We start from the raw sequence: 51,987 nt of genomic DNA, 5'->3' as shown, positions 1-51,987 counted from the left end.
AATCCCAAAGGATAACGTGTTTTGTTAATCTATGAAATGGTGATGAACCTATTCCACAATCTAACCTTATCTGCAACCAGGTTAGATATTGCAGATATCTAACTTCACATGGACTTCACAATTTGGAATAAATGAATTTATGATTTTTGGTAATAGAGAAATAGATTACTCGACTGTAATGTCGAGAAATGGTAATCTAGTAGAACCAGTACATGAAGTTACATTTACAGTTTTAGGCATTGCTTTTTTATTTTTATTTTTTATTATTTTTATTATTATTTTTTATATCACAAACTAACCGGACATCTCACGTAATAAACTATGCAAAGGTATTGGAATTTTAATTGAAGTAAAAAAGAAAAATAGAATTCTCAACACTCCGGGATTATTTTATTCATTTGTAGTTCTGTCTCCTTGAACCCCAGTCGGCCTCGGCAGATGGCCGCTCACACTGAGCCTGGTTCTGCTGGAGGTTTCTTCCTGTTAAAAGGGAGTTTTTCCTCTCCACTGTCGCTACAAGCATGCTTAGTGTGGGGGATTGTATTTGAGTCAATGAGTCAATGCAATCAACTGGTTTTCCTTAGATAGAAAACTTTGTATCAATTTGATCTGGTTGAACTGTAAAGTGCCTTGAGATGACATGTGTTGTGAATTTGGCGCTATATAAATAAACTGAATTGAATTGAATTGAATTGAATAGTTCCATATCTGACTTATTGTATGGAGATTTGGGGAAACACATATAAAACTAACACTGTCTTTGTTTGTGACACAAAAGAAATCTATAAGAATTTTGCACAAATTCAATCCTAGAGAACATATAAATAGTTTGTTTATTCAGTCAAATATTTTCAAATGAAAGGCTTCTTTTATTTAAAATTTTGTATCAGTTATGTTTAAAACTTGAAAGAAATATTGACATTTAATTTACAAAAGTTTTTTTGTCTTAAGCTCAAGTGGCAGAAATAACTGAAGGAACTATGATTACAAAAGTAAAATTGTGCTTACTACTTTAAAACAAATATGCATTTCGTTGCATGGAGTTAAATTAAGGAATAGTTTGGAGGAGGATTTGCTTTAAACCAATTCAAAATAATTTATAAAATAAAAAATTATTTTGTTATACACTAATGAAGATAATGATATGTTGTTTGTACGTCATATTCTTAATTTTATATATGCAGCCATGAAAAGAAAAATATTTTTCATGATGTTTTTCTTCTTCCTGATCCTTTTCGCTCATATAGATGTGCATTAGTGATGCAGTGTGTTTTGTTGAGTGAATATCTATTGATTGATTGATTGATTGATTGAAATATTAAGGAAAATTTATTACTTTTCAGAGTATTGCTACAATTAAAGGAGTGGGAACCATAACCCTAAATTTTACATTTATGACTGGCAACAGTCACATAACAAAAGCTGAATAATCCAGGCCAACAGGCCTTAGAGAGGGACAGAATGAGAATAAAAGCTAAACCTGCTCTACAATCTGTGCTTCACGTGGTGTCGACCCTAGGCTGAGCTGAGTGAAACTCAGCGCTGGATGGTGAACGTCACTCTGTGTCTGTTCCATTTGATTGACTTTTGATATTTGATATTTGATCATTTTCAATATTAAAGTCTGTACTTAACCAAATCTCATTATTTCTCAAGGTTGTTTTGGTTGAGTGCTGAAACTGGTTAACGGACCTGGGTATATATATATATATATATATATATATATATATATATATATATATATATATATATATATATATATATATATATATATATATATATATAAAACCAGTTGATTGCATCGACTCATTGACTCAAATGCAAGTGGGGTTAGAGGCATGGCATATAATTGGTTTAACGGTTACCTTTTTGGTAGACCTCATTAAGTAGATATTGATAACAAAAAATTGGGGTCATCAAACATAGAGTTCCCCAGGATTCAATTTTAGGACCTATACCTATGTCTATGTCAGAAGTAAAGATATTTAATAAAATATTATTTTCTTCTTTATCTGCAGTGTGTATGTCGCTTCATCCTATCTCAGTGGGGAAAAAACAATTTCTTTTCAGAGATTAAAACATGTGGGTCAGAGTTAGTAATGATAAGAATTTAATTACACGCTTCACTGTTTAATGTCATATAAATGTTTATTGTTCTTGTTACAAATTTGCAGTATCTAAGTTATATAGAGCTACTGGCTTTTCACACATTGCTCTGAGTTGTTCTTATTATAAGACAGAGCAATGCCTGTTTTTAGTGAGCAAAATCATTGTTCCCTGCTTGAGAGATTAAGTCTGAAATATCTGAATATTGCTCAGCAAACAGGTTTTGGATATAATCTTCTCTTGTTCAGTTGAAAATGGATCAATTTCGAAAGATGGATGTCTGCTCAGTAAAGTTCAAACTTCAGGTTGTAAAGGTCTACTGCTTCACCCGATTGAGGCAACAGCTCCTGTGGCATTTTTCTGGAACACCCACTTCTAACCAAGTCATTTGGTATACCTTTACCTAAAAAATAAAGAACAAACAGTTGGTCTTGAAGCTTATGAAAGCTGTGGTCATTATTATATATCTTCAGAATGCTGTCTCATTTCACCTGGAATGCGATGAGCATTTAAGGACTCCAACAGCCTTGTAAAACCAATCTCACACAAGCAGCTAGTCAGATTGAATACACAATATTTCACAAGACTGTCATTCATGTCTATTTCCGCTTGATTCACCAACTGCAGAAGAGCCATCTTTAGTGGATAGTTGACACGATTGTTGACTTCTGGCCAGATTTGTTCAACTACAAGATTCTGAATTTGCAACAAAGATGTGTAATCACTCAAGTTCTTATTGTGGATAAATAAAAAAGCCAGAAAGCAATAGTAATGAAGAATTACAAGAAAATTAAGAGATTTAACAACTAAGCAGACATTATTGTCATTGACCGCTGAGCCAATGATTTTATCAGGAATTCACATTAAGGACCATTTTCCCAAATCGACTGTAACAGAAAAATCACAGTGCTCATCAGGTAACTAGAATATAAAGGGTGAATTGAGTCTAGTGCTGTTGCCTCTGCAGTTTTGTTATGTTGAGCTGCAACAGGATTTACAAAAGAAACTTATTTCGACCATATATCTATTGGGATCTGGAGCTGTACCACCTTCCTCCAGCAGAGTGCGCCGTGGGTCCTCCTGAGCTGAGCCTCCAACACACCTGTGGCCCATCTCATCATCAGAGGATCCACCACTATATAACCTGCCTTCAGACCTTGCCTCAACGCCGCAGTGTTGATCTAGTTTGGTTAGCAACCTGAGCCTAGTAAACCTGAGAATCTTTGCTATCTCTAGTTGAGATAAGATTCTAACTCTTCCTTGTTTTTGCCTCACAGGAATCCTGTCTCTTCGTGAAGCTCTGGATGAGCTTAACCTGCCGAGCCTGCCCTCGTGAGCCAAACCTGAAGACTCTTCTCTGGATTCCCCTGCAGCTCTTGGTTAAGAGCTGGAAACACAAATCAAGGTCTGACCTCAAAGTCAGAAGTAAGACGCTGAAGCAGTTATTGGACTCTGCTGAACAAACAGTCTCTGGATCCAACAGTTACCTCTCTCAAAGAGAAACCCGGACTCCTTCAAGGTATTCTTCAGCAAACTCTAAGTCTCATAACTCATCAGTCCCTGTGCTAACTGAACTATCATCCCTGCAGACTCCAGTGAACCTGCCCCCAGGCCCGAACCAGTTCCAGTTGCAATATCCATGTGCTTTTGTAACAATAAACCTTGTTAAACTTTTCATCAGCCTCCGTTTGTGTTCTGCATATTGGGTTTACTCAGTAACCAATCATGACAATATCATTTAATGATCAATTACCCTTAACTTGGGAACAGTAAGTCTCAATTCGTCTCATGTATAAAAAAAGATAGTTTGCTGATGAAGAAAATATAATAATAATAAAATCAGACATATGTGTATTAATAAAGTAACCAAAAAAAATCGACCTGAACCTGTGTTAATGAAGTCTGTAGATGGTAAGATGACAGAAGCCCCTGCAGGCCTATTGGATGAAAAAAGCGGATTGTATTTTGTGTAAAAAAAAAAAAAAAATTATTAATTGTTGTCAGTTATTCTCAGTATAATATGCTTCATATTCAATCCAAATGTTAAACTGTTAATAAGATATAAAAGAACTTTATTGATTTTACAATGGAAAATCTTATAAGCAACAGAAGGTGCACACAGGAGTTAAGGGTGCATGAATATGAAATAGCTATTGCACAGATATTGCCATTTACAGGATTATGCACAGGTTATTACACAGGGTATCAAAAAAAGATTTGATACCCTGTGCAATAACCTGTGCAATAATAATCCTGTTCATATTTTTGTATGAATAGTATTCATGTGTATGTTATCCCTTTAGTGTCCACTATAATGCATTAGTCATTACTTGAAAACATCTTCATAGATAGCAAGATGGCATTGTCGAATGAGCAATAACCTTTTTGCTGAAACTATCCATGACTAAAATATGAGTGACACAAAACATAGACAGTTTTTTTATTTTGGTCCATATGAATCTTGTGACCCATGTAATCAGCTTAGTATTTTTTGGGGTTGAGATTGCGGGCACCCTAAAGAGAGACAAAAAGGAAAGTAAATCTTTCAAGAAAAAAAAAAAAAGACTTCATATACACTACGTCAGTTGCAGAGTTTCCAAACATACTTAAATGTGTTTTTGTCTCTGTAAAAAAAAAAAAAAAAAACATATTCAGGCCAGTCTTTTGTGATTTATTTTTTATTTATCTGTTTATTATAAATACCTGTAAGATTTCAATCGCATGCAAGGCAAGTAACTGCAGCCAAACAAACAGCAATTAAGTTAAAAATTAAACATGCATTGGCTAAAACTTACACATAATTTGCTAAAACTTACACATAATTTGCACATGTTTATGTTATATTAAAGAAGAGACAGTAACAGATCTGACGTCTTGCTTCTTGATAAGGCTGATGCATAGTTCTGAGTGCTGATCCAATTCGTGTCTCTGCAGCATGCACTCCTTTTATAGCAAGATATTTCTTCATCATCCTTCTTCTATATGTAGGTCCAGTCTAAAAAATAAAGTAAATTTGCACATTCCAAAGTCTTACCAACCATATTTTTATTTCTTATTTTTTTATTTCTTTTTTTTATTTTGTTTTTCATTGTGTGCGATACATGTACATTTGCACCTTAATCCTTATTTCTCTTAATATACTGTATATACCTGGATATACTGTATATATATTGTTTATTCTTAATGCACCTTTTTCCTCCTTGTTTGCACCTTCTTAACTTCTATGCCAATATGTGACGAGTGAATTTCTCCGCTGATCAATAAAGCTCATCTAATCTAATCTCTCTATCATGAAATTAGATGCCACAGTTTCTATTTTGTATCATGAAATTTATCAGTCATTCTGATATTGATAATAACTATGAAAATGGAAGGGTGAGCCTTTATTGGATGAATTTCTTTACTATTTGTAATACGCACACATTCTCTCTCTCACATCACACACACATCCTGTAGCAAAAGGGAAAAAAAGCGAGACCGTTTTGAACACATTTAGTCCGGACTTTTTTTTTTTATCCACACAGAATGTCTCACAATTGCGCACTTGTTATTTTTCAGCTCTATGCAGCAAGTGCAGATGACGCACGTGTGGCCTATGCTGGAAACTTCTTTGGCGTAGGTCAAACCACCATCAATGTGTACTGAAAGACCCCACCGGTTTACAAAGCTATTTTTAGCCCAAAGGGGATTTTTATTTACTTGACTGCAGTTTCTACTTTTGTGTTTGGTATGGGGATGCTGGTGCTTGCGGGCTGGTGTAGTCAACTTAGACATGTCGTATAAATCCTATGTGACAACTAGTGTTGCGCCAATGCTATTTTTTGGCTTGATACCTGGCTGTGCAGTATTGGCCATCTATTTGAAATTGATGTGTATGTGCATATATGAAGAACTGCATACCACTTGGATGTAAAATAATTGCCACCATGGCTTTGTCAAGCTGCTGCCTACCTTTGTGAAGCAGGAAAAAGACAATAGAAAATGAATCCAGTAGAACTTTGTATGGCCTACCTGGAATGGGTGACGATAGTTGAATAAACTTTTGGCTTTCAAAATGGTATGTGTGCCCTATTTATCGGTACTCGTCGATACTGATACCACCATTTTAATGCAGTATCGGGGCCCCGTCCGATACTGGTATTAGTATCATTGCAACATTAATGACAACAACATGACAATGAATAAAATGAGGGGTAGGACCAGTGACCTTATTGGGTTGATTAGTGACATAACTGACATGATCTGTGATTGAGTATTTTTCTCACTCATGGGCAAGACTGTGGTCATAAAATGTACATTTCTATTCAAATCTTATTTCATAAATTGATTTATAATATTTACTTACTGATTTTCTTTATATCTTAGGCTGTTTCACCTACAAGACAATAAAATGTCTGAGTGAGAAGTGTTTGGGACACACTTCAGAACAAGCCAGATTCTTTCTCAAGGTTTATTCATAACATGGTACTTCTCTAACCATAGTGTCTAAAGTTAGTTTTGACCCTGACTTATTTCCATTATTGTAAGTAAGGGAGACATACTCTAGCTAGTCAGAACAGGGCTGAACATTATACGTGTAAGGGTTGTATGTTGTCTTGTTCTCTTTTCCACTTTGCAAAGTAAAATACACTGCCGACTTAGAAAATCCATCAATCTGCATTTATTTAATTGTACTATATAGTAAAATACTTTTTTCACAAGACAAAGACCTACACAGAATGGTGCAGATCCAAATATTTATTCACAAGACATAGAATAACACTGGATTCAGGTTACTTTAGGAGAGTTTAATGATAGGTTTGTTGAGGTTTGTTACACATCACAGTCATACAGTTACAATACAGGAAAAGAATGACCAACATAGTAAGTTTGTACCTTCATTGTTACATTATTAGTTTGCACAATTTACCCAGGATGAGACTTCCCAAGACCAGGGGTCCATTTCACAAAGGTTTACCAAATTTGGACTCAAAGCTGAATTGATCTACCCTAAGGTTGGAAACTCTGAGTTTTCTATTTTATAAAAGCTGTTGAGTTACTTTATTCAACTCTGAGTAGGTACATTCAGAGTTGAGCTTGTGTGTAACAAGTATGAAAAGCCATTATCAGTGGAGCCCTGACTCAATGAGTCACCATGACAACAGCAAACAGATAGAGTCTGTTTCACACTACTTACCTAGAGATTTTAATGCAGTAATGTAACAAAAAGTAGAATGTTTAAAACACATCATAATTTTGACAGGGATTTTTTTTTCAGATATTTGAAATACATATTCAAACTAATACATCTAAATGGCTTGTCATGACCTTTTGTAACCACGAAAACAATACAGGGAAACTAGTGTATTGCTTGAATGGTAGTTGATTAAATAATCTGTCAACAGAAAAAGATGAAGTATAAAAATGTTATGAATGGAACAGATGGACCCAGTATACAAGGTGAGACAGTCAGGATCCATGCGATGGACTGCCGAACGGGATCCAGCACACAGAGAGCTGAGAGGAGACCGAAACAGGTCAGAACCGAACAGTTTGAGATCTATGAGTCCTCAGGTCAATGAGGAGTTCCAATCCACACAGGAACAGACAGAAACTGGGTTCCAGGAATCCACACAGCACACAGGCTGGTTCAGAGTTCCAGAGAGTCCAGAAGTGTGCCCAGACTGACATGCACAGATGCAGACTGGCAGGCTCAGAGGTTGAGGGGACAGAGACAACATGTAGTACCAGGATTTCTGCAGGAAACTAAACTAAAGTGGTCTCCTGCTAGGAGCCAGGCTTACAGGAATAAAACTGACCCTCTCTGCGTTCAGAGCCAAAACCCTGAGGGTTCCACGGAGAAGGACCAGGACACCATCAGAAGACAAGACAGACACGAAAACACTCTCACTACACTGGCCGCCAGGAACCAGGACTTGAACCATGGAATAAACTAAACCTGAAAAAAAACACCACAAAAAAACAAAACAATGATCTGGCTGAACCGAATATAAAGCAGAAACACAGGTGGATAGGGTGAGGAATGATTAGAGACCGGGCAGCATTAGACAGATCAGTGAAATGAACAATTAAGGTTAGCTATCAGGGCAGATCATGACAAAAAAATGTTGTTCTAACAGGTAGGACCTGTGCATCAACTCATGGAGTTCCATGGTGTTTACCATGCTGTCTGCTCCTGTAAGATATGCATCGGGACTGTAAGACTGAGGGAATAATTTGGATTCATTTCAGCATCTCTCAGTAGGCAAAGGAGCTCAGTATGCAGCTGATATCTAAATGCACTTCATGGTTCTCTCCAAGCCAGTAGACGCCAGTAAAAACTTCTTATCAAGTTGATTTATATTTGCTAACATGTTTTCTCATAATTGTACTGTATGTTTGTTACTGAGATCATACTGGATTTCAGTTGTGCTCCTAAAGCGTGCAGTATAGTGCAAGATACTCTTAATGTGTCTATGACAGTACTATACAAAATATTAGGAACACCTGTCAACATAATGTAACTCAGTGGTGCTCAAAAAGTAATAAGAGAGATGTATTAGTCAGAACCAGATGATCAATATTCTGTGTACCTATCATCAAGCTTTGATGCCATCATATATAGTAGGCAGGTGTGCGGACTGCTCTTCCACTGTAGGTCCAGCTTATGGCTCTGAAGCAGTTATGGTAAAGTATCCAGCTCCCCTGGAGGGAAAGTAGTGCTTCATTAAAACACTGTTTACAGTTGAGTAAAGGAGGTGCTGACCTTTAAAGGAATACTTTAAAAAGTCTTCTCATCCCAAAAAAACGATGTGGTGGAATTAGTCAGAGGGCAGTACCTTCCTTAAATGGGTGGGAGTTCAAGAACCTTAAAGGAGAATTCCGGTTTTTAACACTTTTAGCCCATTTTCTGTAGTGTCCAGGATGAAATCGAATGATCAACACCAAAATTTTGACAATTGGTCCTGTCTCTGCTTTTTGGCTCATTTAGAATCCACCCCTGGCTGCTTCAGAATGGCTTCCATAGTGCATGTCCGATAATGTCCTTAAAACAACCTTAAACGTTCTTTTTTTAAAATATGCTACTCACCTGGTCGTCAGCGCTGTTCAATGACGTTCCAAAAAAAGTTTCGTAAAGAAAAAACGTTCCTGTAGTGTTTTATTTAGCATTTTGTAAATCCCATTGAGTTCTGTTGGAATAGTCAATATTCCCCTGCCACCGGAAACGGAAATGGGGCCTGTTTACACAGTTGTAGTCTTTTCGCTTCACTCTGTGTACTCCGACGTCGAGAATCAAGAATCCACCTTTCGTATTCCATTTTCAGAGTTTTTTAAAGTGTTTAACAGAGACGTTAGCACCTCGACGTCATACCGGTAAGCTTTATCTTTTATTGATTTTAAAAAGAATGATTGCCACAGCATATTAAGTTTTCAGCATTTCCCTCAACCTTTTCTTATTTATTTTAAAATAAGAAACTTTTTTTCTTCTATTAGGTGAAGAAAAAAGGCATGTTTTTCCGAACAAGCATATCTTTTGTTGTTTATATTAAAGTGTGTTGTGAGAGTTTACCAGGAGATTATGAATATATCAAATAACTAGAACTGGAAGTTATAGATAATTAATTGGTAATTGAAATCAAAATGAAATCCTAACTAGTTACTTATTATCAGTTAAATGATTATTACTGTAATTTGCTTACTGACCAGGATTTTAATCTCTTATCTAACAGGTTGGACTCCTGAATCCGGCTTTTAAAAATCCAGTTTTCTTTCATCAATTTAGAAATTTAGGTTATGGCTATCAGCAACGTTGTTAATCACCAACCAAATAAATGTGTCTCTGTTCATTCGGATGCTACTAAAAAAAGAGTGAATCCAGCCTGAGTGATAAATCGTTCACTGTGTAAAATAAACACAAAAGACCACAGGTTAAAATAAAGTACCTTTAATAGCTGCAACTGTTTAGGTAATAAAAGTGTGGTTATCTAAACTTACTCAAAACAAAACACAAAAAAACTTTTGGATCTACTTTGATTTTATTTTACCATTACTGCATTTGGATTTTTTTATTTTATTTATAAGTAGAATTCAATGGAGAAAGACATTTAAAGCTAAAAATCCAAACACGATCAACTAAAACTAGGCCTCCTGCACCTAACCCTCCCAGAAATTGTTTTTGTTGCTGCATTGGAGCAAAGCCCACATACACATCCTGTCAAGACAGAGGAGAGCTGGAGCTGACAAAACCACTGGGGCTGAGGTTGATGTGATTGGCCTTGATAAGAGCAGGAAATCTGCAGAAACAAATGTGTTTTTGTTTTCTCTTAGGCAGCTAGCTGCAGCACGTAATGGTACCTATGCTCTTTATCAGCCAATAAATCTGAAGGATACACCTGAGATTCATAGCTTGATGCTTGATTACATTTATTGGGGATGAATCACATAGAAAACATGTAAATATATAAATAGAGTAAAACTAAGCTACTCACTTATATAGGGCTCTAACTGTGCACTGTTCCCCTTCCTCCTTACACCTAGCCTGACCCAGAATGAGGTTTTACTGCTTTCTTGTGTGGAGAGAAGAGTTTCATCTGCTGTCATCTGTTGTATAAGACCCAATGACTAAAAAAATAAAAGACAAAACAAGATGAATGGTTAAATAAGCATTACATCTACATTTCACTTCTCATAGAGAAGACTAAAAGTACTTTGAAGATTAAATTATTCAATAATTTAAAATTCGAACACAGCAAATAAAACAAAGAAATTATAAAAAATACCAGAGAAATGCAGCATAGGGTGTTGGATTCTATAAAAATAGAAAAGAGTTTGCTGTTTGGAGATAAATGGATGTTAAATAGATTGATAATATATTTTTCTCTTACTGGGTCCGGTCATGTAATATAGATGCACAAAGTTCTCTACTAAATCAGGTCAGTTCGGGATTGACAAAGGTACTGTGAATTACATTTAATGTTGTTGCTGCTGCTGCTGCATTCATTTAGTTAAAATGTAAAAACAATTTAACACAAATTCTCAATAGTTGTAATTTAAATTAGAATGACATACTTTTCATCTATTAAATCTGTATCTTTTTCTTCGTTCTTATTTCAAACGCTCAACACCTGGATCTTTGCTTACAGAAAACTGCAGGACTGCAGCAGGACTAGTGGTTAGCTGCCCTGTAAAAGCAAACCTTTATTTCACAAGAGAAAAATCCTACTTACGTATATTTTGTTTTGCAAGATATTTTTCAGGCCTTGTCACCTACTGACTTTTTGATATTGGCAGAGATCATAAATATGAAAAAAGCTGGAACCATCAATAACAAAAAATACAAGAATTTCTGGGGGGAAAAAATGGTCCAGTGATTATGGGGTTGCTCATACAGAGACACCAAACATACAAAAAGGCATATCTTATTAAATGAGAAATAATTTCAGAGCTATTATTTTACATGAAAAATCCAGTGAGTGGTGACATCTAAAATATAAAATAGAACATAGTATTAATTGTGGGCCAGGCAACCAAAACAAACAAATAAAGTGAAGCATAATTGTGTGTAGCATAATTTACTTCATTATTATGAAGCGAAAAGAGAAAATTAAAGATTTTCAAAATCTACAAAGTGTTGACAGCATGAGTATTTAGCTCCAGTTACTCTTTTTGCCAAAAGTGAGGGGTCGCCAAACTTATGGAAACGGAAAGTTACTTCATGGGTACTGAGTCATATGAACCAATATTAACCTACGGAGCTCAAAGAGTAACATTTACCAAAACGTAATGTATAATAAAAACAGCTCCTTCACTTGCTGTCTGAAGTGACCTGAACATCTATTTTAGTATATTTAGTTACTTCACCATAATTGTTTCATGTGTGCATGGTAGGAAATGAAGAAGAATGTGTTAAAGTACATGCTTAAGTAGGTGCAAAAAAGGATGCAATATTCAGTGTATAAGTCCTGGTGTCCCGTAAAGGCCCAAAATGAGTGTGAGAATTAATTTGTGAAAAAGACGAATCACAAAGGGGAACTTCCGGTTGCGAGATGAGTGGGTAAGGCGGAAGATTCTGGAGCTCAATGCCGATTGTCAAATAATCCGATAATTAGAGGTGCTTCTGGGATTTTTTTGAACTCCCTCGCTCTATATTACAATATTCAAACAGCAGAGGTGGTTACTTTTTTTTTCTTGTGTTGTCTGCTTTTTTACTCTTGTACCACGCCAAACAACCCTTGTGCTAAAGGTGCTGCTAGCACAGATCAAGCTAGATCCACTGCAGCCGACAGTGCTGTCCTCTGTGCAATTGATTAACTTTGCGCTGATATAACAGCTGAACTGACTACGCTCAAGAAGGATATTTGTAACTATGTGGATGCTAAAATTGATTCACCGAAATCCGAGATATGAACTGAATTAAAAACTGAAATACAATGTATCAAATCTGAGGTCGGGGATCTGGCAACCCACCTGGATGCCTTGGAGAGAGGGGCGAACCATTGGTCAGATGTGACTACTTCTCTGGGGACTAAGCTACTAGAGCTGGTTAATTAAGTGACTGCGTTGTTTGAAAAATGTGAGGATTTGGAGGGGAGGTCAGGCAGTAATCTGTGTAATCTGAGGATCATTTTCCTACCCGAGGGCATTGAGGGACCGCGACTGACTGACTTAATCTCAGACCTGCTCAAAGAAACTTTACATTTGAACGAGCGACCTCTGCTTGACAGTGCACACCGCTCCCTACAGCCGCAACCAAAACCAGGGGGCAGACCTCTTCCCTTTATTGTCCGAGTGCACTACTTTAGAGCTAAGGAGGATATAATGCAGCGTGCTAGACAAGCGGGACCCCTCCTCCAAACACAGCCAAAAGTTTACCGGTATGCTTTTCCCGGATTACACCACCGCTGTGGCGAGGAAAAGAGCAGCTTTTAATGAAGAAAGCGGCTCTGAGATGTTTTAGGATCACTCACAATGGCAACCAGTCTGTGTTTAATACCCCAGAGGAAGCTTTATGTTATATTCACAGCCATGTCCTCGTCGACTCGCTGGCTCCCGGTATCCAGACTTAATCTTCATGTGATACAGAGGAATGAGGATATCAGAGTTAACCTCTTGAGCAAACAGCTGGACACTGGGCATAAAAATGAGCTCTTTTTATTCTTTGTCACAAGTACTTTGTGACTACAACATACTAGTAAAACATACTGGTCGGATAATCTCTCTTTGCTACCTTTTGTTTATTACCATTATTACAATGACAGACTTCCTCTGTTAATGTCATTCAGACCTAATTATTTATCAACACATCTCTTCTACTGAATGTATTAATGACTGCCAGTGTTATAGATGGTGGTTAGGCTCTGCTGCTAATACACTTTAAAAATACACAAATACAGATATTACATATATATTCAATAGGTTACAAGTTCACTGGCCATTAACAGTCCTTATATTTAGTTTATGTCTGCATTATTGCACTAGCAGTGCCATTTAAAGTACCCATTGGTTACTTATTTCCTCCTATGTTATGGAATGGCTTATATTTTTGAACTGGACCATTCGCTTTGAGTTGATTTTACCTATTTGCATTATTACTATGTTTACTGAGCAGTGATTCATTTAATTATAAAATTCAGCTTGTATTTAAATTGAATGGACCTGTATATTTTGGAAATGTTCAATTTGTTCTGCCTTAGGTATGACTCACTGATGCCCCAAGTACCTTTACAGTTTCCTTATTTTGCAATCTGGCAAGTCTCCACTGTTTGTTAGGAGGTTTTTCTATATGCAACCGTGTTTGGATGCCCCATGTGGGGCAGGTGTTTGGGGAAAGGGTTCTTTTGGGAGGGGTAGACAGCACGTTATTAGGATGTTTTTTTTTTTTTTTTTTACTTTCTTCCCCCCATTTTTCTACCTTTACCCTTCTTGCCCCTTCTCTTCTCCACAATGCTAAAAAAAAGTAATCATCAAATTTATTTATGATTTATTGATGATTAACCTGTCCTCTTTTTATTTTGTATCTCTCTCTCCTACTATAGCAATTGATAATCAAGCCATTTTCTTTCCAGGGGTGACTTATGATGCCGTTATCATCTGGAACAATGAGGGGTGTTTGTAAACCATCAAGTGCACAAGCTGGAATGTGAAAGGGCTAAATTCTCCCATTAAGAGGAAAAAGGTTCTTACTCACCTAAGACAGCTCAACACCCATATTACCAGGATTATCCAGGATACACACATTTGTGACTTAGATCATGTTAGACTCCAATGTGGCTGGGTAGGCCAAATCTTTCATCCAAGATTCCAATTTAAATCTCGTGGTGCGGCTATTCTCATAGATGAAGTACTTCGCTCAAAGCTTCCAAAATAGATGCAGACTCGAGGAGACTGATCATGACAAAATAAATAATGCATTTCATGAGTTCTATTCAAAATTATATACTGCAGAGCCCCCTGAAGATCGGCTGTTACTAGACGACTTCTTCCATCATTTGGAGATTCCCTCAATTGATCAGAATGTAAAGGAACATTTGAAGACCCTGTTTCTGAAAATGAGATTACGCAAGCAATTCATGCCATGCAGAGTGGTAAGTCACCTGGTCCTGACGGCTTTCTGTCAGTTTTTTAATGCCTTTTCAAAGCTCCTCTCCCCCTTACTGACTAAGATGTTGAATGAGTTATTTATGTCATACTCTATCCCTCCATCACTGTGCGAAGGGTCAATTTCTGTACTCCTCAAGAAGGGCAAAAAAAACCCTTGATTGTGCATCCTATAGTATGCCTTCTTCAATATTCTATTCTGTTCAGATATTCTTCATCTCTTTAACATCCTTTACTCCAAGCCCTCTCACAGGTGAGCAGGTGTGAACAGAGGAGGCAAGAAGGGAGCTAGGGAAAAGGAGAATGACACGGCAAACAGGAAATATCTAAGAACTCAAATACAATCAAAAATACCTAGGACAAATAACAAAAACTAAAAACAGAGTCCAAACACAAAACAACCCACCAAAGGTTGGCGAAGCCAAGCAAAGTCTCTGGAGGCTGGCCATTAGGCCGGGGATGAGGGAGGACCTCTGCAGGTCGGTGATGAAGGAGGACCTCGGATGGCCCTGAAGTAGGATGGGCCAGGTGTTTAAAGACATCAGTGATCCTATTACAGATTGTTTAGTGAGAGCTGACAGGATTGAGAAAGACTCCTAAATGAACCATTAATCCTGGAAAATGTCATGTTGTATCGGTGTCTGCTTATGTGCGGTAAGGTAAGGTTTGTAGCAGTCTCAAACTGTACCCTGCTAATGATAACGTATTATTTCTTTTCTCCCCTCTATTCCCCTATTGTGAAAATTTTTTCGAAGCTGAGTAGAATCCTCCAATTTTAGCCTATATTAGTGATAACCAGGCTGACTTTATTATTACAATATATTTAATGGTTTTGAATCAGCTGTACACAGCTTTACTTGTTTCAAATATCTCCTTTAAATGTCTTTATCTATAGATGAACAAACAAAAGGAACAATGGCAAGAGGAATGGCGCTGTCCACTTCTACAGGCAACAGCATTTATTTGGAGGAATCCCATTCTCATTCTCTCTCCCATTCTCTCTTTCCAAAATGACAAAAGGATTAAGAAGAAAATCAGGATGGCTCACCCATTGATTGCAAAGCACTGCACTGAAGTTATGGCCAATGCAGGAGTAGCCAGAAGTGCCACAATAAGAAACTTTTTGAACAGTTTTTGCACAGATAACATTTCTCTATATTTGCTTGGGTTCATCAAAGATTTGCTGACCAAACGAGAAAACAAAAAAGATGGAATGGTTGAAGATTTGGATTTGGAAAAGTTTTCTAATCTGATTTTAGAGATCAGCAAGATGGAGGACAAAAATCAGAGTGCACCAGTCCTCAAGGTTGCATCAAACAAGTTTGATAAGACCTCTTTGTTCCCCCAGGCACTTGCCAGATTTTGTTATGGAGAACTAAAAGACTACAAGGAGGGAGAAATTAGGGCAAAGAAGGAAATAGAACGTGAGCCCAAGAAATCTTTTATTGCTGACACACTGGGCCAAGTTCATAAAAATCATCTAAGAGAGAAGAAGCTCTTAATGTAGCCAAGAGAACTATTGCAGTTGGCCCAGAAGGCGATCAAAGCTTTTGAGCATGAAGAACATCTTGCAGAAGAGGAGCATAGAAATAACATGCCAGAAAATGATAAATCCAAAGTGCTTCGGGGTTTAAATACCAGAGGGCAGTTTGGTTTCCTACAGGTCTGTAACATTCTGTTTGACAGCCCTGTCCGCCAAAATCAAGACTTGGAAGGCAGTGCTTACATAGAATGTGTCCATGGGCTTGGTCCTGGATGCACTTGGAGACAAGAAACTCTTTACATTCAGAGATCTAATAGAGAATTTGAGGAAGATGTTGAGAATTTTTTTCCAATTTTAATATTTATTACATCCTTCAACAATTAAATATACAGTGAAACCAGTGATGACAGTGTCAGTACTGTAACGTGTACAACATTAAGTGATTGTACAGAGAGGGACTGAACCCCTCCCGACCCTTCCGTACTCCCCCCACCTCAGCTAATATTTCTCTCCATGCTGCAGTCACAGCCAAACAGGAACAGAAGAGGCAAAGCTACAATGAGAAAAGGCAAAGAGAGCACAATGTTAGAGAGTGAACAAACCGATTATGTAGAGTGGAAGAATATAGATAGAGTGAAGCAAAATGATGAAAAAGGGATCCATATTTTCTCCAGAAGTCTAAACCTACAGCAGCATAACTATAGAGGTAGCTCAGGATAACCTGAGCCACTCTAACTATAAGCTTTATAGAAAAGGAAAGTTTTAAGCCTAGTCTTAAAAGTAGACGGTGTGTCTGCTTCACGGACTAAAACTGGTAGTTGGTTCCACAGGAGAGGAGCCTGATAACTAAAAGATCTGCCTCCGATTCTACTTTTAGAAATTCGAGGAACCACTAGTAAACCTGCAGATTGAGGAGAGTGAAGTGAAGTGCTCTGTTAGGAAGAGCAGAGAAAATAATATCTCTGATATAAGAAGGAGCTTGGCAGTTTAAGGCTTTAAATGTTAGCGGGAGGATTTTAAATTCTATTCTTGATTTAACAGGAAGCCAATGAAGAGAAGCCAGGATAGGAGAGATATGATCTCTCTTTTAAATTTTCATCAGAACTCTGGCTGCAACATTTTGGATCAGCTGAAGGCTTTTAACTACAGTTTGTGGACTTCCTGATAGTGAAGAATTACAATAGTCCAGCCTTGAAGTAACAAATGCATGGACTAGTTTCTCAGCATCACCCCTGGACAGGATATTTCAAATTTATGCAATACTCCTCAGATGAAAGAAGGAAATTTCAGAAACCTCTTTGATATGGGATTTAAATGACAGGTCCTGATCAAAAATAACACCAAGATTTTTACTTTATTATCTGAAATCAGTTTAAACCCATCCAAATGAAGTGACTGGCTAATCAGCTTATTTTTCAAAGACTCTGGTCCAAAGACGACATATTATAACAAAAAGGCTGCCAGACTGAGAGCCTTGATGATTTAATTGAGTGTTTTGAATCCATCAGCAAGACCAGCTTATTTGATAGCACCACAGTCAGGGAGGGAAATGGCTACCTTAGGGTGTTGTAGGATGATGAATTCAGATTTTTCCTTAAGCTATTTTATCAAATCATGCCTCACGTTGACATGATGTACCAGGAGCTGCAGAAGAAGGAAATTGACAAAGTCTTCATCAAACATGACCTCCAGAGATTTACAGGCAGTGTGCAGGTCATAAGGTATGAGTAATATATTATATTTTATTATAAGGATAATGTTCATACCCTCTTGATTTGTGTAATTATCATTTGTCTAACAAATTTGAAAATAAAATACCTAGCCACTCCAACAAAATCAGATAAAAACCCCACAGAAAGAATTAGGAGACCACTTAAGGATTTACGATTTTTATTCCTACTTTATTTTTTACTTCTACCTTTATATAATTTTTCTATGTATATAATATGTTTAAATCTTACAGAATGTTTATACTTTAACTTGCAGTGGCCTTTTAAAATTTTTTTTGTGGCCGTATATAATAACTGTTTATCGTTTCTGTTTTTCTAAGATGGAAAATGTACATACTGTTTGTATAATAACAACCACTCTTGGTATGTCTTCCTTCAGGGACCAAAGCTCTTCTGAATTACAACAGACAGAAGCAACAGGAGACACAAATTCAAGGAGAGCCATAGGAGACAAAGAGAAGCAGAGGCTGACTAAAGAGGTGTCTTCATCTATTGACCAATAAGCTGATTTTCTTTGTTTGGTTAGCCTACATACAAGGATATTTATTCTATTTTTTAATCAGTGTTGTACTATATCCCAATACCAGTGCTTCCATATCTCAACAATTAGCTTTCACAGCACTGAATAAATATACAGTGTATGTAAATACTTTTATTTTTTGACAGAACTGTGACACAATCCTGGCCCATGCCAGAAAGAGGTTCTCCTTTCCTGACCATATTGTAAGTGCGACGCTACTACAAGGAGAGATGTTTGAACAGCATTAAGTGCATTCCCAGTAGAGGCTCTGAACACCACTGTCAGGGCATGCCCCATGCTGAACCAGGCAGAGTTCAAGACTGAACTATCTCTTATTTACCAGAGTCCTGATTTCAAGAGCTGCTGTGGTGCACTGCGATTGTACCAGTCTCTACAGAGGTACAACCTGCAGGATACTTTTTCTGAAACCGTAGTTTTGCTGAACATCCTTATAACTACTCCAATGACAACAGCTGAAGCTGAGAGGTGTTTCTCAACACTGAAGAGAATAAAGACCTTGATGAGAAATGCAATGGCACAGGAACATCTGAATGCACTGGCAATTCTTTCCATGGAAAGGGATTTAGTCAGGAGCATGCCTACTTTCAATGAAACGGTGATAGACAGATTTGCTGCATTGAAAGAAAGAAGAGCAAAATTTCAATATAAATCAGTACCAGTAGTTATCCAATTAACTGACCAATCAACATTAAAGTTTATTTAATTATCTTATTTTAACGCAAAAAAAAAAAGAGAACATTATAAAAGCGCATATAATTGTGTTCTTGCCTGATGCTTATTTCCTAAAATTTGTAACTAATATCACTCATCTTCTCAATGCTAAGTTGAAACATTTACAGATGAGCTTAATCTCTTTTAGTTCAGGGCACCCCCTTGTGGATATATATATATATATATATATATATATTCAACTGTACATTTGCTAATCTGCAATTGTAAATCTGTAATGACTAATTATCTGTAATGTTTACATATCAGCTGCACTTAAAATAAAATGACAACTGAATCGGATGATTTTGAGTACTTTTATTTTATTATTGCTAAAAGACGTGACTTTACATCAAAAAGTGTGAAATGTTAATTGTAAGACCAAACTCACAAAGCACTGATGGTAAACAGGGTTTACGTAGCTGTCAATTTACCCATTAGATGGGTCACTTTAGCTATCACCTCAACTATTTGTCCCCCTGATACATTTGGCAGGAGCCGCCACTGGTCATGTAGTCATCTTTGTCATCTAAAAGCTGTAGGTTTGTTTCCAGCCACCTTCTGCCACATGTCGATGTGCCCTTTGGTTATGCGTTTAACCCCAAGTGTGCTCTACAGGAAATCATTCCAATTGGACAGTGACTAGGAAAAAGTCAGTCTACAAACAGGTGGTTTCTGAGTGTCACATCAACATCTAAAGTGACCAATTAATAAAGGAGGCTTTAAACAACACAGAACTGTTTGAACAAGGTATTAGCTGAACTTGAGATATGTTACAGTAATAGCCATTCAAAATTTCCCCACTTTCCTTGATGGGCCCTTGGTTTGTCCATGGCTGGTCCCCTACAATTCCTATTTAAACATAAATCTTTGTTCTAAAATTTTCTGTCATGATTTGTGGACGTTAAGATCAAAAGATAAGCGTAATCTTCTGGTCAGACCCTGTAATTACGTGAAATGGTGGAGTCAGAGAAAAAATAATATGCAAGAGGGGTCACTCCAGCGGGTGAAAGTTAGAGGGGATCTTGCTAATGCTACGTTCAGAACGCAAGAGCAGCAAAAACACGCATGCAGCTTCATTTTGGATGTTTGTACAAGTTTAGTTCTGATGCTCCAGCTGCGCGGTACAAAAGTGGGTCTGATGCTCGTTGGGAGGAGCTACCCTATCCTTTCTTTGCCTGTAACAATGGCAGCTATATATGCAGTGATCTGTGGTTAAAACATAGTTTTAATATGTTTTTCAGTGATTAAGTCCACCTGAAAACTTAATCCGTGCAGTAAATTCATCCAGATTACCATCCTGCATTAAAATATTATTTTGCATTCGGAGCAGCTCAGACCTCCACATACTGGCGGTGCGCTGTCGGTAAGAATCCCATTCAACAGCAGCCTACGGCCCGGTTGTCTCTTTGCGGTGGCGACTGGAAGGTGGTTCTCATGTAAGTAATCCAAACTGCAGACACCTGGATAATAAAAGTGAACATGTTTTGCTGGCAGATTACGGCATTTTAAGTTAATTTAGGCGTAAATAAACTGTTTCAGAGGAGTGATCATAGTGATCTGTATCATCAGCGATGTGTCTGTCTCTCTGCCAGCTCCCAGATCAGCTTCTCTGATTGGTTGATGTGGCGCATCGGGCAGCAAAACTTCAATTTTTCCAACTCCAACAGCAGCTGCATGGATTTAATCTAGAAGGTGTGAATTACATCTTGTCTTTATGAGGAAATCAGCGATTCACAATCAGAACCAGAAGAGAGGGAGTTTAATTTAGCTACAGTGAAGTGCTGCAGGTTACTTTCTGTGGCACCAAAGATGGAGGTTACAGGTCCAGTGCCCCTAGTGGCTAGATCTTAAACAGTGTTGCTTGAGGTTTCTAAAGACAAAAACAAAAAACCCTTTTAAACATTTTCTCCCATCACATAAAGGCTGATTTTATTGGTGAAAATATTTAATGACCTGCATAAAACTGCAACATTACATCATCTTGGTCTGTTTTAAAACAGATTTATCTTTAAATATTGCAAAGCACATATCATTAATTTACAGATTGGATACAATATATTCAACCTGTGGTTGTTGCTATGGTAAAATGTCATTGGTTGATCTGAGCGATGAGGCCCTCCAGCTCTGGTCGTGCCTTGAAGCGTGCTTGGAAATCTGCCTCAGTGTGCTGAGAGGGGAATAAAAAAAAAAGATAAAAAGAGAAAATTAACAAGCTTTAGAGAGGCTTAACAGCATTAATTAATAAGTTTATTTACAGCTGTTTATTTTGGTACAGAAATGTTATTGTTCGAATCCACCCACAAGCCAATTAATGCCCCCAGAAAGTGTTTCCCAAGAAAAAAAGGACAAATGAAAAAGGTCACCAGTTTTACAGTCTCCACATATTTTCACCAACATCTTCTCTTATTCATGGGTGAGTGTGTGCGTGAATGTGGAGTGAGGTGCTACAGGCCATTTCAATTTATCTTAATGTTTTTTCTCCATTACAGTTAGTTCACAAAGTATCTCCAAGGCTTTTTCCTACTTTGTGTGCAGAATTATTAGGCAAACGAGTATTTCGACCACATCATCCTTTTCATACATGTTGTCCTACTCTAAGGACAACATGTATGTTGTCTTTGGAGAAGGAGCTTGGCAGGCTTGAAAGCCAACTACCAATTAAGTAGATCAGGTGAGTGTTCATCTCTGTAATGAGAAAGGGTGTGGCCTAATAACATCAACACCCTATATAAGGTGTGTTTAATTATTAGGCAACTTCCTTTACTTTGGCAAAACGGGTCAGAAAAGAGCTTAGACAGACTCTGAAAGACATCTGACAATTTTTGACTTTTCAGAGGGGTGCAGCAATTGGAAATTGTCAACCTTTTGAAGCAGGATAATCGCACAATCAAGCGGTTCATGGCAAATAGCCAACAGGGGCGCGAGAAGTGTGTTGAAAAAAGACGTCATAAAATAACTCCCCATGAATTGAGAAGGATCAAGCGTGAAGCTGCCAGGAAGCCATTAACCACCAGTTGTGCCAAATTTCAGAGCTGCAACATGTCTGGAGTGCCGTGAAGCACAAGGTGTTCAATACTCAGGGACCTGGCCAAGGTAAGGAAAGCTGAAAAACGGCCACCTTTGAACAAGACACACAAGACATAATGTCAAGATTGGTCCAAGAAATATCTGAAGATTTCTCCAAGGTGTTTTGGTCTGAAATGAGAGTGATGGGCCAGATGGATGGACACGAGGCTGGATCAGTAAAGGGAAGCAAGTTCCTGACTGACTCAGAAGCCAGCAAGGTGGTGGTGGGGTAGTGGTATGGGCTTAAACTACACGCAACCTTTCCTCCCTCATTCATAAAAATCACCTGAACCGTCTGAAACCGTATTCTAAATATCTTTATTGGCACCATTTAATTACGATGAGCAAAAAGAAAAGAAAAGGAAAAAAACGACCTGTCATTATAATCACACCTTTTATAATCATTGTTCACTTCATGAAACCATCGAGCAAATAAAGCTTATTCAGCTCATGAGTGATGGAAATCTTCACTGCTTTGGCTGAATCTCAAACTACATTGTTAAAAAAAAATCTAAATCTAGATAAGTCGTTTTTTCTTAAAATGAGTGCATTTATTCTTGGATTGAGGAGGTAAAAGAGACATTTTGCCAATGGAACAAGAGAACTTACACTTAAAATAAAAAACACAATTGCATTGTCTAATTTAAAGTGCATATTATTAAGAGTGAAAATACTCTTTCCATTGGTGATGCCACACTTGATGAAATACATTACTTATTTCTAGATCGTTTTTCCAGTGTGCCCCCTCAGCCCTGTAGCGCAAGTTGACATGACATACATTTTCCCCCATTCTTTAAAAATCAATCAATAAATAAACTGCTTCAAAGAGGACCTCCCCTTTTGGGATCAATGATATGTTTTTTCTTTGCCTAACTTAACTTTTAACTCTAGCTTTTTAAGGGCTGAATGGACTGTAAGTGCCTTGATGAACTGTAAAGTGCCTTGAGATGATTGGCGCTATATAAATAAACTGAATTGAATAGTCCACTCACCCTATCCACTATGTGGTATGGGAGCGCCCTTAAAGTTCAAATAGAAAACACATACTTATAGTTTCTAATTTGATAGTATGCACAAAATTAAATACATCACGAGTGAAAAATTGTTGTTTATAGCATAAAATAATTCACTTAGATAGAAGACCGCCCAAAATTCCTCATTAAGTCACGTGACTCACTGAGGGATGCCGTGACATCAGCAGGTCAAGGATTTAAGGGCCGTTGACCAATTCAATTCAGTTTATTTTAAACGGAATTGAACTGAAATTGAATTGAGACTTCTGCTTTAAAAAAAAGAGGATGTTATTGCTGGCAGGGAGCCATCCTGTGACATTATGGGATGTTTTGCTGTAATGTGATCCTTGCTGTGATAAACGTTTAGTCCACTTTAGGAAACTCAATGTTTTTTCTACTGCTAAGCTATTAGCAGGCATGACGCAGAACAAATGTGCTAAATTCACACGTTTGGAGATTTATTTGCCACAAAAAATTCCGAAACAATGAAGAGACTGGGCTCAACTCCTGCAGAGCTGAAATAAAGAGCTGACCAAGCCTCGTCTTTAAGTAGAAGCTGTTACTGCTGCGAGCCAGCAAGCTAACGGGGCAAGAATTCTTGTCTCTACTCTAGGGGCTATATGTAGAGCTCCCCCTAGAAGTTTGGTGGGAGAAAGTTTAGTAGATATCAGCGGCTTATAGCCCAGTGCAGCTTTTATATCTACATTTCCAGTTAAAAAAAAAAAACATAAAAACTTAGGGGTGACAGGTTATAGTCAGGGGCGCTCTATATTCTGCTAGTTGATATCAGAATTATATCAACTAAAATTCAGCAATATATTATGATAAGGTATTTCTTTTTAACATCCAGTCGTAATCCCAACAAAAATGATCTAGATGCAGTTTGCAAAACAAAACACTAGAGATCAAGTCCACTTGAAGGAAACTGTATGAACAGATGACTATGAATCACAGAAATAGAACAAAGCATCAGATCTGACTCACCTCCTTCACAGAAAGCTGAACTCCCTCTGGTTGGTTCTTTAGAAGGACGTCCACAAGGACAGGACACAAGTAGGCGTCCAAACTGCTAAACTAGACACACAAATGATACGCTTGCTCAGTGTCCCAAATGTTGGCAAGCATCTGAACAAACCTGCAGCTGGGTAAGCTTTATAGGAACCTGGACTACTCGTTGGTGGGTCTTCAGGACAGCGTCCACGTACGTCTTGTTGCCTTGCTCCTGCATTAGCATCACTTCTGTGCTCTTGGTTGGCAAAGCATAACTGCAGGGAACATAACAGACAGAAAGGTCGCATCAGCACAACACACTAGCCAGTTTATCAGGTAAAATAAAACACAGACGAGACAACAAGGAGAGATTTTTAAATGTTCTACAGCCGTTTAGATGTTAACCTCAGATCAACATCTTCCACTAGTCTGGTCCTCTGGGTCCACTGACAGAAATAATAATCAGGTCATCAGCAGGACTTATTGGGTCATTCACATGTGGAAGCAGAGACACATCTTAAAGATGCAGGATTAAATTAAAGACCATTGACCTATTTTTTTTTTTTTTTTACATTTCCAATCAGTTTTATGTCCAGAATATTTTGGAAACTTTTTATGCATTTTCAGGATAACTTTCCCAACTATTCCTTTTCTGAGTCAAACAAAAACTGCATCAGATTGTCAGGAACGACAACTGGAAACTGGAAGCTTCTGGAAAACCCACTGTTCACAGGGCTGCTGGTATTCTCCTCCGTCAGAGAGCTGACCAAAAACACTGCTGATCTTACACACGAAGGAGAATACGCCAGCTCTCAGGCATGGCAATGGCAGCATCATAATGAGGGCATGTTTCTACCAGCGAAGCGGGTGTGTTGCTGAGGGATGGGATGAAGGAGGTGTTTTGGTTCCAGGATTCTAATTGTAATTGCCCTCTGCAGGACGTTAAAGAAAACGTTGCTGATTTCCGTTCTCTGTTGGGCAGCCGCTCCTCGAATCAGGGTTTTCCTTTCATTATAAGTCCAGCTAATTCTCCCCACAGATCAGGCCTTTCACTGAGTCATATATCAAATACAGATGGAAAAGCTTGGAAATTAATCCAACTATTCTGCTTTTTTTAGCTATGTTTCTGTTTCATTAAACCCAAAATGTTTGGCTCCATAGTTTTAATCCTTTCAGAGGGAGTTGAACCCCCCGATCGTGGTCACCTTTCAGCCACACGGATTCCCAGCCGGTTGCAGAGGTTATGGATGTACTGAGAGTAATGCTCCACCACCGTCATGTCATAACCAGACACCTGCACGTTTAGAGTCCCGTATGATGTATCGGTCGCTGGAACCATCTGCCTCTGCTGGCTTCTGTCTTTCTTTTTCTTGGGCTGAAATAAAGAATAAAAATAGATCAATAATAGCAAATCTTTTGACTCATTTCACATTAGAAACTGCTTTTAGCTTTTGAAGTAACTCTTCATCTGCAGATCAAAGTGCAAACTTGTTACTGAAAAGAAAGGAAGGTCAGTGAATCATTTTTTTTCCAAATGTCAAAAATCTCAGTTGACTTAGACAGACTTTGTCATTTTGTACGGTATATAGTGTATACAAAATGAAATTGCGTTCAGTACAGCTCTCAAAACATTTCCATTTCTTAAGTGCTTCCGTGATAAAATTTAAACATGGTGATCAAATGTAAACATAAGACTGGGATATGATTTACAGTTTCGAACATTTTTTCTTTAACTCCATTTTATACAACATTAAGCAATCTATTTTTTTTTTTAAATAAAAACTTTAAAAGATATAAAAAAGCCGATTAAAATCAGAATAGCTGAATCTTTGATGAACATTTTAAAAGTTGAATGGTGTTTCTAGCTGAACGTTTGCTGAAGTAGTTAAAGGTCAAACATGGTGAAGTTTTAGCTGAAATCTGACAATTATACATGCATTTCAGTTGGACAAATAAAAGAAGAAAAAAAACACATAAAAAGCTGAATATCGTGAAAACTACAAAAAAATATATCTTTACCAGAATTCTCCTGAACAAGCTGAACGTTTTGATACCAAAATTGTTGAAATTGCTTGAAAACGGCAGGACTAGTTTAAGTCAGAAAAATAAAAAGAACAAAACAAGTGGGAATACATAAGCATCACCACTTGATAAACACGTTAAATGTGGAAACCTTCCACTGAACACTAAGATCTGCCTAAAGAAATATTTTTCTGTTTGACTGAGTCGAAGAGCGGCAACTGTTCAATAAAGCAAATCACTGCTGTGATGACTGAACAGTGTGTCAGAAGGGCCAAGTTTAATTTGTGGCAGCAGCATCTGGTAGTGGCACTTCCAGCGGCACTTTAACTGGCATGCGACTTCCACATAGTGTCCCTACGCCGACAGGCCACCTGCCGCACTTCTACCGATGTTAATGGGCGAATGGTTTGATGTTGGGAATATTTAATGCCTGTTTAAAGCTACTTTCAATTAAGGATTTGCTAAATTCACATAATTTAATGAAAATTTTAAAACAATTTAAGGGAAAGTTATAAGATAAATGTTTGAGTGACGGGCTTGACTTGTAATAAGAAAAAAATTATGTACTGATATGAAAACAAATCGCCTGAAAATATGCTGGCACATTTAGGAAGTCAGTGGCCATTATGTGCCACGAAATTGCACGGTGATGCCAAGTTCCTACCAAGATGCCTGACTGGTTTTAAAAGCCTTCAACATCCCACGGCGGCCGCTGCTGTTTTTATGGAAACAAGGCTGATTATTGGCAACCGGGATGTCAGGATAGGAATGAGCTACTGAGTAAATAAGTAAATAAATAAGTACTTTCAATTGATGGCGTTACTGTTTTTGAATTGATAAAAAGTGTTGGACACAAAATATACAGTAACTCTACTTCAGATGTAAACTAGGCCAATATATCCTAATGCATGGTAAGTATATGACAGGCAGCAAGGATGGCAAATACTCACTGCACAAACATTCGGGTTATTATTATATAGCATGAGAGCTTACTGCAAGTTTTTCCAGAAAACAAAATATCTTAAAAATACGCTGGTACTCGGTAGAATTCTTTGGCCACGAAGATGCCACATATATATGTCTGTATGGAAACAGGTAAAATAATGTATGATAGGTCTATGCTCCATGTTATTATTGATTACTAACTACAAATAGACTACGGATAGCTTAGCTAGACTGGTAACAAATACAACATAAAATGTTCTAAATGCATTTAGAAAAATCTTTATTGTTACCATTGCATTAATTGAAAGTAAACATAGAACAAGCTTTAAATAATCAGAAAATCAAAAAGTTTGCCCAAAAACAGCAATAAAAGTGCGGCACGGAGCCTGCCGGGTTAGTGCCACCTTGTAGCAGTCAGATGCCAGTGAAAGTGCCACAAGAAGTACCAGTACTCTCCAAGTGCCACCGGAAGTACCAGATGTCTCTGCGGCAGAGGTGTAACGTAACTAAGTACAAATACTTTGTTAGAGTAGGTATTGATGCTGAAGAAGAGTGTTGTTTAAATATTTTCGCTGATGATCATTTTAAATTCTGGATTACTTGCAGATTAAAAGAATAACTCCTCAGATAGCCTTAGAATATTCTCAAATCCTGTTTATTTTATTTCCACATACATAAAACCAGTATATTTGATTCTGTTGAGGCTCTATGATGAGGCCGAGAAAAAAAAAAAGTTTTCATGTGAATTAAAATAATTGTCATTCTTTATCCCCGTGGTAACCAAAATGGTTTTGAGTATCAAATGATTTTTCTGGGTAATGGTATCAAGTTTGATATTTCGTGACAACCCAGTTTCCAGCATCATAAACTGAACCTTGAGCAGGAGACGTTTTTTTGGACTCACAGCCTGTTTGGGTAACAGATGCCTCCACCGTCCAATCCCGTGTGTCGGCATGCCTTTGTACTGTCTCTCATTTAGACAAGCAGCCCCTAAAAGGATGAGCTCTCTTTAATCAAACAGTTCAGGAACACACAGGCATAAACAGAATGGTGAAGCAATGCCACTCACACAATAGAGGGTGCTGGATGGAAGGCGTGGCTCTGCAAAGATCACATGACAGAGATCATTTAGCAACATCAAGAACCTCAAAGACGACTAAAGCAGAAACAAGCTCTTAAAATCCTGGACATTCATTTGGTGAAGCCTAACCCTAAATGCTGATAGTTTTGATTGAGGTTCTTAATCCTTTCCTAATATAAACATTACTTGCTATAAGGAGTGGTTTATATGTTTGTGTTAACAAATCGAAAAATGTCTTATCTGCAGAAACCTGTTGTTTTGTAATCATTTCATTTTATGCTTTGTAATATCAAAATTTGCATGCATCGTTTATCTGATTCCAAAAGTTTAAACATTAAAACAGATGTTATGAGACAATCACTCCGTAGTTAGGAAGCCATTTTACCAAGTACTTTCTCACTCTTAGTTGATTAAAACTGTTGGTTACTCTGTCATTAAGTCAGTACCATTCATACTTTTTTGTATGGAGACAATAAATACATAGTTCTCTGACCAGGCCCCTGTTTTCCTCCACACATCTGTGTAGCAGCAAACTTTGAACAGGACTACTGATTGGTTTACGTTGAACAATGACTGGATTTTTTGCACCTCATCCATAGAAACTAATTTTTAAATGGATGCTGAAGCTTGGCTATTAAATTTCTAGAATAGATACAGTTGGATGCATGCTGAGATTAAAGCACACACCAATGTTTGGTTTTTTTTTTTAAATAGGGCTTGGGCGTCATGAAGTAATTACTTTGAGTGGCCGCCATGTTGATTGCCTCCTTTACCGCTGCTCAGACTACTGCCTATGACTACCGCATACTGTACTCCTTCTCAGCCGTGTTTTAATTTGATTAATTTCACCTTAACTTGATTTCAACCATGGTAAACCATTGCTGTATTGTGGGCAGTAACAGCGCAACACATGATCGCCATGGGAAAAACATAGAAAATGGATTAACTTTCCACCGCTTTCCTGCCTGGAGGCGCAACCACGGAGACCAAGTGTCAGAGAGAAAGAGTCGTCGGCTAGCTTGGATCGCGGCTGTAAGACAACCGAACATAACTTTCAACAGTATCCTGATGTCAATGAGAGTGTGTTCCCTGCATTTTCATTCTGGTAAGTTAAAGATGCACGGTTTTATTTTATAGCCAACCTTGTTTCTTTCCTTCAAGGTTGGGATCTTTTTTATGGGAAAATAATAAAAACGGCAGCGGGAAAAGGCTCAAATACGTGAGAAACCTAGAGGGTTTAGGGAGGGTTGGCAATTAACGTTACTAACTACACCTTTGAAACACATAGCAGCTAGTTAAAAGTGCATTACATGCGTGAGTGGTTGTTAGCACTAACGGTTAGCAGTTACTAAACTAGCAGGTTCCAGAGCCCGTCTAAGCACAGCTTACCTTTGTAGGGATTACGGTGTTCCCACTGTTTGCTGGCTTTATGATCTGCAGCTCCTGAACCCATCCATTCATGAACTGCACATGAGACTCCAAGGACTTGTAGCTTCGGAACTGTTTTTAAGCTCACTCATCGGTGCTCCACTCATTGTTTGGAACTTCATATGGAAATTATTAATAATGCTGATTTTGTCAACATACCGGTCCCTGGCTTCTTCGTTTAATATGTACCGGTAAATTCCAGATCCTTTTCGAGATTTTAACATCTTTTTTCTCTCTACTTCTACATCTCTTCTTTCAACAACAACGTTGTATCAGAGCTATGTTTACGTTTGCGTAGCCCTCAACATGGCCGCCATGTCCCACAATGCAACGCCCTATTAACCCAAGCCCTGTTAAAAAAACTAACAAAAGAAAGCTGTGTCCCTTCGGTTACAATTCAACATTAGTGTTACTAAAACAAGCTGAATTGTGTGGTTTGACATGAAAACCCGTAAAAACACTCAAAGTGTGTAAATGCCTTTAATCAGCACTGTTTTTAATCTACAGACTGACCATCAGATCTTCCTGTCCAGCTTTACTGATGTCCAGAAGTCCTGTTCTTATTGCTCCAAATATCACAGCTTCCAGCCATAAGAGGGCATCAGACTTCATGCAAAGTGATATTATGGAAATGCAAAGACATACCTGCTTAACAGCTGCTTCAAGATGGATCTCTGTTGAGTTACGGTCACTTGGAGCTATATAGGATGAGAACAAGCAGGAAAGAGGTCAGAAATGAAATGGCTGAGCAGCAGCATCTTGTTGAACAGAGGGTCACAATAAAGAATCCAGACTCAAAATAAAGACTTTGTGCTTAATCTTGCTCTATGACCCTTTTAGCACACACTTAAAATGTTACTGATGTGTGATTTGAAAAGTATATATTTTAAAGTATAAAGAAATTAAACGAAAAAGAAAAGCTATAATAACTGCTTAAAAAAAAAAAAAAAAATCAATATCCTCGCCCGTAAAGTGAACCACAGGACACAGCTCTGTAGTGACCTTTGGAAAAAGCTAATAGCTAACAGATGAAGTTCTCGTTTAGCTTTACCTTCCGGTATATGTTGCTCATTTTCTCTCCGCTGTATTTAAGAAAAACACCATATGAGTAACAGTAAAGCTAAATACTTCAAACAAACACTAATTCACTTTTAAAAATACATCTACAATGCGGCGGCTGGAAACGGAAGTACTGAAGGAAAGTTGGAACGTCATATTTTCGGTCCGTAAGGCACAATATCAAAATACATGGGTTCCGCTTATGTTTTTTTTGTTTTTCCAATACAATTTTATTTTTATTTGTTTCTGCAAAGAACATTACAGAGCAAGCATATTGCACTATAGGCATTCTTAACAACCTTTTTTTTTTTTTACAGACATTTTCAGAAGATTAAAAAGGACAAAGACTTCTCGAGTTTTGGTTGCTTTCTTATTTTCTAAAAATTGTATGGTGCCAATGTATTGTTTGAGTTAATGCTTAAAAGCAGTACTGCATGGTTTGGAGCCTCTATGTTTGCATTTATGTATAAAGAACTTGGCCATAATAATCAAGTCAATTACATATACCTTATCTGATCTCTTTGGTTGAACCTTCCCTTGATGCCGAATAGTATAGTCTTCCAAAATAAAATAAAATCTTTGTCTATTTTTCTCTTAATTAAGTAATAAATGCCGAACCAGAAGGACTGGATAAGTGGGCAGTTCAAGAATAGATGAACAAGTGTTTCAGGATTATTACAGCAGAAGCTGCAAGTGACATCAATGTTTTTTTAATGTGTTTCTTCATAAGGACTTTGGTAGGATAAATGTTATGGATTATCTTAAATGATATTTCTTTAGTTTTGTTAGTTATCAAATATTGATTTGGAAGCAGCCAGACTTCTTTCCAGTTGACGTAATCCAAGAATCTTCCCCAGTGTGAGATGGCATAAGGTATCACTTTAATGTTCATTTGAAATAAGGCTCTGATTGATTTATTTTTTGAAACAACAAAACATATTTTTCCTACAGAAGAATTCACTGGTGATAACAAGGACAACTGAGAAATGTTTAATTTAAGATGTGAGCCAAAAGCATACAAATAGCCGAAGAGGTGGATTCAAAGACTTTCGTATAATCCCCTGGAGGAATCGGAAGATTAAATTCTGTTAAAAACTCCTCATATGAGAAAAGGCAACCAGCTTTGAAACCAATACCCAATAAAAAGAGATTTATGCTTGTATAGAATGCCCCTGTTATTCCATATAAGATACCTATGGGGGAGAAGTTGTGTTTATAGATCAGAGTCCATGACAAGACGGACCGGCGGTGAAAAGCTGATAACTTAATGCCGCAGTTCTCAAAGTGTGTGGCGCGACCCACTGGTGGGGAATTGAGACGTGACAGGTGGGGCGCGCCAAGTTCCGGTGTGTGTGTGTGTGTGTGTGTGTGTGTGTGTGAGACTATAAATATAGAATGTGTGAGAGCAAACTGTCCTTAAAGCTGTATGTTGCCGCTTTTTAGACCAATCAAACCCACAAAGTAATCATTAATAGCCTACATGCAGTCTAATTAAAAGAACATTAGATATGAGAAAAATTTCACCTGGAACTGAAGTGCCAAAATAATGATTGACGTGACGTCGGCATATTATTTGTAACGGAATAAACTTTCGCGCCCCAGTGTTGCCAACTCAGCGACTTTGTCGCTATATTTTAGACCCCTCCAGCGACTCTTTTTAAAAAAGGGACTAGCGACAAATTAGCGACTTTAGGAGACTCTTACGTGAAAGCACGTATCGTTCCTTTTCTTGTCCTCCAGCGGCAGGTGCTGCCGTGGGGCGCCTCCGTCCCAACCCCGTTCTCCCCCGCTATCGCAGAAGTCCCTCTCAGTGCTGCAGAGACACAGCATGTTTACCCTCAGCGTCCAGACTGCAAATAAAGCGCACATGCGCCGGGATTGACGGCGCAGGTTGATCATAAATAACTGAATTTGAAATATTTTATCTTAAATAAATAGGACCAGTTTATTGAAATTACGTCTGACTCCACCCTGAGGCTCAGGTTTAATGCTCAGACTAATAGTGAATTCTGGTTTGGAGTGGAGAGGGAGTATCCACTCATCGGGCAGAGAGCTGTGTGCATTCTTCTTCCCTTTGCCACATCATATCTCTGTGAGATGGGCTTTTCAACTGTTGCTTCACTGAAAACAAAATACAGATCTCAGCTGAACATTGAGCATGACTTGAGAGTGGCAGTATCAAGCCTGCAACCCCGTTTTGAGAAACTGTGCAATGCAAAACAGGCTCATTGCAGCCACTAATGCAGGGATAAATAGAGCTGTATTGCCAGATGGATTTCACTTCTTTTCTTTTATTAACAGATTGCAGAGTGGCACTTTAATTTTTTCTATCTTTGAGCTTGATACAAATTTTGACACAGCTGCATTTTTATTTTCTTTATTTTTGAGCTTGCTGTTATTTGATGTAGATAGTTTGTATTTAGATACTACTTGTTACTTCAATAAAATTGGAAAATTTTAAGATTGTTGCATATTTCATTAGCATTGTGTTGGGGCGATGGGGACAGGCGGGGCTTGAAAATTCCCCCTTGTCCAAAGTGGGGAATGACAGAAAAAGTTTGAGAACCACTGACTTAATGGGAATTTTATCAATATCATAATTGCACATTATAAAGTTTAATCCACCAAGTTTAGAAATCATATGCAAAGGTATAGCATTCCAAATAGAGTTAGGATATTTGTATATATTTTTTAGCCAATTAAATTTTAAAAGGGTTGTTAAGAGTAGTAAAGTCTAGGAAGTTAAGACCACCTTCATTGTATGGATTCATGAGAACAGCTTTTTTTAAATAGAGTCTTATTTCCCCATATGAAGTTAACTAACATTTTGTCAATGTCATTTAGAAGTTTTTTCTCTAAATGGAGAGATAAAGCTGCAAAAGTCAGACGCGAAATACCCTCTGCCTTGGTTATTAATACTCTCCCTTTAAGAAAAGAGATCTCTTAAGACCCATGTGTTTAGCTTTCTTTGAGTTTTCTGAATAATGGGTTCAAAATTTAAGGATGCTCTTCTTTGTTGATCTTTAGTAATTATTATACCCAAGTAGCTCACTTCATCTTTAACCATTATATTAAAAATAGAGCTGGTGGAGCATTCCTTTATAGCCATGAGCTCACATTTGTTGACATTTACATATAATCCGGAAGCTCATGAAAACTCCTTTAATGATTCCAAAGCAATAGAGACCTGATTTTAATCTTTCAAAAATCTAAGAGAGGGATATCTTGAATATCACTAGATTTAATATGGTCTGCTAAAAGCTGAGAAACCAGTAGAAAAAGGTATGGAGAAACTGGGCTTCCCTGTCTAATTCCTCTTAAAAGATCAAATCTAGAACAGGTTCCACCAGTTAACTTTACTGAGCTATTACCGTTTTTGTACAGGGTTCTTACTGACAATGAAAAATAATGTCTGAAACCAAATTTACAAAAGGAGACTAAGATGAATTGATGTTCCACAGTATCAAATGCTTTATAAAAGTCTACAAATAACAGAAAGCCATCATCTTTCAAAAGATCTGAATAATCTAAAATATCTAGCACTAATTGTATATTGTTGCTTATGTATTGTTGGTCATAAAACCTGACTGTGTTTCATCTATTATGGAGTTTAAGACACACTTAAGCCTTTGTGCGATGAATAACGCAAAAAGTTTTATAGTCATTATTAAGGAAGCAAATGGGGCGCCAGTTGTCCAGAAATAAACTATGTTTATAAGGTTTGGGAATCAGTGTAGTCAGTCCCTGAGTCGTTGTGGTTGGGAGACTTTCTTCACTAAGACTCTCTTTATAATCTTCAAACAGAAAAGGGGCCAGCTCAGAGGTGAATGTATAGTAAAATTATGCTGTTAGTCCATTAGTTCAAGGAGATTTGTTGTTTTTGAGAAGTTTAATAGCATTCAATGCTTCTTGATATGAAATGCGTTGATCACAAAATTTCTTATCAGTTTGACTTAGGGTCTTGGTTGAGATGGACTTCATGAAGGAGTCTGCTGAGGCCTGAGAGAAGTTGGATTCATAAAGTTGTTTGTAGAAATTTGAGCAGAAATTAGCTATTTCAGTGTAGTTTTCAGTGATAATTCCATTGATATTTAATTTATTAATAGAATTATTAATAGAGTGATGCTTTTCAAGATTAAACAAATTAGAATTTTGTTTTCCTTCTTCCAAGCATTTTTATCTTGACCTAACAAAAGCTCCCTTTGCTTTTTGATAATATAGTTCATCTAATTTATCCTGCAGCTTTGTTAACTCAATTAAGAAAGTATTAAGAAAACCATGTTTTCTTAATACTTTCTGGGTTCCGCTTATGTACAGAGCAAAGTTTCTTCTGGTCCGCCTCAGTGGTGCATTCAGGTGAACTGGTATTTCAGAATAGCTTTAAGGAAACATCTTCACCCACATCGTTTTAAACCTTCATAAAGCAGCACGGTCCTGTTCATCACCTGTGAAATAGGATCATTCATAAAACTAAATAAAATTTTTTTGAAAGGTTGAAACCTAAAGTTCTATTGGAGAAAAATCATGGATGGATCCTGCAATATTCCATCTTTGACGATTTCATCTTAACGGTTAAATGGTTTTTGTCTCCCAGAGCTTCCGTTCCACTCTTCCATCAGCATCTGGGGCTTGGTATCAAACTTTAATGCAAAATGTACTTTTCTACATTGTTTTCTTATCTTTGGGGGAAAAAGACATTTCTTTATACACATTTTCTTATTTTATGTAAGATCGAGTGAAGATCTCAGGTTCTTTAAGACTGAAAGGAACAGAGCAAAACTTTAAAATTGTGAGTAATTAACGTGAATAGGTTAAAATAATTTTCAATTACTTCCTTTTTCTGCACAGAACAGTGTCTCCTGACCATCATATAGAGTTAGTCAGACCCTCCCTTTCCAAAATTAAACCATCAATGAAGATCCAATTAAATGTCCAAAATCAAATGTGCTTTTTTTTTTAGCTTTCAGTAAAAACTGTAGTAAATTTCTACTAAGATCAGCATTTGACCTACATACACCCTGAGACCATCGCTGATGGGTCCAATTATATTTTATGTAGCTTGTGTCAACAATATCAATGCTGTACTAAAAGGGGGAGAAATAAAAACACTCCTTTTATGAGGTGAGTATAACGGAAGAGCAACAAAATTAATATGGAACTTAGAATTTATTAATACCAGGTTTTATCTTATTTCTTCCCAGTCTCTCACATTAGAAGAAAAATGTATTTAACATTCTAATATTCCAGGCTTAAGGTAGCATATTATTGATCAAGTGCAAAATGTTTCATCACCTAAAACTTCTAAGATTTCTGTATGAAGTGTGCATAGAAACAATTTCATATACAATGCAAACACTGGTTTTAAAGCGTTACTTCTATGTAAACTGTTATAGATTGCATTTCTTCCCCTTGTTAAACAACATTCTCTCGTTTGTAATGAATAAACTAGCTTAGACAGCTTGTTCAAATACTTCTGACCGGATGTTTACTTTCCGTTGTCAAACATGCTGCCAAACCAAGACTAAAGAGTTCATTTTTTTTTCTACTTTTAAATTATCTTTTCTTATCAGGCACGTCGACAGCTGGCCTTTCTAGAAGATGCTTCCCGCGCTTCCTCAGGAAAACATCTTGGATTTAGGAAAATATTTATCAAAGTGATAGAAAACAAAGCATTGCAGCCATGCAGAGGTTTTCTACATTCTGTCATACATTCATATTTGTTGATGTGAGCTGTTTCACATCCAGCAAATCTCTTATAAAAGACTTCCATCAAGTTCAGCCTTCTGTCAGTTTTCATTGGCTTCTGTGAATCCAGCTGAGGGGGTCAATCTGCTGCTGCTGTAGCAACAAATGAAAAACCCACTACAGCTAAACCATTCTGTCTTCCTCTGACTCTTCTTCCTCTACATCCTCATCCTCATCATCTTCCTCCTCCTCCTCCTCCTCTTCTTCCTCCTCCTCCCACGGGCTCAAGTCGTGGTCAGCCAGATCATCGTCATGGACCTCTTCCTCCTCTTCATCACTCCTAATTTCATCCTCGCTGCTGTCATCAAGGTCATCTTCATCGTCGTCTTCATCCTCTGCAGCCTCTTCCTCGTTCTCCTCATGATCTTCTTCCTCCGTTGGATCAGACAGGCTGCCTGATGGCCGATTGCATTAAGAGAAATGAGATTTTCTGTACATTGTAGATGTAGGAAACTAAAGGATAAAACAAAAGACGTACACAAGGAGTTGATCCCAGAGATGATGTGACACGGAAGATCATCAAGAAATCTGCTCATTTCTTCCTCCATCCTCAGGCTGAGGATCTCAGTCTCCATTTCAATGTACTCTGGGTAGAACATGTTCTTCCTAAGCTGCTTTCGGCACCTGGTGAGGAATAAGACACAGGATGAGTATACAAAAAATAAGGGATCCTCTATAAGTTGTTATAAATCCAAATATATATTTGGACTTATAAGAAATGCTTGCAAATCCACAAAGACATGATGAAAATGGATAGAAGTGGTACATACTGTTTTCCTGTGGTTTTATATGCCTGAAATTAAGATGAAAAACAGAATAAATTCTGTAGAATTCAATACAGGGAATTGGTTCTAATCAGTCTCAGGTTTTAAGTTCAATTTAATTTAATTTGCATTCATAATTCTGTTTTTTTTTTGTTTCTTCCAGCTAATAGTTATTGTAGGTTTTAAATTGAATTCATTTGAATGTTTTAGCTTTGGAGCTTTAATCATTAAACCTTAAAATAAGTTGGAGGAAAATCTCACCTCGACAAAGTGGAAAGGGTCGTTTTCCTGCATAAGGCTCTCGATGCCGCAGCGCACCTCTTGGAGGCGAGCTTGGTCCTGGCAGATCTTAGAGATGTTCTTCTGAATGGCTGAGCCATTGGTTTCACACTGAGTGCGCATGTATTCTCTCAAAGTGAGGATGAAGCGCTGCACTCTGGTCTTCATGTCCTCCTCCAAAAGAGTCAAACAGCCCTCTGCATCATCTCTGAACTTCTGCATCAGACATTAGACATGGAGGACGACGATAAAAAAACTCCACATCGAATCATCATAAGAGAACCCAAAACACAGTTGTCACAATCTATTTACAAACAACTTTCCCCTTCAACCACTGCTATACATCTGAGGAAACTTAAGTATTTGAAAATAAGTTTTGAGCAATTTTTCTGTGACCGATGAGGCTGGTTTGTAGAAATAACTGTTTTTAAGAAGTCTGCCTTCTCCTTTAGATTCAAGGTATAAACAATCTTCCATCCATGGTTGCATTGGGATGGTGCCAATGTCCAGCAGTCCCTGGGCAGAAGCAGGGTCCACCCTGGACCGGCTGCCAGTCCATCACAGTCAACAAATTGATCTTCCAGATTACAGTTTAAATATTATGCCTCGGCAAAAAAAAAAAAAATCGATTCAAGGTTTTTGTTTAAAAATGAAAAATAAATAAATATATTTTTTGTATAATGCCGCAAATGTTGCTCCCTGGAGCTTCAGTAGCTGGAGTATTACTTCCACCGTGCAGTTCGGCAAGCAAAATCATGGCTACTGGGAGAGTGGGAAGTTAGTCCTGAAAAAAGGAATAAAAATTATCCCTTGTTTGGAAAAGGTTTGGGTTGGCTGCAACAGACGTCACACCTACGGCCGGAAGGTGATGAAAACAAACAGACATCAACTCGAAATGTTTTTGGAAGGTAGGGTAGTTAGCAAGACGGTTAGCTATAAGGATGGGAATTTTCTGATGGCAAAAAAATTGACTTTATGTGGCAATTTTCTGATCATGGAATGTTTTTATTACGAACATGCTGGATTACTTTTTATCCGTAGACCCTTACGGACAAATTAAATGTAAAGAATCTAAGATTGGATTTTTAATAAGGCCTCTGGATCACTGCAAAGGTAAGAAGTCAAAGTTTTATTTTAAAATTCGGATTTAATATGCTGCTATATCTTTGTTAATTGTGCTTTGATGCTCATGGTGTCTAGGAAATGAACTTGGTCGTTGAATTGTGGAGAATCTAAGCTTTCTAAAAATGTATAACATGTCTATATTGGTAAAAGTTTAACTGTTATTTTCAATTGTACTGCTGTGTTTAATGTACACTACCGTTCAAAAGTTTGGGGTCACATTGAAATGTCCTTATTTTTGAAGGAAAAGCACTGTACTTTTCAATGAAGATAACTTTAAACTAGTCTTAACTTTAAAGAATTACACCCTATACATTGCTAATGTGGTAAATGACTATTCTAGCTGCAAATGTCTGGTTTTTGGTGCAATATTTACATAGGTGTATGGAGGCCTATTTCAAGCAACTATCACTCCTCCTTCTTGCTCATTGGCTCAGAAGGCTAATTGATGATTAGAAAACCCCTCTGCAATCATGTTCACACATCTGAAAACAGTTTAGCTGGTTACAGAAGCTACAAAACTGACCTTCCTTTGAGCAGATTGAGTTTCTGGAGCATCACATTTGTTGGGTCAATTAAACGCTCAAAATGGCCAGGAAAAGAGAACTTTATCTGAAACCCGACAGTCTATTCTTGTTCTTAGAAATGAAGGCTATTCCATGTGAGAAATTGCTAAGAAATGAAAGATTTCCTACAACGGTGTGTACTACTCCCTTCAGAGGACAGCACAAACAGGCTCTAACCAGAGTAGAAAAAGAAGTGGGAGGCCACGTTGCACAACTGAGCAAGACGATAAGTACATTAGAGTCTTTAGTTTGAGAAACGGATGCCTCACAGGTCCCCAACTGGCATCTTCATTAAATAGTACCCCCAAAACACCAGTGTCAACATCTACAGTGAAGAGGTGGCTGCGCGATTCTGGGCTTCAGGGCAGAGTGGCAAAGAAAAAGCCATATCTGAGACTGGCCAATAAAAGAAAAAGATTAAGATGGGCAAAAGAACACAGACATTGGACAGAGGAAGACTGGGAAAAAGTGTTGTGGACGGACAAATCCAAGTTTGAGGTGTTAGGATCACAAAGAACATTTGTGAGACGCAGAACAAATGAAAAGATGCTGGAAGAATGCCTGACGCCATCTGTTAAGCATGGTGGAGGTAATGTGATGGTCTGGGGTTGCTTTGGTGCTGGTAAGGTGGGAGATTTGTACAGGGTAAAAGGGATTCTGAATAAGGAAGTCTTTCACTCCATTTTGCAACACCATGCCATACCAAGTGGACAGCGCTTGATTGGAGCCAATTTCATCCTACAACAAGACAATGACCCTAAACACACCTCCAAATTTTGCAAGAACTATTTAGAGTAGAAGCAGGTAGCTGGTATTCTATCGATAATGGAGTGGCCAGCGCAGTCCCCAGATCTGAACCCCATTGAGCTGTTGTGGGAACAGCTTCACCGTATGGTACGCAAGAAGTGCCCATCCAACCAATCCAACTTGTGGGAGCTGCTTCTGGAAGTGTGGGGTGCAATTTCTCCAGATTACCTCAACAAATTAACAGCTAGAATGCCAAAGGTCTGCAATGCTGTAGTTGCTGCAAATGGAGGATTCTTTGACCAAAGCAAAGTTTGATGTAAAAAAAAAAATCTTATTTCAAATACAAATCATTATGTCTAACCTTGTCAATGTCTTGACTCTGTTTTCTATTCATTTCACAACATATGGTGGTGAATAAGTGTGACTTTTCAGGAAAACACAAAATTGTTTCGGTGACCCCAAACTTTTGAACGGTAGTGTAAATATGCACAACAGAGTGCCAGCTATCAGATGGATTCCTAGAGGTTAATAAGTAGGGGAGAAAATCGGGAAAAAAAATTGTAATTCGAATGAAAAAAAATCTGAAATTTTATTTTTAGGCCAAATCGCCCAGCCCCTGCTAAAAAAAAAAAGGCAAAGGAAAAGAGGAAGCACACAAATATGCTCGTATTCCAATTCTCTGAATTTCTGTGCGCTCCAAGTCCGAGCTCGATGCAGCCGACCCGGGTTCGATTTACACCTGTAGTCCTTTGGCGCATGTTTCTCTTTACCCCTTTCCTGTCAGCTTACTGTCGAAAAAACGAGCCATTAGAGCTGTAAAAACTAATAAATAAATAAATAAATAAAAGAATGGATTTGATGAGAACAATTTCAAGTTCTTGTGAATTGAGTAAATTTTGTTCTGAAATTATTTAAGGCTGTTTAATACGTTGATCTGATCTTTATTTTAAAGCTCCAGCTGAAACAAATGCTATAATCTGCCAACATCTAACAGCCCTTCCTTTCACACTAAGTATTGCTGTCAGCGCTGTAGTCTGGGAAACCAAAACCAACTTTGGTTCCCTTTCTGTGCTAATAGCCAATTCCAGTTTTAAGAGATTTGCTTTTGCATCATTATAGCTGTGGCTTCAGATGGAAAACAGCTGCATCCATGTGACTGCTGCAAAGCTCTTGTTTTCCAAACAGCAGGTTTGTCTGTGGTTGTTGTACCTTGTTTTGTCGCTCCTTGTCCTTCTGCTCCTGTAGTTTCCTCTCCGCCATGCTGTTCTTCCTCTCCAGCCTGTATAACTGTTTATCCAGTGAACTCTGGGGAATATTAACAGCAAAGTGTTTCATAAAAACATTGTAGGACATATCGACTTCAAAAAGATTCTCATATAAACACAGGTATATATGGCAGCAACAATGTTTGGCCTCTACAGCTGCTGAAATCCTTGTTTGATTTCAATCAAATAAAAGTTACCTTCATAACTAAACATCCTGTACTAAGCTAGTTTATCGTATTTCATTTGGAAGTTAAATCCTGTCTGCATCTATTTTGGTATTTTTGCGGTATTTTTCTTCCACTGCAGTGAATTGGAAGCATCTCTATGGAACCAGTTCAATAGAAACAAAGTTATTAATCATTATGATGCTATTCCTTCATCTTGATTTTAGTGTCGAGACTTTGCCTTTACTTTGCATTGTTCAGATAAGTGGAAGCTTATCCGAGCCAGATACATAGATACAAGTTTGTTTCATGAGCTGATGTTACATATTACATTTTAGAAAATGCCATTTCTCAATATCCTTACCTAGATGGGTATTTAAAATGAAATAAAACATACAATACAACACAGATTAAGAGGCACAATATGACTGAGTTTTTTAAGAAGGACCCAGCTGGTCTCTCCAGTCAGTTCAGTGGGCAAAGGGATTGGCGCCCTGAAACGAGAAATATAATTGACGCGATGATGTTTTCCGTCTCTGTATTTGATGATTCCCGTACTGAGCTCCTCTGGCCTAGGTGCCCACAGTCCTGAGAGGATTTACCCACTCAGTAAAGTGGGATTTCATGGTGCATAATTAAAAACAACTTGAAGGGATTCAATTTCATAAACTTTTCAAAAGTTAATATTTGTTGTTTAGTAACAATATGGACATCTGAGTGTAAAATAGAGACTTTTGAACAAATAGTTAAAGTGTTTTCTTTCCTTCAGATTCCATTGGCAAAAATTGGACATCTCAAACAATTGGACAAGTCAAATAATGTCTGTAGTTCGCTACACTTTAGCTTATGAGCATTAATACCTTCATCCTATTTAGAAAGACACAAAAATACTTTGACTTTTTGTTTATGTACTGGATCTTATTTTAGTAGCAAATATGGTTGAATTCCAAGTTATGGAAGGAATTTTTTAATGTTTCAATTAGAGATGTCCCGATCCAGGTTTTTGCACTTCCGATCCGATACCGATATTGTTTTTGGACTTCCGATCCGATACCGATACTGGCCGATACCAGCCTATCCGAGCATGTATTTAAGTTTAAGTTAAAGTATTTAGCCTTAGTTGTAAGACTCATGTTGAAATGGGTTTTAGTACTCTTGATAACATCTAGCCAGCTAATTAGGTGAGATTGAATAAAACACAATGCTTGGTAACAACAAACTTACCTGTTTATTAAGAGATAAACACAAACTGGACAAAATTACGAATAGCAATCTGAAATTGCACAGTGAGCAGTAAAACCGTAAACAGTTAAAGGTGCAAGTATTACTGTAAGTTTTAATAAAAATGCAAAACAGGGGAACACTGGCGCAAAATAGTGGAATGGATCGTTTCAATCGGCGAAACTGGAAAATACGGACCGGATTTTTTCTAAAAAACTGGATCGGCGGTCTGGATCGGCATTTTACATGCTTTGCCGATACGCATTTTTTTGCCAATATCGGCGTCCCGATCCGATACGTGGATCGGATCGGAGCAAGCCTAGTTTCAATGTCTTCCAGGCTCTCAGACCGGATCTTTTCATGGGATCAAATTCATCATTCATAAAATGCTCAAACCACATGAGATGAGGGTGGACTGTTAGGTAACAGTGAATAAATGTGACCTGCTCCCAGACTTAGCAACGTTTATGTTATGTAGGCCCTTCCTGTAATAACTGGGATTCAAATATGGTCCCCAGGGTCAGACGTACACCACTTCATTATGATTGACCTCCACAACCACAACTACAGCGCAGTAGAAGACCATGTAGCATGAAATAAAACTGACCATTTTCACACAGCTGAAGGACCAGTGCATATCTGGTCTCACCTGCATGCCAACAGATTAGTTTCCATGGTTACTGCTGCATACTCTCCACACATTTTGTAATTATAGCAACATATATTTTTCTAAGTCCAGGATCTGTGGTTGAGTCATTTTGTTGAAAATATCTCCCGGTTTGTAGTCTGTCTGGGTACAATAATGGCTGCACTATCTCATCCTAGATGAGAGAATCCTGCAGTCGTTAACTGGATGCAATCAGCTGGTTTTCCTTAAGAAACTTTGAGCCAATCTCACTGGACAATCTGATTCAATGATTCTGTAAAGAGCTTTCAGGTGACAGGTGCTGTGAACTGGAGCTCTATGAATAACAATGAATTAAAAGGAAAAAGCTCCTAGAGAGTCCTGTTTGTACCTTTAGGTCCTTCATGGTGTTTTTCAGAGTCTTGATGGTGTGTCCTGAGTGGCCTCCCTCTATGGTGCAGGCGTTGCAGACACACATCTTGTCATCCATGCAGTAGTATCTGGAGGGGAACATGAGACAAACACATCAGGTGAGTCTTAAAAATCTTAGTAATATGGAAAGAAACATTTATTAAAAAATTGTAAAAATGTTTACAGTCGACATGCTGCAGCCATGATAATCACATTTAATTAATTTTAATGCCAATTATGCCCTTTTTTGTTTTTACGGCACTAGTAGCTAAATTTTTCTACAGTAGGCTGACAGGAAAGGGGGAATGAGAGACATGGGAAAGGACAACAGGTCGGATTCGAACTCGGGTCCCCCACGTCGAGGACTAAGGCCTCCGTAGATGCATGATAACCACTGCGCCACCTGTGGAAAGCCTGTTTATGTTTATGGCTCTGCAGAAGCAGGGATCACAGCTTTGATGCAGTAACTTTCTCTGTGCAAGCTTCAGGATCAGCTACTCCGATTGGTTGACAAGCTGCAAAGTTCGGGTTTTCCAACTCCAAGCTTCTAACCCTTTGGACATTATGTCCCACTAAAGAAGACCAACTCAGATTCTACTTTTATATTTGGACGTCGCAAAATCCTGGATGGCCCTAAATGTCTAAATGAGAAGATAAAGGTGGAGATTTTTTAGAAGTCCCAATGAAGACTCCCTGACTGATGTTGGCTCTTTGGCCCAGTGTGTTGCGCCTATTATTAAAAATTTTGGTGTTAAAGTAGATGCTAGTCTCAGGTATGAAACTCAAAATAGAGCCGTTGTAAAATCCAGGTTTTTCCAGCAAAAGTAAAGCATATTTTTTCACAACAGCATTTTGAAACAGTAATAAATGCCTTTCTAACCACTTGCCAGAGTTACAATAACGCACTATATAATTGCCGCAGTAATTTGTGCATTTCCCAAAAATGTAATTAATTTGTACATTTCAGGATTTACTTTAAAATACTAAGTTACTCTAAGTGGCCTTGCCAAAATTACCTGTCTGAGCTTCTATATCCTTACACACCTCTCATTCCCTTGAAACAGCTGACCGGTTTGCAAAGCACAAACTCAGAGGGAACCAGGCTTTTTCTGTTCAGCTCTTAAGCTGTGGAATATCCTTCCTTTGGGCATAAGACAGGCCTCTTCAATGACAGATCTTAAATCTTAAGGCATATTTATTTTCTTTGGCTTTTGACACAATCTTAGATGTTAACTTAGTTTATTTCATTATTTTATTATAGCTTTTGTTTTATTACTACTTTATTGTTTTATGATTGATCATATGTATGTTATGCTTGCATATTTGGTCTTGTTGAGTGTTTGAAGTGCTTTATAAATGAATTTGGTATTGTATGGACACACATCTCAAATTTCTTAAAGTATTGTGGGACAAGAAGCATCCATTATAGACTGTGCATTAAAATCCGACGCCCCGATGATGTAAAAAAAGCGTTTGGTGTGAATGCAGCAGAACTGTGTGGTCTGAAATGGCATTTGTTGAATGTTCTGTGTTTGGTTGTATTTTTTAACCCCATAGGACTGAAGAAGTAAACTAGCCTTGGGTTAAATTTTATGACATCATTTTTATACAACTGGAACTATAAATATTCCAGAAGTCAGCATCTTTACAGCTTTATGGCAAAAACACAAGTTTTAACCATTTTTAGTTATTTCCCCTCCTACCTATAGATTTCGTCGTGATCCAGGCACTTCCTCTTCCAGAAGTCCTGCATCGGTTCCGTGAGAGGATGTTCTCGAAACGCCGGCAGCTCCAGGTGCGGCTTTAGGTGGTTTTGACACATCGACACCTCACACTTGAGGCATGTCTTGATTGCTAAGGTGGACAAAGAGGCTTCCTTCTTGTCCTTGCTTTCCAAAGAGATGGAGGCATCAGAGGAAGCATCTCCAGCGATGCTGAATCCTGAGGCCTCTGCAGCAGCAGGATGGCAGTAGTCGCACTGAACATCAACCCCAGTCTTTACTCGCTGCATCGTTGAAGAAAGCAATTCCTGGGCCACTGAAGCCGAGGCTGCTGCAGCCGGGGCTCTCCGCCTTCGACGGTAGTCATCAACAATGTTAGCTAGTTTGAAGTTTTTCTGGAAGTTGGTGCCACCCCGATGGCTTTCTCGGCACTCTGGACAGCGTACCCGACCTCGTTCCGCCTGCCTTTTCAGACGATCCAGGCAGGCTTTACAGAAGTTGTGCCCACAGGGCAGCAGGTGGGGGTCCCGGTATAAATCCAGACAAACTGGGCAGGTGAGCTCCTCATGTAGGACGCTGCTGTGTTCGAACTGGGCTGAAGCCATAATGCGTCTACAAAGCTGTGGATTCAGAGGAGGATCCAGCAGACTGAGAAAACTGTCATAAGACAAATCCATTAGAGACAAGGTTTTTTTCTAGGACTGCACTTGTGGCATCTTTAAAAAGCCTGACCGGACTATTCCAATCTTTTTTTTATGACGAAAATTTCAGTTGATATAGATATCAGATAATAAGTTCAAGATCTAATTGTGAAAAAAACATTAATCAGTACCTAGGAAACAAAAATTTACCTTATAACTGCTCTCAAATATAAATGGAAGTCTAGCACATTGACAGAGGGAAATTAGACCATCACAGAATTTCACATGTATCAGTGAAACAGATCCACCCTACAATTTTTAATATTTAAATTTTACAATAATTTCACAACTTTATAAATATTGTTACCCTTGGTGGACCTGATTTTCTGCTTTGGTGTTAAAATGACACTAAACTGTGAGCTTAGGTTTAATGTTGTGATTTGAAAGAGTCTGTGGATAAAAATGGATTTAATCAACCAAGAAATGCTTAAATAGAAACAAGTAATGGAGGCCATTTGACTCTTAAGTCAGTTAATTAAATACATTAAAGTTGTGGATATATTAGCAAAGTGCTCATTTCTAAAGTAGTTAAGGTTTTGGTATGGTGATTTGAAAAACAAAAGCAAAATATAAAACACAGTTCAGATTGTATCTGGTATCTGACATTTAATAATGATATAAAACAAAATCAAAAGCAAAAATATACATCTGAGTTCCAAGACTGCGCCTTAAATACTATACAGCAGTGGTTCTCAAACTTTTTCTGTCATTCCCCACTTTGGACAAGGGGGAATTTTCAAGCCCCGCCTGTCCCCATCGCCCCAACACAATGCTAATGAAATATGCAACAATCTTAAAATTTTCCAATTTTATTGAAGTAACAAGTAGTATCTAAATACAAACTATCTACATCAAATAACAGCAAGCTCAAAAATAAAGAAAATAAAAATGCAGCTGTGTCAAAATTTGTATCAAGCTCAAAGATAGAAAAAATTAAAGTGCCACTCTGCAATCTGTTAATAAAAGAAAAGAAGTGAAATCCATCTGGCAATACAGCTCTATTTATCCCTGCATTAGTGGCTGCAATGAGCCTGTTTTGCATTGCACAGTTTCTCAAAACGGGGTTGCAGGCTTGATACTGCCACTCTCAAGTCATGCTCAATGTTCAGCTGAGATCTGTATTTTGTTTTCAGTGAAGCAACAGTTGAAAAGCCCATCTCACAGAGATATGATGTGGCAAAGGGAAGAAGAATGCACACAGCTCTCTGCCCGATGAGTGGATACTCCCTCTCCACTCCAAACCAGAATTCACTATTAGTCTGAGCATTAAACCTGAGCCTCAGGGTGGAGTCAGACGTAATTTCAATAAACTGGTCCTATTTATTTAAGATAAAATATTTCAAATTCAGTTATTTATGATCAACCTGCGCCGTCAATCCCGGCGCATGTGCGCTTTATTTGCAGTCTGGACGCTGAGGGTAAACATGCTGTGTCTCTGCAGCACTGAGAGGGACTTCTGCGATAGCGGGGGAGAACGGGGTTGGGACGGAGGCGCCCCACGGCAGCACCTGCCGCTGGAGGACAAGAAAAGGAACGATACGTGCTTTCACGTAAGAGTCTCCTAAAGTCGCTAATTTGTCGCTAGTCCCTTTTTTAAAAAGAGTCGCTGGAGGGGTCTAAAATATAGCGACAAAGTCGCTGAGTTGGCAACACTGGGGCGCGAAAGTTTATTCCGTTACAAATAATATGCCGACGTCACGTCAATCATTATTTTGGCACTTCAGTTCCAGGTGAAATTTTTCTCATATCTAATGTTCTTTTAATTAGACTGCATGTAGGCTATTAATGATTACTTTGTGGGTTTGATTGGTCTAAAAAGCGGCAACATACAGCTTTAAGGACAGTTTGCTCTCACACATTCTATATTTATAGTCTCACACACACACACACACACACACACACACACACACACACACACACACACACACACACACACACACACACACACACACCGGAACTTGGCGCGCCCCACCTGTCACGTCTCAATTCCCCACCAGTGGGTCGCGCCACACACAGAACTGCGGCTATACAGAAAGGCATAAAAAAAACCCCATCAAAATAACAGCTATTTGGAAACAAACACCAGCTGACTAAATAAAGCATTGAAACCTGCAGTCAGCCGAGTTAGCTGCTGTGTTTAAAGGCTATGACACTGGAGATAAGCTGGAACCTGCTGTTTTTCACTTTAAATGAAAACAAACTACCGTTTCCTGCTCTGTTTCTGTCACAGTTTGATTTAGTTTAACTGACAGCCCGGGCCTCTACACGGATTGATTCAAACAAATTAAAGTAAATGTGTGAAATTCTCGTCGGAACAAGCCGCTCAGTCAACCGCCAGTTAGCAGCACTGGCCACCTGCTCTAATCTGCATTAGTTCCGCATCTGATAAGCTAAAGCAAAAGAACTCAAAAACAGACACTTACAGCTTTTTATCTCTATAATGTAAATGTTTTATGGAGTCTAAACGTCACAGGGCTGCTGGTCTCCAGGGCAGTAGATATCTCTCGGTGAGGCTAACGCCTGAAATCTGGAAGCCGCGCTACACCTGTCCTGCTTAGGCTAACGCGTTAACGTCACAACTCAGCTCCTCCTTGTTTCCTGACAGATAAAGCCCTGAAACACTCCGGTATTAACCCTGTAAACAGTTCAACCAGTGGCCGTTCAGCTTACCCGTCTGGAGTTTTCGGTCTCTAACGGGAAATATCGAGGCGAAGCGCTCACCTGTATCCAGACAAACGAGCACCGAACTGAAACCAAAGCAGAGCGGAGAGCAGAGTGATGCGGGGGAAATGATGCCTTTAGTGACCCTCGGAACTCTAAGAATCAGACCGACCGTTGATACATTTTTACAAGCTTTATAGATATAGACTTGCTGTGTAAGGCGTTGCTCAAAGTACCGTGACAGTTGCTATAAACCTCAGAAACTAATTAATTTAGTTGGTGTTTCTATTGAGTTGATTTAAAATTATACAATTTGCGTGTTAGACATGTTTTGTTGTTTTATGGTTAAAACATGACTGTTCTACTAAGTAATCGTTTTTTTTAGTGAAAACGCTTGTAATAGAAAAGCATAAAACGTCCTTGATCATCAAAATAATTTCTACAAGGCTGTAGGTCTATTTCACTTATTTCAGATTCAATAACCGGATTTCCAATAGTACGTAAATGTGTCTTGAACGTTTTATGTATTGTAGACTATGTACAAAACTGTCTTTAGACTTAGACAGATTTTATTTGTCATTTTGATTACACAAGTGTAAAAAAAAAAGAAAAAAGAAAAGAAAAAAAAAAAACTTTCTCTGGACAATTCATCTTTTTTAAGATATCTATCTATCTATCTATCTATCTATCTATCTATCTATCTATCTATCTATCTATCTATCTATCTATCTATCTATCTATCTATCTATCTATCTATCTATCTATCTATCTATCTATCTATCTATCTATCTATCTATCTATCTATCTATCTATCTATCTATCTATCTATCTATCTATCTATCTAGAATTCGGGAAATACTATATTTTTCTGCAGAAAACTGTACACAAACAACATGCAAAGAAATTTACAGCTAATACACAAAATGTTTGTCACAATATCAACGTCTTACCTCTATTCTATTGTGAAAAATCTCCACCTTATCCCTAGTTAACCCCCACGCCTCTCCAAACAAACTAACCCATAGTAGGTTTCCCAATTAATAGTAAATACAAAACAAATAATCACATCCCTACATCAGAGAATGTGGATTTTTCAAATTGATTCACCCAGGTGACTTATTGTGACAGTCCCCCAGCTAAAACACCAAAAAAAAAAAAAAAAAAAAAAAAAAATCTGATGTAGAAACCTTATTTACACCTGAGGATGGTGTCAAACATTTGGTTTTAGCTCCAAAGTATCCGAACAAATGTGCAGCAAATGTTCAAAATTATGCCAATAATATGTAGAAACTGCAGTAAGACATCTATCTATAGTTAATTAGCAAAAAAAAAAGGCTATTTAAGGGTAATTAGTCCTTCAAATGTCATTTTTTAACCAACTTGCCATCCACCTAGATGGTTTATAGTTGATTTTGGCAAAATGAATGGTCCCAGAGTTCTATGCCACTTCCAGTTAACTTTTGACAGTCAATTTTTAACTAGGCTCATTTTGTGTCATAGTTGTCTTTTATTATATCTTTATTCAACATGCAATTTTAGCAATAGTAATGAGCTTTTCTTCCAGTTTAGTTTGTTACAGTTGTCAGGAGTCATAAACAGAATGGGGTGAACAGCAACCAGGGTCTTTTCGGCAGAAATTACATTTGATGGGTCAGAAAAAATATATAACATTCAGGCATATGGAGGATGATCAGTGCCACAACAAATTAAATAAATAACTTGTGTTATTGTAATTAATTTTATTGTGTAGTAATTATCTAAACGCATCATAATTTTTTTTAAAGCTGTAAATAAATACAGAATTTATCAAATAAATATGAAATTAAGCATACTGATTTAATTTTAAGAAATAGTAATATTTAGTAGTGTTATTTTGTCAATTTTTCTGTGGAAAAAGAAACGTATTGGAAATTAAATAATTAAATGTACAGTTTATTCATTAAAAATACATTTACCTTTAAATTGTTAAGTAATTCAATAATTAGAGGTGTCATTAAATCCAGTTCAAATGTTTGTTAAGCAACTTTAGTTATTTAAACACACTGAATCCCTATTATCGGGTTAATAGATGCTTTACTGCTAAAAAATGGTGGCTTTCACTATGAAGCAATCAGTAGAACTATTCCTAAAATGCTCTGATAGCCTAATTTCTCATGCTTAATTTTATGAGTGTGTCATTCAGAGAAATATTCAGGATGATGGAAAAGTAGTGTATCACAGCTGTATTTCTGCTGGAAAGTCTTTCAGATACTACATAAAATCGCCCCAAAATTCACTGACTTTTGGCCCGACTGGAGAATTTTTAAGGTAAACCTTAACTCCTTGAATAATTACAAAGACATTGTGTCACAGCAGAAACTTCAGACCATAAAAATTATGACTGAATATTGAACGAGTCAGTTTTGTCTACAGAATAACATTAGGTACCTCCATGCGATGCATGGGGCATGGAATGTCATGGTGCCAGGCAGCGGTGGCTGGTGGAGCTTTCTATAGGGGGGCATATAAATTCAAAATAGATGTTTACCAAAAGCCATTCAAACGTTTACTAAATTATCACCCCAGTATATTTATATGAATGCTAAAAAAAAAAAAAACATTATAAAAACACTTTATAAAAACAAAAACATTAATTACTACTTTTTTTTTTTTTTACATATACATATAAAGGGCACAGAAGAACTGCTTGCCCCTTCCCCTACCCATGAAAAAATCTGTGGATGGGCCGAGCGATTGTTGATAAACTTCTATCTTATCAAGGACATTACCTGTGGTCAGCGTTCACAGACAAATTGATCGCACTCATCATACACACACAATAATGTGTCTCAAATGTCAGACTGACTTAACGTGATTAAGCCTCTAATGTGACCCTCTGCTGAAATTTCTGTCTTGTGTTACATTGTGCTGCCATGGCATTGACTGCTTTCCTTTTCCAATGGAGAGAAGAGGTAATCCCATTCTAATTTACTTTCCACCCAACTTCAAACAAGGCACCCTCCAGAGCTGCGAGTGTGACTTCATTGGGAGTGACACTCGATAGTTATGGGGTGGTGCTTAGGGAGTGGTTTGCCTTGATTACTTCTATTTCACTCCTAGGATTTAAGACAAAGTGTCTCCAGTGCTTGTCCTCGAGTGCTTGTCCTACTCTCCTGCAGATTTTAGATGCATCTCTGAACCAGCAGGGGTGGTGTACTGATGTTGGCTGGCATTCAGATTAATGAAAGTAAACCTCTGCAGTTAA

At 37.8% G+C, this 51,987-nt stretch overlaps 2 protein-coding genes across 4 annotated transcripts; both read right to left on the bottom strand.

Moving 5' to 3' along the window:
• Window positions 1-19,477: 19,477 nt before the first annotated feature.
• mrpl48 (mitochondrial ribosomal protein L48) lies at window positions 19,478-30,913 on the bottom strand. Of its 3 annotated transcripts, XM_038268506.1 has the most exons (10): window positions 30,744-30,913; window positions 30,338-30,390; window positions 28,253-28,284; window positions 28,088-28,173; window positions 25,422-25,591; window positions 24,389-24,491; window positions 24,211-24,300; window positions 21,212-21,314; window positions 20,994-21,017; window positions 19,478-19,648 (listed from the first exon to the last, which is right to left on the bottom strand). In XM_038268506.1, exons 1-8 carry the CDS (start codon window positions 30,762-30,764, stop codon window positions 21,237-21,239), a joined length of 633 nt encoding a protein of 210 aa, XP_038124434.1. In that variant the 5' UTR covers window positions 30,765-30,913; the 3' UTR covers window positions 19,478-19,648; window positions 20,994-21,017; window positions 21,212-21,236. The 3 variants fall into 3 exon arrangements, with proteins under 3 accessions (XP_038124434.1, XP_038124433.1, XP_038124432.1); XM_038268505.1 differs by lacking the exon at window positions 19,478-19,648 and having other exon boundaries at window positions 20,890-21,017; XM_038268504.1 differs by lacking the exons at window positions 19,478-19,648; window positions 20,994-21,017 and having other exon boundaries at window positions 21,041-21,314.
• Window positions 30,914-35,896: 4,983 nt separating this feature from the next.
• On the bottom strand, window positions 35,897-48,854 carry zgc:92594 (uncharacterized protein LOC436996 homolog). Its single transcript, XM_038268381.1, has 8 exons — window positions 48,753-48,854; window positions 45,364-46,038; window positions 43,641-43,749; window positions 41,184-41,279; window positions 37,522-37,755; window positions 37,267-37,289; window positions 36,975-37,120; window positions 35,897-36,891 (listed from the first exon to the last, which is right to left on the bottom strand). The coding sequence occupies exons 2-8, from the start codon at window positions 45,984-45,986 to the stop codon at window positions 36,620-36,622; spliced, it is 1,503 nt and encodes a 500-aa protein (XP_038124309.1). The 5' UTR covers window positions 45,987-46,038; window positions 48,753-48,854; the 3' UTR covers window positions 35,897-36,619.
• Between the last annotated feature and the right edge of the window lie 3,133 nt (window positions 48,855-51,987).

The sequence above is a fragment of the Cyprinodon tularosa genome, unplaced genomic scaffold (genome assembly GCF_016077235.1).
Source record: "Cyprinodon tularosa strain WSP-4 unplaced genomic scaffold, ASM1607723v1 ctg70, whole genome shotgun sequence".
NCBI classification, from domain to species: domain Eukaryota; kingdom Metazoa; phylum Chordata; class Actinopteri; order Cyprinodontiformes; family Cyprinodontidae; genus Cyprinodon; species Cyprinodon tularosa.
Note: the sequence above shows the minus strand (reverse complement) of the source record. Positions and strands in the feature narration are given on the sequence as shown.

Coding starts and splice junctions, on each gene's coding strand:
- mrpl48 (XM_038268506.1), bottom strand. CDS start 30,764: ATGAGCAACATATACCGGAAG. Junction 28,285..30,337: donor TTGAAGCAGCTGTTAAGCAG/GTATGTCTTTGC, acceptor TGATCTTTGCAG/AGCCACGCCTTCCATCCAGC. Junction 24,492..25,421: donor GGAATCCGTGTGGCTGAAAG/GTGACCACGATC, acceptor TGTTCCCTGCAG/TTATGCTTTGCCAACCAAGA.
- zgc:92594 (XM_038268381.1), bottom strand. CDS start 45,986: ATGGCTTCAGCCCAGTTCGAACACAGCAGCGTCCTACATGAGGAGCTC. Junction 43,750..45,363: donor GATCACGACGAAATCTATAG/GTAGGAGGGGAA, acceptor GTTCCCCTCCAG/ATACTACTGCATGGATGACA. Junction 37,290..37,521: donor ACCCTTTCCACTTTGTCGAG/GTGAGATTTTCC, acceptor TCTTAATTTCAG/GCATATAAAACCACAGGAAA.